Here is a 72089-nt window from a genome sequence, read left to right as displayed (position 1 = left end):
TGTCCACATCCCATCCAAGAGTGCTTGAACTGGAGTTCTGGCTCCCCTTCCAGTTTCAGCATCCTGCTGGTGTGTACCCTGGAGGCCACAGATGATGGCTCCAATGTTTGGATTCCTGGAAACCATACTGGAGAGTAGGAGTGAGTTCTGGGCTCCTGGCTTCGGTCTGCCCCAGCCCTTGATGTTACAGGTATTAAGGAATTGAACCAGTATCTCTGTTGTTCTTCAAATCAAAATTTTACATTATTCTGCAAATAGAATGTACATTAAGTTTGGTTTGAAATAAGTCTATTCCAAAATACTGTGAAACGGATCAAGAAGACAGACTATATGTAAGATATTTTGCACAGAAATATGTACAAATTTGCTCATTAATGATGTGTTTAAAAATGATATGCTATATTTACTACATGCAAATATTAATATTGAGACATTAACTCTTGATTTAGGATGACATCATTTGATGTATAATTCAAATCAAGTCTTCTCCTTTCTATTGCCATAAGACATCTTAGTACTCATGAATCATTTCTAAGCAAATTAACATAGAACAGCTAAATTGTATCAATGTGTTTCCTGAGGCTGCATCAATGGAGTACCACACCCTGGGTGGCTTAAAGTGCATTAATTTACTTTCTTCAAGTGATGTGGGCTGGACGTATATGATCAAAGTGTGGGAAGGATGGGCTGTGATGTGGAAGCCTGTGTCCCAGCTCTGGATGTCTGCAGGCAGTTGGTGGTGGTTTCTTGGCTTACAGAGCCTCACTACATTTGTGACTTCATCCTAACATGTTGCTCTCCCTATGCAGATGTCCCCTGTGTCCAAATTTTCCCTTTTTTATAATGACTTCCTTTTAACTACTTACACCACAATAAACTCGTTCCAAGCTTCTAAGGGTTCAGTCTCCAATGCATGAATTTTGGAAGGACAAGGGTTAATTCATTATGCACACAACCAGCAAGTTGTGCCCCAACCAGAAACTCAAACTTCAGCATGGCTCAGCCCTGGATGTTGTGGACATTTGGCCAGTAAACAGTAAATCCAAAGTCAGGAACCAGGAGCTTCTTCTCAGTCTCCCGTGTGGCTGCAGGTACCCAAGGCTTTGGACCATCCTCTACTGATTTCCCAGGTCACAAGCATTGAGCTTGATGGGAAGTGGAGCAGCCAGGACATGCCCATATGGGATTCCAGTGTATGCAAGGGGAGGATTTAGCCACTAGGCTATTGCACCCTGCCCTATACATATTCATTTTTATGTATACATTGGCCACAGATAGGAGGCACAGACATTGTTGCCCAGTTATATGTATAAATATCTGTGTACAAAGGAGCTCAATCCTGGTGACACAAAGCAACAGTATTGGCGGCCAGAAGTCTACAAGCAAGAGCTCGGCAGGGGAGTGCTCTCAGGAAGGCTCTAGGAGTGATTCCATTCTCACCTCTGCCAGCTTTCATGTTTCTAAGCATCCCTTCATTTGTGGCTGCAGCTCTCGCATCTCTGCCTGTGTCTCCACATGCTGCTATGGTCTAAATGTTCCCTCCAAAATTCCCACTGTAATTCCATTGCCATTGTAACAGTGTCAACGTGTGGCTAGGCCACGAGGGCTGCACCCTCAGGCACTGGATGGATGCCTTTCCAAGAGCAAGTCTGTCCCATTGTTGCTCCTCTTTGCCCTTCTACCACATGATGCCTTTCTCCATATTAATAAGGTGTCAGGAAGACCCCGTCAGATGAAACCACCTTGATTTTGCACATCCCAGCCTTTAGAATTGTATGAAATATGTTTCTGTTCACTTTAGGCTACTGTTTCCAGCATTCTAGAGTAGCCACATAAGGCAGATGGCCACATGCCTTCTTCTCTATGTAGTAACAATTCTGGCTCTCACTATTCAATTCAGGAGTCATATGGCTAGTCCAGAAGGTTCTCATCAGCTATCCTTAACTTCATTATCCCCAAAAAGAATCTTTTCCCAAATAACCTTTTGTCTTTTTTTTTTTTCCCATGGATTCTACAGAGTAGGACAGACATAGGTCAGTCCTTTGGGGATTACAACTGCCTAGGAATGCTTCTTGTATGTTAAAAATGACTTCAGTATTTTTCAAATTAGACAGCGATATACTAATATGAGACTAGCAGTAATGCAAGTGTTCTCTGCAGAACTCAACAGAAAAATAAAATTCATTGGTGTTTTATAGATGTGAACCACTTCTGTGAGGTCTACTTTGCTTCCTGCAGGATCCTGGGGTCTTCCTCCCATCTCTGCACTTCAGTTGGAGAGCAAGTTATATGCCAGGGCCTTTGTCTTAACCTACTCTGTAAGACTCTGAATGTTCTAGTTAATTTTGCTCATTTGTCAATCTTTTGGGTTTCAGGCCAAGAAGCATTTTTCTAGGAAGTGTTTCTAGCTCAACAAATCTGAGTCAGATGTCTTTCCTGTGGGATTCATACACCATGTACTAATCTAGCCAGACAGACAAATATAAAATGAGAGTCTACTGAGTAAAATTGGGATATTAATAACAAGTTGACATCCAGTCTAGAAACCAGAACATATTGCCTAGGGTAGCTATGTTGGCTTCTAATTTAATTGTATTACAGGCAGAAAATATTTTCTGCATTAAATCAGCTTCAGAAGTTCTGAAAACTTCTTGTGTCAATATTTTTACATGTGCCATTTTTACTTACAAAGTTTATGTTTTTTAAAATTTATACTTTCTTAGGTGCAGAGTTCTTGATCAATTGGCTCAATCTTGTCAAAGAGTTTCTCAGATCATTTCTTTTTTAAAAGATTTTTTAAAAATTTCAATTTGAAAGACGAATTCATACAGAGAGAAGGAGACAGAGACAGAGGGAGAGAGGGAGAGAGAGAGAAAGAGAGAGAGAGAACTTCTGTCTGCTGGTTCACTCTCTAAATAGTCTAGATGGCCAGAGCTGTGCCAATAGAATGCCAGGAGCTTCTTCCAGGTTTTTCACATGGGTACAAGGACTCAAGGACTTGAACTATCCTCTACTGCTTTCCCTGGAGATTAGCAGGGAGACTGGATCACAAGTGGTACAACCAGAGCACAAACTGGTGCTCACTTGAGATCCTGGCACCACAGACAGAAGTTTAACTTTTTCCATCACTGTGCTAGTCACTCAGATAAGCACTATCTTTTTGTTAACATTGAGGTTTGTTGCATCCACAACCTGATGGTGAGGTAATGATCTCTCTTACTCTGATTCAGGTTTTACCATTTCCCAAACCACACTTCCCCATCTGTATGCATAGAACACAACATGGACGTTCAAGATAATAATTCTCTTTTATTTGTGTATATGTTTTCACTTGGCAGTTTTAAAAATGTCTCAAGCAATGATGGCCTTGCTGGCATCAATACAAATTCCCAATGTGATGAACTCAAAGATTAAATCTCTTTGACTATATAAAGTTCTGTTACATCTATTTGATAATACATTACTATACATACAGCTTCTCCATTAATTGCCTCAGAAAGATAAATGGTACTTCAGAGTACTTTGCAACAGGCATTTTCATGAGGCATATCACTGATGGCTCATAAAAGCAGAAGCATATTGTGATTCAACAATTATTCAGGAGAAGAGTGGACATTGTTTAAAAACCCATGGACAATTATGTAGATTCAATTGACTTCAACAGCCCTTGGCTGAGGCTTTTGATGCTACACAGAATAATTTCATTTCTTGACAACTGGGCAAAGAGAAGATTATAATTAAAGACATAAAGTCATTCATAGCAGTTGTGGAGGCTTCAAACAATCTAAATTATGCTTTTGGAACAAAATAAGATATGTAAAATACTGATTGCTAAGGACAAATATGCAGTTGAATAAGAAAATGGACAGAACAGAACAATGAGATTTGGCTAAGCTATTAGAAAAGAGTAGCATACAATAGACAATTCTATTTCCTTACATGCAACAATGATGTCTGTGGATTGGGCATTCTTAATACCTTTCAAGGAAAGGTACAATGAATCTGCCTGCTAAATTATAATTCATCTTATGGCTTATTTGCTCTTTTTAAAAAAGTATACTTACTTTTGTATCTTAAAGCAAATATACGTTTGAAGGGATTGCTGCTTAATAGTATTTGAGAAATTACCTTGGACTTGGCAGGGTTTTCTCAGTCTAGATTTTCTTTTTGCATTTGTGACAATCCAGGATATCTTGAGGACATATTCTGTTATTCAGACACTATAACCTGGGACTTATTTTTGGTTTTGGTTTTTGTCACTGGTTATTGTCAGAACTCTCACAGAAACCCATCATGGAGCATGGCAGTGTCTTCCCATGTAACCCACAGTAAAAGATGTCCCAATGACCTTCAAAGCTTTACATGAGATCCCAAACTTTCATCTTTGAATTCTCCCTTTCAAGTCTGTTCCTGTCTTGTGGCCTTTTTGGATGCTCCCTAAAGATGGCATTCCACATTCAAGGGCTTTCTAGTGGCCATTCCTCTTTCTGGAATGCTCATTACATTATTAAATCACTACCAAGGGCCACTGCAGTGGCATAGTAGGCGAAGATTCTGCCATGCCAGCATTCTGTATGGGTCCTGGCTGCTCAACATATTTTCTTTTCTTTCTTTTTTTTTTTTTTAGATTTATTTATTTTTATTGGAAAGGCAATTTACAGAGAGAAGGGGAAACAGAAAGATTTTCCATTCCTAAGTGGCCACAATGGCCAGAACTGAGCTGATCTGGAGCCAGGAACCGGGAGGTTCTTGTACATCTCCCTCGTGGGTGCAAGGTCTCAAGGTTTGGGGCCATCCTCTACTGCTTTCCCAGGTGATAAACAGGAAGACGGATGGAAAGTGGAGTATCTGAGATATGAAATGGCAATGATAATGGTTTTCCTGTACTTGCAAGAGGAGAATTAGCTAATTGAGCCATCACACAGGGCACGCTCCTCTACTTCTGATCCATTATAATGCCTATAACCTGGGTAAATAATAGAAACTAGTCAGATCCTTGGGCCCCATGCATCCATGTGGGAAACCTGGAAGAAACTCCGGGCTCCTATTTCCAGACCAGCCCAGCTCTGCCTCTGTGGAGTGAAAGCCGAGAGAGAGAGAGAGAGAGAGAGAGAGAGAGAGAGAGAGAGAGAGAGAGAAGCACTCATATCAAGTGATTGAGTCCTCAAATGCCCACTACAGACAGGAAGTGGAAACTCAATCCAGGTCGGCCATGTGGTGACAGGACCCAAGGACTTGAGTCATAACGTCTTCCTCTCAAGACTGAAGCAGCAGGAAACTGGAGTCTGGAGCCGGAGTCAAAAATTGAAGCCAGGTACTCTGACGTGGACTGTAGGAGTCAGAAATCCTAACTGAAGGTAAATTACCATGACCATGGCTAGTAAAAGAATTTGAAAACACATTTGATTAACATTTGGAGTGGAAAGGAGAAGAGAGGAGAGGAGAGCAGAGGAGAGGAGAGGAGAAGAGAAGAGAGGGAGAGGAGATCTCTTCAATCTGTTGGTTCATTCCCCAGATGCCCAAAATAGGCCCAAGCAAGGCCAAAGTCAGGAGCCATGATCCATATCTGGATCTCTCATGTAGGTGTCAGGAACTCAACTAACTGAATTATTACCTGCTGCTTCCCACAATGAACATCAGCAGAAAGCTGGAACTGGAGCAAATGTCCAACTCTAACCCAGGCACTGATGGGAGATGTTATCATTCTAACCAGTGGTTTTCCATTATGCCAAAGGCCCATGCTCAGGAGTTTTTTAAGTAGCATTTTCCATTTCCTTTGTTTTTATCAAATTAAAAATCATTTTTAACCACCCTTTGTGCTAGCAGCACCTATAAACAAGTCATTATTCCTAGTACTCTCATTTCTCCACCTTTTTAAAACCATAGTGATCATTGAATGTATAAACTGCCCACTAAGCTCTTTGAGATATGAAAAGCCTTCATTCATAGAAAATTCATATTATGCAAAAATTATGTGATTTCAAAAAAAATGTTTCACCAAAGTTAACACGTATTTCAAGTATGTCTTCCATGAACTTCCTGTGTTTGCCTCATACTATGACTTAGATAACCTTTGCTACAGTGGTAAAAACCTCAGCTCTTGAGGTGTCTTCTCTATCTTTACTGAAATAGCCCATCATACTAAAGGTATTATTTTTAACTTGTTCTGACATCTTTTGATTATTTTCCCAGCAATGCAACCTTCTGAAATCAATATGCAGGCTTTGTGGCAGATATTGCCATGGTCCCCACGATTGCTGCCTTTGGGTGTTTGTGTCATTGTGTAACCCTGTCCAATAAGTGCAGGTGGGGCCTGTCCATGCCTGGCTTCTAATCTGTAGAACACAGCAAAGGTTATTGAATGTCATTCCCATCAACTATGTTCTCTTATTTGCCAAAATAAATGGAATGTTTCTGCTGGGATTATGTTATGTCCTGTTATATTATCTAAGAAATCCTGTCATGACAATAGATCTGCTTGAGAATATTGCTAGCCTTGAAGAAGCAATTGGCCATGAGTCCTACAGCTGCAAACAACTTGAATTCTGCCAACAACTGAATAAGATGGGGACCAGTCCCTTTCCCCAGCCAAGCCACCAGATGTGAACCCTCCCCTGACCGTCACCCAGCTTATAGTCTTGCAAAGGACCTAACTAAATTGCACTTGTACACTCCACCCATGAAAACTGTGAGATAATTAATATGTGTTGTTCTAAGCTGTTAAATTTGTGGCAATTTGTTACGCAGCATAGAAAATGAATATGCTTCTATTTGGCAAAATCTCATTACTGAGAACATATTGAGAAAAAAAAAAGGATAAGATTCACTCCCAGGCCAAGAAATCTAAATTTCATTAGGTTTTCTATGCTCTTTTTTTTTCCTTTTGGCTGAAAACAATAAAAAATAGTCACTTCAACAGAAAAGAATGAACTGCAACAATGATGGGTAGCTTATGAAATTGAGGTCAGGACAAGAACAAACGAGCAAGACATACAAGAATCCCTTAGTGGAACTACCTGCTTAAGACATTGCCATTTATGACACCACCTAAAGACACTGGTCCAAAGTACTATGGTGGTGCAGTCCATAGGCCCGGAACCCACCTTGTCTACCACTAAATGCTCTGCTCTGTGTTGGCTACCACAGCTAGTTTCTAACAGACAATGAAAGCCCCCCATGGTTGGTGACTTGTATAAAAAGCATCTGACGGGAACACCTAGGCCACATGTCCAACCCAAGTGCTGACTACCATGGAATGTCAGAGGGCGCTGTCAGCTCCACTTTTACTTAGAACCATGTTACCCCAAATAAGGAAGGCACTAAAATACAAGACAGGCAAAAAGACACTATAATCCTATTTTAATGGATTTCTTGGAAGCCACTCGTGTGTGTGTGTGTGTGTGTGTGTGTGTATGAAAGAGAGAGAGAAGGACAGAGAGACAGAGAGACAGAGAGAGAGAGATATTTGGGTACCTATCATAAGTAACCCAATAAAATAAGAAAAAAATATTCTGTAATAAAAACATAATACACAAATGATGCGAAAATTCATTGTTCATGATAAAACACACCCATAAAAGACCTGTTAGCCACAATGAAATAACACATAGGCAATGCTTAATAACACAAAAATGATTAATTAAGAATGGATTCTGTTTTAAACTTGTGAATTGAGTAATCTAATCACATTTTTCTTCAAAATCAACTATTTAGGGGCTGCCTGCTGACCACCCAGAAGCTTAAACAATCTACTGACTTCTCTTTGAGACATACTAACAAACAGCTTTCAGAAACAGAGACCAACGTGCAAGTATGTGGGATGCCTATGTACAAAAGATGATCCTTCAAACGAATCAGAAACCTAATGCAAAGTGTATGGAAATTCACCGCCAAAAAACAAAACAAAACAAGATGAAACCTCACTTCTTAATACAAATGACAAAACACACATAACAATTCATGGACAAGCATTAACAAGAACTATAGCATACCCATAAACACACGAATATCCTAAGTGCTCCAATCAAATAGACTACTCACATATCTTTGAGTATTTAAAATATCCATATCTATTAATATAGATATTCAACGAATAGTGAGTCATAAGTTACTGTAGTTATAACAGAATGATATGCATATCATTATAATAACTTAATATTATACATATAATCCAACTTGGGATAAAAAGATACTATATGAGAAAAGGTAATATTTGCCATCTTCAAATAACAAGATAGAGAAAATAAATTTCATAATTTTGAATATATAAGGACTCAATTATCATCAGGATAACTGTGAATCTAAGAAAGATTCCATTTCCTGCAGGAATAAATAGATGTTCTGTGCACAGAGTTATTTCAGTTGCCCAGACAATCTAAATTAGTCTTTCTTCTTAAAAAAAAAATCAGTTAGTGAACTCAGCACAGTTGCCTAATGGCTTAAGTCCTCACCATGCAACTGTTGGGATATCAAAATATGGGCGCCTGTTCATGTGCTGGCTGCTCCATTTCTCATCCAGCTCCCTGTTTGTTGTGGCCTGGGAAAGCAGTAGAGGATGGTCCAAAGCCTTGGGTACCTGCACCCACATGGGAGACTCAGAAGAAGCTCCTGGTTCCTGACTTTGGATCAGTGCAGCTTTTACTGTTGTGGCCACTTGGGGAGTAAATTATTAGACAGAGGACCTTCCTTTCTGTATCTCCTTCTCTCTGTAAATCTGCCTTTCCAATAAAAATAAATAAACCTTAAAAAATCAATTGGTGGTGTTCAGTACGACAGGGTAGTGGCTAAATCCTCCCTTTGCATGCACCAGGGTCCCTTATGGGGACTGGTTCATGTCCCAGCTGCTCCACTTCCCATCTAGCTCCTTGCTTGTGGCCTGGGAAAGCAGTCGAGAATGGCCCAAAGTCTTGGGACCCTGAACCCACATGGGAGGCTCAGAAGAGACTTTTGACTTCTGACTTCAGATTGGCTCAGTTCTAGCTGTTGCGGCCACTTGGGGACTGAACCACCAGACAGAAGATCTTTCCATCTCTTCTTACTGTAACTCTATCTCTTCTTTCTGTGAATGTTTCCAATAAAAATTAATGAATCTTTTTTAAAAAAAAAATCAGTTGGTGATGATTTTTACATTTGTAATGACCTGATTAGTGGTTAGGACATCTCATGAAACAATGCCAGGTTTTTTCCATTTGTTATAGTATCTGTTCATTTGCTAGCCATATCCATTGGGCAAACATTTGTGGCATGCAAATTACCAAGGCTTGCCTGAAGCAATTTCCATGCCCAGCTGTACAGTCATCAGCTTAACATGTTAGGACATGGATACTGTTGCCCTTCATCTTCTTGGGCATATTTCCAAAGCTCATTCTTCAATGCAACATACAAAAGATAAATGATCTAACTGGCTGAGTTTCACTATCATCACAGTTCTTTGTTGCAACACTTATTATACAATGGACACAAACCAATGAGTAACATAAGTCATACCTGACACTGAAACCACACTACAAACATCTGACCAGTTAGTTCTTTTTCAATGGATTCTGCATAAATATCAATTTTAAATATATATAATACACATTTCAAAATAAAAAATATATGCAAACATATCTAATTCCCTATACCAACATTGAAAAATGCTCATTTTCAACACAACTGCTGTCCTTATTGAATGAGCAGGGCTCAATATTCCTATCCCAGCATAATCAGTGATAAAATGTGTTGGGTTAACTATAGCTTTTCTGGAGAATGGTACATTCTTAGGCTGTAACTTTCTAGAAGATACTTCAGGAAAGACACAGAACATACTTTAGGACCTTTCCAGAAAATGGTTGCAATTCAACAGCTACATATTTATAGGAATGTCAGGAAGGAAAGATAAACTCTTATTTTTAAATTTATCACACAGATGAGGACAACATGAGACTTGGAATTTAAAGTTTTCTGGCTAGGCCATTTGGCATATGCCGTTTTTGTATCTTGGGGTGCAGTTTCCCTTTTTTAATCTTATAAAAGATCTATTGCAATACCATAAAAATAAAGTCTACAGGCAAATCTGAATGGTAAATGAAGTATAATAATCTTAGTAATTTCATGATATTGCCGCCTTTGGTGAACCATTTGCCTCTAAAATAGAACTGTTTCTACTGTAATCTTAAACCTAGATTTTATCTTTAAAATTTCAAGTTAAAAAGAGTAACTTGATATTCACATGCAAACAAAGAATGCAAATCTCACATGCCTCACAAAAACTAATTCACGGGCCTGGCGCGGTGGCGCAAGTGGTTAAAGTCCTCGCCTTGCACGCCCGGGATCCCATATGGGCACCGGTTCTAATCCCGGCTGCCCCGCTTCCCTTCCAGCTCCCTGCCTGTGGCCCGGGAAAGCAGTCGAGGACGGCCCAAAGCTTTGGGATCCTGCACCCGCGTGGGAGACCCGGAAGAGGCTCCTGGCTTCGGATCTGCATAGCATCGGCCGTTGCGCTCACTTGGGGAGTGAATCATTGGATGGAAGATCTTCCTCTCTGTCTCTCCTCTCTGTATATCCGCCTTTCCAATAAAAAAAAATAATAAAATCTTAAAAAAAAAAAAAAAACTAATTCAAAATTATATAACTCATAGAAGACAACATTGAAGAAAATCTTCAGTGCTCAGTATAGCCATGATTTCTTAAATATGGCACCAAAGCCAGGATAAATGGAAGAAATAACTAATTAGTTGAATTTCATTCAAATTAGAACATCCCACTTTGCACAAAGTCAAATGATAAATCCAGCCACAGACTGAGAGAAAATATATATGAAAAATACATACTAAAGATACAAAGAACACTTCAAGTCCAACAATAAGAAAATGAGCAACCCTATTTAGAAATGGGCAAAAACTAAACAGACACCTCACCAAAGAAGACACAAAGATATCAAATGAGAATATATATAAAACCATTACTTGTCAGAGGAAAATTTAAGTTTAAACGACAAAAGGATACCACTGCACATCTGTCAGAATGGCCAAAATCCAGGATACTGACAACACCAGATGTTGTAAGAAAGTGGTGCCATGAAACTTTTATTTACTGCTAGTGGAAATACAAAATGGTACATTTGGAAGACTGGCAGTTTTTTTCCTACAATTTAGCACACTCTTACTATACGATCCAGCAATTATATCCCTTTGTATGTAACCAATGAGTTGAAAAATTATATCCACAAAATGCCTGCAGGGCAATGTTTATGGCAGCTTTTAATTGCCAAAACCTTGGAGCAACCAAGATTTTCTTCGGTGGATGAATGAATAAATTGGCACATTCAAAAAACTTATTATTCAACACTAAAAAGAAGAATCTAAAGCAAACTACAGAGCCACAGAGGTCAATCTGGAGAGGATACATACTCTAAATTCCAACTTCATGACACTCTGCAAAAGGTAAAACTATCGAGACAATAAAGAGCTCTGTAATTGTTGGGAGTTGGGGAGTTAAACGGTAGGGAAGGAATGAACAGGCAGAGGCCAGAGCATTTCCAGGGCAGTGAAACTAATCCATGTGACACCGTAGTGACAGATTGTCATTGTACATTTGTCAACATTTATAAAATGTACAATGCCAAGAATGAACTCGAATAGAAACTGAACTTTGGTCGACAATGATATAACAGTGTGGCTTTAACAGTTATTTAAAAAACACTATACCTAGGCAATTACTCTAGTATTCAGCCTAGCAGCTAAGATGCTTGCAATTCACGTTTGAGTGCTTACATTCAATTCCAAGCTCCAGCTTCTGACTCCAGCCTCTTGCTGATGGAGACACTGGGAAGCAGCAGTGATGGCTTAAGCCATGGAGTTCCTGTCACCTATGAGGGGACCTGGATTACATTACTGGCTCCTTGGCCAGGCCCAGTCAGTGTTGACATTTAGGAAATGAACCGCAAATGGGCATTGTTTCTCTCTATGAATGCATGCCTATGTGTGTATGTGTGACTCTTTAAATCATATTTTTAAAGACTTATTTATTTTGGCTTGAAAGCTATTGAGAGAGAAAGAGAGACAGAGTTCTTCCACCTACTGGCTTACTTTGCAAATGGCTGCAATCCACAGCTGAGCTGCTCCTAATCCAGGAGCCAGGAGCTTCTTCTGGATGTTCTGCCTGGGTTCAGGGGCTCAACACCTAAGCCATACTATACCAATTTCCCAAGACATAAACGAGGAGCTCAATCAAAAGTGGAGTAGGTGAGACTTTAACTGGCACCCATATGTACATTTCTGGTGATAAATGTCAGCAGTCAGCAAGATTGTGTGTGAAAAGGGAAAGAGGCATAAGGCAACCCTATAGCTTGTTTTATTTGTCTATACTTGAGCATTCTAGCTCAACCATCTAAACATTGGAGGAGTTATATAAACATATATTTAAAATATACTAATACTTAAATGAAATATAAATACTCTGGATGAAGTATTAAAATATTTATTCTCAAAATAGAAATCATCTCAAAAATAATACAATGCAGATCTTAAAGATGAATTTTAGAGAGAAGCTTCAGTTTCACCAACAGTCAGCTAACATATTGCTTTTTCTTCCCTTTTAGGATGAAGGACTGGGCATGGGAAAGGAGGCCAGGTCTAGAATTGCAACTACATCAGTTCCTTAACTCCATCCATACTTACGATCACATATTAGTTTCAGCTTTCTAGTATGGATGGCGTTGCCCCACGGCAGAGATGAATTTATAATCCCAGCAATGGTACACATTTTATTGAACAAGAGACTGCAGGATGAAGGTAGGGTCTCAGGGCTCACATCACTTGTTCTTTCCTACTTTGTCTTTTAAGGGTAGTGTTCTGTGTGAGGAACTCAACGTTTCCAAGATGGTCTTATTTTTCAGAAAGAACATGAGTTCCAAACCCAGGCTTTGAACTTGCCTTTGTCAATGACACTCTGATTGTAGGATCTGGAAATAAAGATGCCAATTACATCAAGAACTTGCGTGAACCTTTCCCTATTAGAGAGTTTTCATTTGCTTTGTATATACTCAATGCAGACATTTTTGAGACTTGTGCATAATATATTCTTGATATGTTTTTCCATGAACTTTGTGAAGACTCCTATAAGTGAAATGCAGTCTCATAAAGCTTTACTCATTTCCTAAATAATGTGTCAGAAATGCGGCTTTGCAAAAGTAAACTCATTTAACTCTGTAACAACACTATGGAGGATTAACATACGTTGTTTACTAAATCAATTGTAGTTATGATCAAATATCTAATTTGCTTGTGAGCCATAATTAGAGACAGAGGTTTTAAGCCAGAAGTAAATTCAGTGCAAACAGAATATATGATATTTATATACCCAGAGATCCTATCTTAAATATGTCACTAAATAAAACATTTGATATATTAATGCATATATTTAAAGTGTTATTTGTTTTAATTGGAAAGGTAGATTAGATTTAGACAGAAAAAAAGATCTTTTATCTTCTTTTATCTTCTGATTCATCTCTCAGATAGCCATAATGACCAGAGTTTAGCCAATCTGAAACTAGGAGCCAAGAGTCAGGAGCTTCCAGGTCTCCCATGTAAGTACAGGTCCCAAGGCTTTGGGCCATCCTCCACTGCTTTCTAGGCCACACGCAGGGAGCTGGATGGGAAGTGGAGCAGCTGGGACATGAACCAGCACCAATATGGGTTGATGGCACTTATAAGGTAAGGATTTGAGCCATCATGCTGGGCTATAACATATACCTCTTAAATTTCATTCAAAAACAGACAATTACTGCACCTCCCTGTTATCTTAGGTATACTTTTCCCCAAAGAATGCTTGCATCCATACAAAATAAGAATGTTTAAAATGATAGCAGTGCTCATAAAATAATACTTTTATTTTCAAATAAAGAATATTTGTAAACATTTGCCTTAACATTATGCAAAAGAAGAAAGACTAAATCCCCTTACTGAAGTTATTTGATTCATGTGTCCAATACTTTCATCTTCCTCTTGCCACTAAGATCATCTGAGCAGAAAATGTTAAACCCACGAAGATAAAACATAGAAGTCATGACACTGCTGATTGCTGCCCAGGGCCAACTAGAATCACGCTGTCTGCTCATTCACAAAGCCGATGATGCCCCTTGTTGCAGATGGCACACTTTACTGGTCGTTCCCAGCAAGGAATAACATAAGATGGAGAACACTCCAGCCAAATCTGAGCAGCAGCCCCAATCATGCTTTCATTTCAATTTCATCATCTCTGGGCTTAGCATTTTCATCACAGAAAGAGCACACTGCTTTGGGCTCCCAGTTTATCTTCCTCTCCTTGGGATTTTTCCTTTCCTTCACAGCACAATCAGTGGACAGTGCCATGGACCCACTCACAGGCAGTGACAGAATTCCAAGCTAATAGCCACCTGCATAGTGGGAACCTATTTGTGTCCCTCAAGCAGCCAGTGGTATGCTCAGTCTATTCACACCTACAGTTTTCACTCATCGCATCAGCCTCCACCAAATACTCAGATATTTTGTTGAAGACCCTTGTGGTGCCAGCATTTCTCCATTACAGAGAGGTACTTGTGAGTTTGGAATAAAGCCCAAATTACCTAACTTAATAGTTGACTCCTTGCCAGATGTATGGCTTGATAATAATAAATGCTGAAATGTCACTTAACTTAAAAAATATCACTGAAAGGAAAATGTTGGCTGGGTATCAGAAAAACGTTCTGTTCCTTGTGAGATGGTAATTTCTGTCCTCTTAGCAGAGCTACACGGACATCATCCGCATGTTTTAATGCTGTTCCAGAAAGAAGTCTGGGGAGAAAACCTATAGGCAAAGTGATTTCCCATGGTACAACTGTGTTCTCACTTACAGGCTCTTATTTTTTTTTTCATAAATATCTTTAAGTAGAGAATTACATATTTCTCCTTTTCATAATATAAGCATCATCGTCTACACTTACTGGACATGTTCCTCAAACTAAGCAGCCATATTTATGCAATCAAGAAAGGTCTCTAGAGAGGGGTGGCTATTACCATCCTCCACACCCTTGAAGACATTCCTTATGTGGCAGAAGACACTTGGCCGATGTGATTTGATTGATGATGATTTTGAGACTACTCTCCTGAAGGATGTGGGTAGGCCCTGTGCAATCAAGGGGTGCTTACGAGAGAGACAGCGGGATTAGGGTCCGAGTGACAGGATGTAGTCAAGGAAGTCTGAAATGACAAGACACCTGCTGCTGGCTTGGAGGAAGAGGCCATGAGCCAAGGAAAGTGAACAACCTCTCACAAATTGGTGAAAGTAAGGAAACAGATTCTTCTTCAAAGCCTCTAGAAGAAACGCAGCTCTGCCGACTTAAGACAGAAATTCAGCTAATACATGTTAGATCTCACACCTGCAGAATTGCAACAGGATAGATCGTTGTAGACACAAACCACTGAATATATGCTCATCTGTTAAATAATAAAATAATAAAAAGCTAATGACAATTTTGAATGAATCAGAAACCACAGCTGGTTCCCAACACAGAAAACATCAACTTGGATCCTAGTAATTCCCAGTCAGTGTTCAGCCCTGGCCTATTTCATTTTACTTGTTCACTTGTTTTAGAGACAGAGAAGACGCCCATCTGCTGGTTCACTTCTCTGCTACTGCTGGAAGTGGCTGGGGCTTGGCTGGAGCCAGAGTTTGTAGTTCAGATCCCAATCCAGGTCTACCTCCAGAGTGGCAGGAACTCAACTGCTTGAGCAATCACTGCTACCTCCCACAGTCTGCGCTGGCAGGAAGCTGTAGTAATGAACCAGAGCTGGGAGGCAAACTCTGGCAAGCCAACATGGGAAGCCAGCAACTCAGCCATCGGGCTGTACGCCTGCTCCCACTGGACTGAGAACTTACCTCTTACCACTCACTTTGAAATCTCACCACTCTGGTCATTTTCACCTCAACACTATTCCTTAAGAGAGGGAAGCCTGCTCCGTGACTATTCTATTTCATCCCCCCCCCCCGCCTGTTGCTATACCAGAATACTTGAGACAGGGACATTTAAAATGGAGAGAAGTTTTTCTGGCTGAGGGCGTGGGAGCTGGGAAGTTCAAGACTGAGCAGCTGCAGCACGTGACGGCCTCATGCAGAAGGGCAAGCTGATGTGTGCACAGGAGAAAATGGAAGGGCTGGGTTCACTTCCTAACAGATCATTTTTTGTAATAATAAATGCCCTACCCTAAGAAAGGTATTCATCCTTCCTAAAGACCTAATTGCCCATTCGAGGACCCATCTTCCAACATCACCACAAGGGCAGTCAACTTTCTGCATAAGCTTTGAAGGGGCCAAACCACACTCAGTCCTAGATCCTTTACACATTGTATTTCCTGCTGCCAAGCATTCACACAGCTTGCATTTCCTGTTTTTCTGTGCGTGCACTTCCACTGAGAAGCTTTCCTTGGCTGCCCCATTCTATAACTGCAGCCATGTCAGGCCCTTTGCACTTGTTTTATTTTGCTTCAAAATGTTTGCAACCACCTGATAAAGTTGATAATTATCCTGCTTTCCTGACAGAATATACGTTTTGTGTTTTATTCACTGCTATGCTCCCAGAGCCCAGACATTCCCCTTGTACACTGAGGGTACCTGAAGCAAAATTTTTGAATGCATGAAAGGATCATGGTGGATACTGGCCGCCACAGCAAACAATACTGTAGTCAACTCTCCTTCTCTAGACAAAGAACATTTGCTCCAGGCCTTTTGTGGTCCTGAGTATCAAATCTCTGCATGTCCATAAAGGTATGGGGAAAAATGAATAGAGATTTCTAATATCTCTCACTTTCTACAGGTTCATCTTTTGGTGATGCAACAGAATAAATAATACTGTATTAAAATTATCATTGAATTGAATTGTTGAAGTCTAAGTTCAATACCCTTCCAAATCTCAGAATATATATGGTTCTCGTTCTTTCTCCGTAAATGTATAACCTCTCCATATGTATAATTTCACAGTCAAAATCTATCACAACATCTCAAAATACTGTGAAGAAATGATCATGAATCTGGTAGAAAACGAGGAATTTCTTATGAGACCACAGCTAACCGTTAGTGGAGAGGATTAAGAAGGTTCTCATGAGTTCATACATTTTTAAGATTTATTTACTTGAAAGGCAGACTCACAGAGAGGCAGAGATACAGAGAGAGATGTTCCATCTGTGGATTCATTCGCCATTTGTTCACAACAGCCAGGGCTGGGCCTGACTAAACCCAGAAGCCACAACTCCAACTGGACCTCCCACATGCACAATGCAGTTCAACGATATGGATGGACCATCCCCTGCTGCCCTCCCGGAGCACTAGCAGGGAGCTAGAGCCAAGTGCTGCAGCAGGCACTGGAATGAGTGCCCACAGGAGATGCTGGTGCTGCACACAGTGGCTTAAGCTGCTGCACCACAATATCAGGCCCAATGTCCATATTCTAACCAAAATAACTACTATTCACATAGTTTACAGAGTCGAGTTACCACTGTCTGCCTAACAGCAGTCTTTGTGTGAGGTAATTACTTACTGTAGGTAGGTTGTCAATTCTCCTAACATTTTATATTTTGTTTGGGATTTCCATCAAAGATGGGGGGAAAGGATATATAAAATATGTGCGATAAGCTCTTGAAAAGAGGTCATAGGGGAATAGCAATCAAAACCAGAATGAGATACCATTTCACAGCCAACAGATGGCTGTTACGAAACAAACAAAACACTAAAACCCATAAAATAACAAATACGGTAAAAAATGTGGTGTTTTTTCATAAAACTTACAAATCACATCAAACTTGCTAAATACTAATTACAGAATAAGACATAAAAGAATTAAAAAATTTACACATAGCAGCATATGGGCCAGAAATTCTGCTCGTATAAATGTACACCAAAGAATTGAAGACAGGTATGCAAACGGGTCCGTGCACACGGAAGTTCACAGCAGCTGACTTCACTTTCTAGCATCAGAAATGCCACAGATGGCAGAATCACCATAAATGTCATACATGTCCAGCAACAGATGGAGAAACAAAATGTGATATATTCATAAAATGAAAGAATACTCTTTCTTCCAATGGAAGGAATGAAGTGCTGCTACATGCTGTATCATATATGAATCTGCCTCCCCTCCAAATATACTAGAAAGAGAACACAGTCAGAAAAGGCCACGATTTGAACCAGGTGCTATGGTTCAATTGGTTAATCCTCTACCTCCAAGCACCAGCATCCCTTATGGGTGTCGGTTCATGTTCTGGCCATTCTTTTCCCATCCAGCTTCCTGCATGTGGACTGGGAGAGCAGTAGAGGATGGGCCAAAGCCTTGCAACCCTGCACCCTCAAGGGAGACTCAGAAGAAGCTCCTGGCTCCTGCAGCAACTGGGGAGTGAACCAGAGGACAGAAGATCATTCTCTCTGTCTCTCCTTTTTGTGAATCTGTTTTTCCAATATAAATAAATAAATCTTTAAAAAGGTCATGTGTTGTATTGTTGTATGTATATGAACCATCCAGACTAGGGAAATCCACAGGTAAAGAAAGCAGGTTATGTATACAGGGTCTGTGGGGGAAGGGAGAAGCAGGAAGTGATCGCATAGTGGGTACAGGGTTTTCCCTGGGGATGGTGAAAATGCTTTGGGATCAGACAAAGGAGGGACCTGACCAACATCGTGAATGTACTAAATGTACTGAATTGTCCACTTTAAAATGATAAATTTTATGTCAGATACACTTTACTTCCTTTAGAAAAATGACAACAAAAGCCACCTACCAAGCTTACATGCTTGATAAATATCTATGAAATCAAATGGTGGAAAGTATTCATGTCCTCCAAGTAATTTTCTTTCTGGGAATTGGTCAAGCTCTTTGCAGGCCAAGTCAGCTGAATGGACTAGGTTAATAAACTGGGTAGTGCCATCTTGAGTTTTAAAAATAATCATGTGTAACTACAAACTTCCAAAATTGTTTCGAATAATATCAACATTCTGAAATTAGTGGCTGCCCACTTCACACTATTTTTGACAGGAAATTCTTTTGCTGTTTAATTCTAGTGTCTTTACTAAAAAATGAACCTCCGAATAGAATCCTTTGTGGTGACCGGCCTGCATGATGCAGCCAGGCAAATGCTCAGAAGACCAAAGTTTTCCAGAAATAAACATGTGTTCACTTGTTCACTAGAGGAGTAAACAATCATTCTTTGTCATTAAGGGAGAAATGTTTTAATATTTGTGTAATCAAGCTGCCACCTCAAATTTGCCAGGCGTTTCTTATCTCATGGGAACATCCCCTGATAACAATGGTGTTTTGTGCTACATTTCCAACAAATCTGGGCCACGGTAGCTTTGGCAGGAGTAGGGAGAGAGTGTAATTATGTGCCTTCATTCTGTTGTCACACAAAACAAGGTGACATTCTTAGCATTTTTCTTTGACCTTGAACCACTTTGTGAAACTTGAAGCAGTCTGAAAGCTAAAAGGTTCAAGCAAACTGAAACAAGAAATAGTGTACACCTGAAACTTCACCGAGCTGATAAAAGAAGATTCCACAAAGCTCTGCTGTGCTACCAGTCTCCTGGGCTTTACAAGGCAGTTCCATTTAGATGACCAATCACTGGGAACAAGCTCCATTACAGTAGTCTCCTCTTATCCTTGGAGGATATGTACCAATACCCACAGTGCATTTCCTGAAACCATAGTGATGAACCTATACATGCGATATTTTTCTCTACATGCACACTTAGGATTCAATTTATAAATGAGGCATAGTAAAAGACTAACCACCATTACAATAAAGTAGAATAATTACAATAATATGCTGCAATAAAGGATATGGAATATAACTTCTTCCTCTCTCATCATATTGTACTTATACATTTTCACCTAAAGAAAACACACTGTGGCTTTCTTCAGCATATCTGAGTTGCTAACATCACTATTCTTGCACTTTGGGGTCATTATTAAGTAGAATAAAGGTTCCCTAAACATCAACATTGTAATGCTGGATAACTGGCCTGGTAACTGAAGTGACACTAAGTGACTAGTAGGCGGGCATCACACACACCATGCTTACAATGGACGAAGGGCTGACCCACCCACCAAGCAGGATGGTAACAGTACCACTCCGAACACTACAAAGTGAAAAACTTACTAGTTCTATTTGCAAAGTAGAATTTTTCGATTTAATATTTTCAGATTTTAGCTCACCCTACATGTTCTTGAGACCATAGAAAGCAAAAACCATAGATTAGGAGGAACTACTGTACAAAAGGAGCAGGTCTGTTATCCATCAGTCCTACCTGACTACTCTGCTCTACTTGTCTTTATGAGTCTTCACACCTTTTGGCATTCTATTATATCTTGATTTGCTTTGTCTATTTATTGTCCAGTTGCATTAACAGAATGCAAGCTTCATGAGAGCAGGAACTTCATGTCTCTTCATGGTTGCATTTTCTGGACCTGGCAGAGAACATGACCCCGTGGGGATGCAATTCATATTTACCCAAAATGCCTTTTGTCTCGATCATATGCTAAACTGATGACAAAGAAAGGAAATAGAAGAGGTATGTTTGAAGCAATTCAACCCAACACACTTCACCCAGTCATTTTTTTTTTTAAAGATTTATTTTTTATTATTTTTCATTGGAAAGGCGGATATACAGAGAGGAGAGACAGAGAGGAAGATCTTCCATCCGATGATTCACTCCCCAAGTGAGCGCAACGGGCCGATGCTATGCCGATCCGAAGCCAGGAGCCTCTTCCGGGTCTCCCACACGGGTGCAGGGTCCCAAAGCTTTGGGCCGTCCTCGACTGCCTTCCCAGGCCACAAGCAGGGAGCTGGAAGGGAAGCGGGGCTGCTGGGATTAGAACCGGCGCCCATATGGGATCCCGGGCGTGCAAGGCGAGGACCTTTAACCACTTGCGCCACCGCGCCGGGCCCTCACCCAGTCATTTTTAACAAGCATTAAATTCAAACACTCACCAGCGGAACTCAGTCTCTTAGACACACACTGTAGAAGATGAAATTGAAATCACCATGCAACAAATACTTTTTGGATAAGTTATCAAAGTTGATTTGGATGAACTGTGCAGGTAGCATAGTTGACATTCTGAATCACCCGAAAATCTTTGATATATTTCATAACAAGCAATGCCAGCAAAGAAATCATCCAAATCAATTATATATATGTGTGTGTGTCTAAATTTTTTTAACAAGAGACACATGATATACTCAGCAAATTAGTCACAATAAGAAATCAGGACAATCCTGGATTTGTTCCTGCCATGTTCCTTGACTGCTGGTTCATTTTTTTTCTTTTTCTGTTTTTACTGTAGTCTCCATCTCTCATTTCTGCCACTGACTGCATCTAACTCATAGACATAGACATGATGACAAACTCAGTGTCACCTCCCTGGCCAAAAATTCTCACTCACCCTTCTGGCTTCCTGTCTCAGTCACAGCATTGCACTCTGACCCTGAAGTTCCTCAAAGGCGCTTTGAACAAACAGCCCCAGCCAGCCAGACACAGGGTGGAGTCAAGCCTTCTGAACCCAGCTATAGACAATAGAAATCTCCTGCTTCTCACAATGTTCTATTGGAAACACATACGTATTTCCAATTGCATATCTTACTTATAACCTTCAAGTTTTCCTTGACCTAGGAAGGTAGAAGAAGACAGTAAAAATGTTCATGTGGTGGTAACATCATCTGTGAATGCTAATTAACGGCTTTGAGTCTTGGTTAAAAGAATTAGATTTCACAGCCAATTTTGATTGATAAAGGAACAAATTCACTAACAGCTTGATTGGGCAGGATGAGTGGGTGGAGAGGTAGCTCTTCAAATCACTCCTCCCAAGTGATTTGGGGTGAGGACTGCGCATCAGCATCAGCATCTTGATAGAAGAGGATGTGTCACGGCTAAGGCACTTAATTAAAAGATAAATGACTGGCCTGTGAACAGCTCCAACGCAGTGCATGCTTACTATAAACAAACAAAACAAAACAACCAACAACAGAAAAGTACAAAGGAAAACAGAGACACTTCCATTTTATTGCCTAGGGATTGATGACCACTAATGGTTTGGGATATACTCATTCTAGATGGTTCTTTTGGGATGCACATAGTGTTTTATAACAGAACAAATTTTCTGCACTCACTTGAGCTGATCTTTAACAGTATTTCAGAATTAGTTCACTCTCATTCGGGTGTTATGACAAAGATTTTCCTTACTTCACATTACTAGGACAAGACAGTTTATTGCATATATTTCAAAAAGAATTTCTTTCAATAGGGAAGGTGATTTCAAATGTTCAAAGCAAATAGGTAAATTGTGCCATAAGATAGCCATTTTCAAACTAAAGGCAGTTTCTATCTGGTGTTCAACTTCTGACCCAAATTTTATAGACTTCATTTCTTTGATGCCATGAAAGAAAAAATTTAAAGCTGTATGATACTTCCTCCTTCGTGAGATAGCAAATTTGATACAATTTTTATTGTATTTATTACATGTTTTACAGGGTCCTGCAAGGAGCCAGCATTTAGTCTGGTGATCATGACATTCACTCTGTTGGAATCCCTAGATTGGATTCCTACTTTCATTCTGAAAGCAAACACTGGGGTACAGTGGATATTCTTTTTTTTTTTTTAAAGATTTATTTTTATTATTTTTTTATTGGAAAGGCGGATATACAGAGAGGAGAGACAGAGAGGAAGATCTTCCGTCCGATGATTCACTCCCCAAGTGTGCGCAACGGCCGATACTTGGCCGATACTTTGCCGGTCTGAAGCCAGGAGCCTCTTCTGGGTCTCCCACACGGGTGCAGGGTCCCAAAGCTTTGGGCCGTCCTCGACTGCTTTCCCGGGCCACAGGCAGGGAGCTGGAAGGGAAGCGGGGCTGCCGGGATAGAACCGGCACCCATATGGAATCCCGGGTGTGCAGGGCGAGGACCTTAACCACTTGCGCCACCGCGCCGGGCCCTACAGTGGGTTTTCAAATAAATAAATATATTTTAAAAAATTAATTATCAAACAATAAAAGCAGACCTCGGAGGCTGCAGTGATGGCTCAAGCAATTGAGTCCCAGTCACCCAGGAAGCTTGATTCTCACCACAGGCTCTGCCCCCGTCATTGCGGGCAGGGAGGAGGTGAACCCATACTCTCTTCATAAGAAAACAATACATTTGTTGAAAATTATAAATTTGATTTAATGTCAAATAGGAAAAACATTAAGAAGCACAAGTAGTATTTCTGGGCTGAGAAGGAGTTTATCAGCATCACGAGGCGGCATTTTGCATCTTGGCACTCCACTGAATTTTCTCAAATAATCCTTTCTCCTTAAATATTTTTAAAGACTATATAATGAGATGGCAACAATACATCACTTTGCTTCTCACTACATTATGCAGCTTGGTAACAATGGCAACCAGCTGTGAGTCAGGCAACAGTCATCATAGAGCAGGCACATACAGCAAACCCTGAAGCAGTGGCCTGGCTGGAAAGGGAGGCTGGCTGGAGGGGAGAAGTGTTAGTAGCAGACAAAACAGCAGGAGCACAGAGTGTCTGGGGGGAGGTGAAGAGTCGTGCAGCAGAAGCTGAGGACTACGCCACCAGAGATGCTCATCACGTCAGAGACACAAATGCAATGAAATAGACAAGAGCAGTAGTTGAGATCCGGAGCAGGATTTTGGATGTTTTTAATAGGCTGATGAGGCAACTTTAAAAAATGTTACCGGGCCCGGCGCGGTGGCGCAAGTGGTTAAGTCCTCGCCTTGCACGCCCGGGATCCCATATGGGCACCGGTTCTAATCCCGGCAGCCCCGCTTCCCATCCAGCTCCCTGCCTGTGGCCCGGGAAAGCAGTCCAGGATGGCCCAAAGCTTTGGGACCCTGCACCCGTGTGGGAGACCTGGAAGAGGCTCCTGGCTTCGGACGGAAGATCTTCCTCTCTGTCTCTCCTCTCTGTATATCCGCCTTTCCAATAAAAAATAATAATAAAAATAAATCTTTTTAAAAAAAAAGATGTTACCTATGGGACAGGCACTGGGTCTAAGGTTAAGATGTTGGTGTGTGTGCTCCCCATGCACAAGTGCATTGGTTTGAATCCCACCTAACGCCAGCTTCTGGCTAACGCAGACTGATGGTTGAAGTGATTGGGTTTCTCCACCCATGTGTCTCTGGGCCTTTGGGGAAATGAAGAACATATGGAAGTTCTCTCTCCGCCCCACCCCCACAATCCCATAACCCCTAACCCTTCCTCTGTATCTGGCTTTCTGCGTCTCTAAAAACAAAACAAAACAGAAAGCTAAGAAATAACTGAACTAAGATTTAGTACAAATAAATGTAAGAAACTCACCAAGTCCATCCCATACATGGGAATCGTGTGGTAACTAGTCAGGCCCTCACTGGGGCCTGTGAGCCATTATTGTGGGTAAAAGCATATCATTCTCGATTATCTGCTTTTACAGATTGCAACAGCAAAGAACATAGCAATTGAAAACAAGGGAGGCGGCTGGTGCCAGAAGCTAAGGGGACAATAAACTGTGAGAGCTGGGGCTGTGGACCCAGGAAGGAGGCAACTGAGATCACAGGGGGCTTGTGGTTCACTATGGGGCCTCGTGACCACCGTGGGGGCCACTGAGGTGACAATGTTGTGGAGACAGAAAATGCACAGAGGCACTAAAGGAACCAGCCTACCAGACACTGCAGAAGAGGCAACTGAGCCCCAAGGGGACGCCCTAGGCCCCAGGCGGGCTAGTGGAATTGGCTTAGCCAGAAACTGCCTATATTTCTTTGCACTATTCCACACTTTTCCATTGGAGAAAGAAATCAATGAGACTCTTGCTGCAATACAAGAATGATTGTTATGCAAAACAGAAATTAAGATGAAGTGTTGGTGGGTGGTGGTGAGCTTCCTCATAGCTGCTGGCCTCCCTAGACAGGCTGGAAATATAGCCTACAGCATGTGGGGATTCATCTATACCCTGCTAAATTTTATTTGCAGCCACTGCACACCAAATTGAATAACATGTGGGGTCCTCCAGACATATGTATTTTTTAGGGTTTTTTTTTTAATTGGAAAGGCAGATTTCCAGAGAGAAGGAGCTACTGAAAGGTCTTCATCTGCTGGCTCATTCTCCAAGTAGCTGCAACAGCCATAGCTGAGTTGATCTTAAGTTAGGAGGCTCCTGCAGGTGCAAGATCCCAAGGCTTTGGGCCATCCTCCACTACTTTCCCAGGCCACAAGCAGAGAGAGATGGATGGGAAGAGGAACAGTTGGGACAGGAACCAGTGCCCATGTAGGATCTGGGCACAGAAAGTCAAGCCATCATGCCAGGCCCCTCCTGACATTTTCCATTAGCCTGTTTCATGAATAACGTATCTGTCTTGGCTTCTCTCAATTTGTTCAAATTCCCTACCCAAGACTCCAGTCTCTACTGTGGAACTGGATCTCCAGGCTCCATATCTGTGTGAAAGTGCCAGGGCTTCCCTAATTGTCCCATTCTTGTCCTTTTCTGGGAGATCTGTACTGTCACCCATCTGCCATAGTTGTATCTGCCCTTTTTACATGTGTTATCCCAATTAATGGGCCTCTGTTGGAATTTCTGGTTAATTCCCTGTCCCTGCTCATTCACATGTATCTTTGTACAGACAGTTCCAATGGATTGGGATGGTTTTGCTTTGTGGATGCAGTGACCAAGCCATTTGTCCTCCCCTGGGATGGACTTTGTGGCTAGGACAAATACAATCACATTTCCCTGAAAGACAATATTACATTCAACCCAAAGGGTAAATTGTATTTGGCTTTCCTTCTGCATAAAAGTCAATGGGAATCAGATTTGGCATGGCCCATGGCTTGTGGGTTGGCAAATGCCCAAGCATATACTCAACCAGACATGTATTTTCTATGTCAATACAACATTTTCCATGTGACATTAAGCTGTGCATGAGGTTGTTTTCGGTTAAAAAAAAAAGAAAAAAGAAAAAAAAAGAAATTCTTTGCTTTAGTTTCGTATCTATAAAAACAGAACTGATGATTTAAAAGTATTTACATAATTCACTGGATAACTGTGAGAAATAGGCTATATTTATAAGCATTTTTGAAATGAAACGGCTATTGTTGAAGTATGCACAGCATTTTTAAAAAACTTCATTTTTTCTAGTCCTGCATTTATAACATAGTCTTGTGCAGCTTGAGTTTGAGTTAAAATAACCCAACATACAAAAGTACATTGGAAGTTTCTATAGTTCTGAGGCTCCATGAACCCTTCTCTGAGACTGCTGGAGACAAAGTTCACATCTGTTCACCCAAAAGACATCTTTGTTTACACTGTGTTAGGCTATGACCAAAAGCTGCCATCAGCCAGGAAATGCAGAAGTTAAAAGCGGTGCTTCATTCTAAATGCATGCTACAGAGCTCCTGGTTTTCCACCAGAAAACAAAATTGCTTTTAATTTTCAGCTCTCTGGTTTTTTACAACTATCATCAGTCACACAGTTATTTAAACAAATGTCTCTGAACTTCCTTAATTTAAGAAAGTGACCCCTGGGTTAATGAGTGTTGTCAGATGCTTGTCGTTCGAGCAAAGTCACTGGCTCCTGCACCTATGACTGTGTGTGTGAGCACCTCAAGCTGGACAGTGCTGTGCTGCACAAACCAAAGTCTCACTCAGAAAGCTCAGAATCCTTCCATGCTTTAACCCTGCCGCCCCTTCCCAGAGGCCAGGAATGGCATGCTCTCCTTTCAGCCTCCCTATTTAATAAAGCGCCCATGGTAAGCTGCTTCCAAACCCGAGTGGTGGATAAATTTCCATTACTAAGAAAAACAGCCAGGACTATGAAGAGTAAACAGAAGCACAGGGCAGGTAATAAATTATGGGCAAGTGGGGTGCACAACATCTAATATGACCCCTAATTAGTGACACAGACACCCCCTCAAATGGCTGTCTTGCCATGGTAAGCAGAAGAGAATACCAAATTCTCAGGGTGGGAGATGTTTCTTTAATTGCAAGTCGATGTGCACCACTGGTAGGATGTAGTAGAGCAGTTCTGCCCATAAGACCCTGATGGCATTAATATCATGCACTGTGGCAATCAAGAATGCCACTAACTCGCAAAGCAGTGGAAAGCGCGGGGTCTGAAGGCCTTCCATATGCATTCCTTAGACCAACAGTGGATCTAACCAGTGTGTGCAACAGAATCATGTGCAAAGGAAGTTTTTAAACTCCAGCTACTCTTTTTCTTTCCCCCAAGGAGGTTTGAGTTACCAAGCAAGGAGCTGGACTGGGATAATTCCCTCAACAGGTAGACAGGCAGATAGTCATGCATAAGTCGGTAGGTAGATCAATGAATGAAGGTAGGTAGATGATTGTCAGATAAGTAGGAAGATAGACAACAGGTAACTAGACAGATATAGATAACAGGTCATAATTACGTACATGAATGACAGATGGATAGATGATAGGTAGGTTAAGTACCAAGATGAATGATATAGAGTTTAATTCTGCAATTCTGACGGGTTCCTCTACGTAAGAGTTGCTGTTGGCATAAATGGCATGTGACCATCATTCACTTGTCAATAACAACTGACTGCTAGATCGCAGGTAAGTAATAACACACTATCAGGTGCAATTTGGGCTGCATTTTAGTGAGTATCCTCTCCAAGCCTGGGTGTGGGGTTCATGAAGATGTTGTGGCTAGTCGGGAAGGGGCAGAGTGGGGGGCTAAGGGCAGTGCTCACAGCAACACATGGCCAGGTTTCCAGCAATATTGGGGCAAATTCTGCGGGAAACAGAGGGATACTACAGTTGCCTTTCCAGTGGGGCATCTGAGCTCAGTCTGACACGAGCAAGTGGTTTTCCCATATGGCACTGGGAATGTGTGAGTCAGAGGAGTGCATTGGGCTGGCATGAGAGGGTGCACAGGTGAGGCTGTGGGCATAGCCAGGATCAGGAGCCCTAGAACGCTTTGGCAAGTCCTCCAGGCTCCTCCCAATACTAGATGCCTCATTGGTATACACACTTAGAACTAAGAATCCTCTGCAGTTCTCTTCAGTGATCCTTAAGACCAAGAGAGACCATTAAGTAGAAGAGAAGAAGGAAGAGGAGGAGGAAGAGGAGCAGGAGGAGAAAGAGCTATGCCTTTTTGTCTCCATTATGTCGAGGACTTGAACCCACATATTCAGTTACGCACTGCGGGAATCCCAACTAGCATCTTATCCTAGAGACGGGTTGGCATGGTGGTATAGCAAACTAATCCTTTACCTGTGGCATCAATATACCATATCAGTGCCGATTCAAGTTCCAAATCCTCCACTCCTCCACTGCTAACCCAGCTCCGTGCTAATGGCCTGGAAAAGCAGCAAAGCATAGCATAAGGCCTTGGGATCCTGCACCCATGTGGGAGATCCAGAATTCCTGGCTCCCAGCTTCAGATCAGCTGAGCTCTGGACATTGCAGCCAGTTAGTGAGTGAACCAGTGGGTGGAAAATCTTTCTTTTGTCTTTCCCTTTCTCCCTCTGTAACTCTGACTTTCAAGTAAAATAAATAAACCTTAAAAAAAATCCTAGGAAGTTTTACACCAAATATCAAACTTCTGACATCACTGCATAGTGCCTGATTGAATTTGTCTAGGGTAGGAATCAGAGACTGGAATTTTTAGAAGGATTTCCACGCAAATTTGCTGGATTAAGCTGAGAACTGCGAATCTTCAGAAGACACAAATAAGGTCTTTGGTGTGTCACCTATCTTTAAGAATTTAAAATCTTCTTTTGGGGAGAAAAAAAGACTCAAGTGAGGGGAGGGATAACCTCAGACAGACACCAGTTAAATACAAAATGGGGTGAGAAATTCTACGAATGCTCTGAGGAAAATCAAGATGTGGCGAGCAGGTGAACCCATGCCGTGGGATGGGACGTGCAGCTGGAGATGCAGCGAGTTCCTTCCACACCTCATAGTCTTCATCAAGGACCTTCAGCAGGAGTTTCACCCTCAGGAGCTTCCATGCCTGCTTCTTTCCACTCACTAATCATGGTCAGTGAAAACTTCCACAGGCTCCTGAGAGCTGTAGAATAGCAGCCAAACTTGAGGGCCTTTCACAGGCGGTCTGTGATGTCCTGCACCTGCCTCCATCAGTCTTCAGCTGTGCCAGCCTGGTTTCCTGTTGCTCAGCCAGCCAGCCAATTTCTCCCATGTGTTTGTAAAGTCAGCTCATGAAACCCTTCCCCTTGCTGGTTCCTTTGCACTCTGAGGTCAGGTCCCGCACACCCCCTTTTCAGGAAGCCTTCCCTGATTGTCCAGTTTAGAGTGGCCCTCCTGCTCCCCTTCTTTCTCCTCCAAAACAAACAGCTTATGATCTTTGCGGTACTAACTGCAATCCAAGAATTCTGTCTAGTCATGATTCATGATACATTGACTTTGCCTCATCTTTCATTTCCATGCTAACGAGCACATTGGTGCTGGTTTGGGTGGTCTGCATCTAGCACAGAGAAGGGCACTTGGAAACATTTCTGAGAGGTGGACACAAAGGAATGGCTGCAGGGTGAGGAGGAGAGGCATTCTACATGGAAAAACAGCAGGAACACGGATGAGAAACATGCATGCTTTGTGAGTGTAGAATGGCTCAGGTATAGTAGATATGAGAGGGCAAGCAAACTGGAGATGACGGAGAGCAGGTCAAGCACGGTTGGTTGCTAATAGCAACGAATGTCAGAATCTGACTTTGCACTGGTGTCAACACTGCATCATTCAGGTCTCAGAAAATCTTGCTTCCAATGTTCAGCCACAAGGTGTAAGCTAAATATGTGGAGCAAGTGTGAGGAAGTCCAAGTTGTTTTGGAGGGATGGATAGCTGGCTGGTGGACGCAGCTTTTAGAAAGATGATCAAAGTGCTGTTTTCTCAAAACAATTCTTAAGGCCTTTGCTGTCAACCGCAGGAAAGCCAGCAGGCCTGCTGAGAAAACCGGGCTTAATTTAGATGAAATGAATGCTTACTGGATGTTTTTCAGGCCTTCGGAGTAAGACAGAATTTGAAGAGTTATGTGGAAATCTAACGTGCTAATGTATTGGTGAAAGAAATAGAAGCCATCATGCACAGTTGTGATGAAATGAGACAAGAGACCACCTCTCTAACCCTGATCTCACTGCAACATGAAAGAAGGTACATGTTCTTCTGGATTCCAGAAAGGTATTTTCTATCAGCTCCAGCTGTTGTGGCCATTTGGGGAGTGAACCAGTGGATGTAAATCTCCATGTCAATATAAGTAAATGGTAAATCTCTGTGTGTCAATATAAATAAATACATCTTAAAAAAAAAGATCTGGAGGGTCTTTTTTCATCATTTCTATTAATGATCGCAATATTATCACACCCTTCAGTGAAAATTTTGAATGATGTTTCTACAGTGGTAAAGTAGTGGGTGGACTACTCAAAAGCATTCTAGTCTGTAAGTTATCATAAATGTGTGAACGCTTATGAAAGAAGCACTTCACACCTACATTTTTTTCTTACTCATGAACTGACTTCTTGCTAATAAAGTATTTGGATATGTGATTAGATCAACTTTGACACTGATATTTCAAAATGAATTTCCTACTGGAATAATTGCTGCAAATTAATTCGAAGCCTTATCTGAGTTCAGTTGAAAACATTTGTTACGTTTTTACTATAGCTCTGGCACTGTGCTTGATGCTTTGAAACATACAAGAATGCCCACTCTCAAAGCGACAGAATAACATGAAAAACGGAGGTAGAAAGGCTTGATTAACGAGCACCAGGCAATAACCAGAAAGGAGTAAGAAGTTTTGGTGTTCTTCTGCATAGTCGGGTTACTGCAGATAATGTTCATGTACAGTGTGTTTCCTTATAAAAGCAACCTAGAGCACAGGATTTTGGACATTTCACTATAAAGAAATGCTAAATATTTGAAAGGATAAATATATTTACTTTGACTGAACAAGGCACAATATTTTTATTTAAAAAAAATCACATAGCACTCCAGAAATACATGCATGTTTGTATATTAAAGCTTTTTAAAACTAAAAATAAAAAGAAAATGGCAAGAAAAAAGAACTAAAATTTTTGTTAATCACCCACTTATTTATCAGGTAAGCTCCTGTTTAGTTTACTTCCCTCCTGTGTAATTTGAGGAAAATAATACAGATTAATCACAAATATGAAAGATGCGATCTGTAAAATACTACTTGGTACCTAGCTTGTGGAGCCATTAAAAGAAAAATTACTTCCCTTCCAAAGCACTTACTCTCTAGTTAAACATGACTAGCCTTTGCTAAATATGCTCTTGGTATAAGATTTATAAAAATAGAACTTTGAAATTTATGCTTCATAATTTATTTGAAATGTTACTTAGAAAAGTAAAATCTGTACATTATTCCTCTGAACTTCTTGCTACAGTTGAATTTCACTCCTTCACAAAACAGGTTAAAGTCTTTCCTCACTTCATCAGATGATAAGGCTGATGAGCAATGAAACACCCCACAGGCTGTGGAGGAAGACAAAACTTGGAAATGAATGAATGATGCAGATATTTAATTTGTAAATAAACATTAATATGCATGAAAGTGAATAGTTTGCTAGTTACCAAAATTGGCTTCCTGTGTTAGATACCAGGAAGTTGAGAGAAATTTGATTGAAGAAAACAAAAGTGAGCATGGAAAGCAAAAGTAAGAATGAAGAAATTCTAACAGTGATTCCCACGTTTGAATTAACTGCCTTATAAGCAAGTATTCCTTGGAGAACCTATTAATATAACAGAAACTTGTTAATATAATTAAGAAATATGGGGAGCAGTGTTCTAGTACAGTGGTTAAACCACGCTTGCAGGGCATAAGAGGGACATATGACACCAATTCAAATCCCTATTATTCACTACCATTCCTACCCCGTCAGTGTGTTTGAAAAAGCAGATGATGGGTCAGAGCACTTGGGGTCCTGCCAACAAACCAGGGAGATACAAATGGAGTTCTAGGCTCCTGACATTGGCTTGGACCACACCCCAGCTGCAGGGGCCATTTTGGGAAGTGAAACTGTGGATGGAAAATGTCTCTCTCTCACTCACTTCTTCTATTTGTCTTTCTCTCTGTGTGTTACTCTGCTTTCCAGTAAATAAATCATTAAAGCCAAATCAGGAAATAACTGCATTCACGCTGTAGTGTAGCTTAGGAATTCAAATATGAGTACTGACAAGGAATTTTATAAGCTACTTGTATGGGTTTGTGTTTCTCAGCATGCAAAGAAATCTAACAGTTATGTTCAACAGTTCTAATAAGGTCTATTTACTAAATTCTTAGAATTAATATTCAGTGACACATAACTTAGAAAACTCTGGATTATTGATTTTCCTTTTCTGTCACCAAAATGCATCCTTGCTGGTTCTCTCTCATCCTATGGCTCTTTCTGATCAAACCCATTTGACAAGCATTCTTGCTTTATCTTAAAAATACACCAAAATCAGAATTTCTTTTGTCTTTGGAAAGATGAGTGATTGTGCAGAAAAAAAAAAAGAAAGAAACACTCAGGACAAATTCCGATGATCTGAAATCTTGTTTTAAAAACAATGTCTTTGTTCTGCTTCTGCAAGCTTGTGAACCAGATCTGTCAGTTAAGTCCTAGGAGGCCAGGTCATTCTACAAGCAGCACAGGGTTAGGAGGAGGGGACTGCCGTGGACAGTAATAGATAAAGCTGTAGCCTGAGATGCTGGCACTTTGAATCCTGGTTGGCCCCCATTTCCATCCAGCTCTCTGCTAAAACAAAAGCAGCAGAAGATGGCCTAAATATCTGGGCCCCTGCCAGCCACACTGGAGACCTGGAAGAAGCTCCTGGCTTCTGGTCTGGACTGCTGCAGCCATCTGGAGAGCGAACCAACAGATAGAAATCTCTGTGGGTGTGTTTCTCCTTCTCTTCGTATCTCTCTCAGAACAAATAAATTAATCTTTAGAAAGAAAAGAAAAAGAAAACAGACACCTATTAAGAAATTTAACGCCACTTTTAGAGTAGTTTAGTGTTCTGCCCTGAGCATACTTCTCCTTTTTAGTTTAGCAAATACAGATTTCTGCAATAATATTCGCATTTTAAAAGCAGATATTTATTTTTATTTAGTTTTTTTTCATGATATGGTTCCATGGGCACAGGACTTTCCCTTTCCACTCCCCTCACTTTTCCCACCCTCACTATTTTTCCCTTACTATTACAATATTATAGTCTTTCAGCAACAGTCACAAGTCCATTGATATTTCAAAAGACACATTTATTAAATTTTAATATTTTGCACAGAAAAATGTCTTTGACATGAATCCCGGGTGCTCTAAAAATAGTTATTTGATGAATCATGAAATGATAAGATAGCAAAATAGACTTTACAGTAAATTCAAAGGAAAACATTGCTAGTGTTTTTCTTATAGCTAATAACATGCGCGGGGCAAGCATTGTGGCAAAGCATGTTAGGCCAGGATGCCACGTCATAAAGCCGAGTGCAGGCGACTCCACTTCCGATCCAGCTCCTTGCTAACGAAACTGGGACATAGAAGATGATAGTCCAAGTGCTCTCAGCTCTGCCACCCAAGTGGGAGACTCAGGTGGAATTTCAGGCCCCTGGCTTTGGCCTGGCCCAGCCCTGGCTGTTGCAGCCATTTAGAAAGTGATCCAGCAGAGGAAAAATCTGTCTCTCCCTCTGTCATTCTGCCTTTCCAATAAATAAATCTTTTTTAAAAATGATATTTATTAATAAATACCATGGTAGGCATTTGATTCAGCTGTGAAGATACCATTTGGGAGGCCTACCTCCCATCTGGGGGTTCCTGGGTTCACGCCTTAGCTCCACTTCTGACTCCAGATTCCTGCTACTGCAGACCCCAAGAGGGAGCTGTGATGACTCAGGTACTGGGACCCCTGACATTCATATTGAGATCCAGATTGAGTTGCTAGCTCCAAGCTTTGGCCTGGCCTGCATGTTGTGGCTGTGGACATTTGGGGAGTAAACCAGCAGATTAGAGTACTCTCTCTCCCTCTGCTTTTCTAATACATTAATTTTTAAAAATATTTACACTGTAGGGAAAATTACAAAGAATAAAATTTTTAATTAGAAAATAAAAATCCATTATACTTTTTATTATATTTATTAAAAGAGTTAGCCATGTCACATTCCCTGTATCAAAGCTGAGCACCCTTCAACCAAATACACACACAAGCACATATATAAAATACACGCCTACAAATGTATACACGCATATTATGTATGTGTCTATATAACATGTGTCTCAAAAATATCATGGCTTATAGAATCACATACAGTGATATGATTAGAGAATCATAGGTACTAAAACCAAGGTGTCATGACAATAGAGAATTAGAGGAAAAACATAAATGAACTAAACATGGTTTGCAAACATAACCACATGTTCTAGATGTTATCCTCCTTCAAAACAAGTTAATTCACATGGGAAGCCCGCTCCATTAGGCGGTTCTCCTGAATTACTCTCCTTAGCTGCTTGGGAACTTTGGGATGGCAGCCTACTCTGCCAAGCTGGATTGTCCTATTAAAGTGTGAACCAGCTGGAATGAAGTCATTGTGTGTATATTTTCTTATATAACAGTCTGGCCACTACCCAAATTCTTTCAGTGCTTAGGGCCATGTTTCTCTGGGCCTGGTTTAATTTCCACCTGTGTAGAAAGATGAGCCATCTGAAAACCTCCTTTCTCAACATTAGCCTATCTTATCTGCCACAGGCTGGGGGCAAGTGTCAGCTGTTACTGGGCTTTCTGGGCTGAACAAAGTATATATTATATAAGAGAGAAGATGTTAAACTGGGGATAAGAAACCAAACAAATAACAAGCCTGTATAATCCATAAATAGTTAGGGATTATGTGTGGGTGGGTGTATACATTTTTCAGTAAATGAAGGTTACTGGAACAGACATTTTATCTGGCAGCTAAAATCCCAGTTAGGATGGAGTGCCTGGGTTTGATCACAGACTGACTGTCGACTCCAGCATCCTGGCAGCACAGCCTCCAGGGGTCAGCAGTGGGGCTCAAGCATGGTTTCTGGCTGCTCATATGGGAATTTGGTGTGTCCAGCAACCAGCTTCAGCCCTGGCCACAGCCCAACACCAGCCATTGCATGCATGTGGATGGAACTAGTGGATGGAAGCTCTGTCTTTCTACCCATCTCTAATAATCTTTTTAAAAAGTTATCACTGGCCCGGCGCGGTGGCGCAAGTGGTTAAGTCCTCACCTTGCACGCCCGGGGTTCCCATATGGGCGCCGGTTCTAATCCCGGCAGCCCCGCTTCCCTTCCAGCTCCCTGCCTGTGATCTGGGAAAGCAGTTGAGGATGGCCCAAGGCTTTGGGACCCTGCACCCGTGTGGGAGACCCAGAAGAGGCTCCTGGCTTTGGACCGGCATAGTATCGGCCGTTGTGCTCACTTGGGGAGTGAATCATTGGACGGAAGATCTTCCTCTCTGTCTCTCCTCTCTGTATATCCGCCTTTCCAATAAAAAAACAATAAAAATAAATCTTTAAAAAAATAAAAATAAAAAGTTACCACTGGGTAGCTGTGTGACTAGTAGGCCAAAACAGAATTTAGGTTCTTTCTCTGAACACTTATACTGTCTTCCATAATGCAAGACTACTGTCTCAAAGTAGAAACCTCAAAGATTTGCTCTGGCTGGCCCGGCTCTCCCAGACTCCACACCCACTCATCAGGATCCACAGATGTGTTTCTCAGTTCCGTCCTTGTGCACCGTCCATACCCATGTCCAGCCACACTCATGGGACCGGACCACTGGCTCAAGACTGCTTACTTGTGCGCATTCTCATCAGCGTTGCTTTCAGAGTTGACCTGCCAGTGCATAAAGTGGTTCCTAAAGCAGCCTGCTTTGATTTTCTCATTGATTTTCCATGCATGCATTGACCATTGTCATTTGCCACCCATTCTACCAAAATCTTTACACATCTTGCCTTATTTTCACTTCACAAGAATTTTAGGGCATAATTACTGTCACCATTTATACAAGAAAATCAATGCATGCAGAGTTGATACGACTTGTTCATGGTCATCAGAATGGCAGACTCATCTAGCATAATCTCATGCTCTTGACAGTTCCATTATAAATTTTTGTCTAATGTGCCTCCAAGTCACCAGCAGCCTCTTGTGTAGCAGTACTAGGCAGTGAACTTCCAAGAGCCAGTAACTGCACATCAAGAGGCAAAAGCCCTTGAAGCACTAGAACAGAATATGAAGTGAAAGAATGGGAGCTCTCAGCAGCTGTCACTTCTGCTGCAAATGAGTGTGCCTTGTATGACCCGCACATGATAACTGAAATATCACGGTCTCAAGCAAGGAAAAATAAACCTGAGAAATGCTGCACAACGATTTACAACATTCTGGTCTTGTAAAATGTAGAGTAACATTTCAAAACACCGTCATCACATACTGCCAATCAACTCTGCCTGGCCAGCTCTTTTATAACTCATTCATGGGAACCACTTGATGAAATGTGGGTGGAGAAAGTACATACAGACACGAATACTCTGGCAGAATAATTTGGACTGTCACTGTGTCCATGGGTATGCAATGACCAAGGACCATCTCTCTGCTCTGTTATATAACTTTAAAGAACAACAGCCACAGTGGAGTGGGAAGGTTGGGAGAGCAGTAGAGGGTGGTGGGGATTGTGGGGGGAGGTTGAAATTGCTAAAATTGCCCTGACATATTCCACATACACAATTTGATAAATATTTTATTGTTATTCCAGGAAAAGCTTTTACAGGAATACCTAAGCCAGCAATTATGGGGAAGGGATGTCTCCTTCTCAGAGAGAGCAGGAATGCCAGTTCTTTGCTACTACAGGAGACTGGACAGATTCAGAGCGGCACGATTGTGCCATGTGCACACCCCACTGACACAGTCCCCAGTGGCTCCTCTTTCCTTACTTGTTAACAACAGAAACCACACACAAATATCTCTGATGCATTGTTCTGTGTGATTTGAATACATCAGAAGCATTTGGTTCGTGTGTACCCATTTCTGTGTTTCTAACAATGATTTAAACCTACAGCAAAAAGCTTTGTTGGAAGTCTGCCTGCCTCCTTGGGACAGGTGACCGGATTGTAGGGACTGTCCCTCAGTTCTGACTCACAGGCTCTTAAGCCCACTGCCCAAACCCATTTCTATTAGAAGAAAATGTAGGCAAATATTCAACATTTTTACATTGTTTAAGTTGGAGAAACAACAGTGTTCCAAGATCATTGTGTCTCTTGGTTTAATGTTAAAAATAATATATCAGATTTCTCCTTTTTTGGCAACTTACCACTATATCTGAAATGCATCAACACACTTTATTGAAATGTATGTGTACATGAGAGAGAAAGAAGTAAAGAGAGAGATAAATGGGTGTTTATGTCTCCCTCATAATAAAGAAGTTGCTTACATCATGGGAAGAAAACATGAAAAATGATTATTCACAGCCAATGATAAGTCATTAGAAGATATTATTTCAGAAATACACAGGCAATATAATTTAAAAGCCTGTTTTTCTGTTCAAACACAAAAGTGCTTACACACGCAAACACACACACACACACACACACATATATACACACATATGTATGTATATATATATATATATAGTGTCTAAAGCTGGGGTTACAAGTTAAAGTTCAAAATTATATAGAAATTTCTGCCAGTGTATATTTGTCAGCTTTTCAGAAGCAGAAGTATCCAGTTAATGGCATTTAACAAGGTTAAGCAATATAACCACAAGTTGTACCAACACTTAGCCAAGAAAAGGGGTGATGACCCCCAATGCTTTTTAAACTTCCAGAGGCTGCTACCAAGTTCCTTTCCTTTTCTTAAATGGTCTTTAAATAAATACATGAGTCAGTCAAGAAAGGCGCTTACTTGAATTAATGTGATAATTCTTTCAGAACATCAGTGTAATTAATTGTGGGTGGCAGAAGTTTTAAATGAGGCTAAATTGGGGTTCTGATTTACTTATTTATTTCTTACTTGCGTAACTGCTGTAATTAGAAAAGCTTTCAGAAAACCTTCAGATTGTGCCTTGTCGTAGAATACCATCCCTGCATACTTGGATGCCAAGCCTGATGGTATTATTGTTTAATGACCCAAATGGGGACACCACGGATCTACCTGAATGCAGCTACTACCTACTACTGTTACTACAGCACACGCCCTCTCCTTACATCTCCAGCCCTGACTTTACACTGCTCCAATTTACTGCAAAGCCTTCCAGCTCAAAAGACAAGATTATTTTAGACACAGAATTTCATTCCTCGTAAGCTTATCCTTGAAAAAAAAACTGAAAACATGCTGCCTTCAAAATTTTTGCTTGCCCATGCCACCTGCACAGAGACCGGAATAGCCCAATTCCATCCACAAATATGGTTTAGCACTGATGGGTGGTCTTGGGGCATAGAAGCAGCTCATCTCCATGATGGAGCTTTTTAGAAGAGCTGACGGGATCTCAAGGTGCTAGAGGCCTCACTGCACAGCTGCCAGCAGCTGAAAAACCTCAACTAATGAGTTTCAGGAGATAGAGAATCAAGAACATAGCCGGGTAGCAAGGGGCATTGAGCAAAATGCTGATCACACCAAAAGAGGAAGCAATCTCACTGAGTTATCCTCGAAAACTTCAATCACGTAAAGGGAGAAGGAAAAAGTCCCACTAGAGAAATGCCTTTGTGCTAACCATTGAATCAATTAATTCATAGAAGGTACCTGATCTGTTTTCCCTACGTGAAAATATGAAAAATGAAAATACGAAAAGCTAATAGACTGTCCAAAGGTACATGACTGACCACCAAGGTCCACACTCTGAAATTGAAATCTCAGAGGATACTAAAACATTTTTCCTCCACATCGTATTCTAGTATAGAGATGAAAGATTCAGATCAAAGGATTTTGAAACTAGACTATGGTGCATAGTATAGTAGATTTTTGGGGGAGAAATACTGCTCAGTTCTTTACCATTAACTCCATCTAGCTTTTGCCATCCCACAGAAATAGTTTTATCATTAACCAAATGCATTTTCACCCTCTGAGCTGAACACAAAAGGATCAAACAGCACACTTCCCACAGTCTAAATAAAAACAGTGCAGCCTTCCAAAAGGTGAATTTGGCATGATAATCTGCATTCCCTGTTCCTAAACTTCCAAGCAGACACCAATCGGCTCACAGACAATACATCAGGGAGAATGCACTGCGTGTCCCCCAGTCTTGACCATTCTGGGGCAAGAGGAAGCAAAACACAAGCAAAGCTGCAGCAGCAAGGGCTGCAGACTGCAAAGGGAAATTTGTTCTACCTACCGGCGTGGTCCATGTCTCAGCAGTGTCGAGGAGAGTTCTGTGTGTAGCCTGGCAGCCGGCAAGCCCTGGCTCTTCCGGCTAATGAAGCACCCTGCCCTTCTGCTGATTATCAGCGCTTGCTGGCACACAGAGCATCCTCCATGCACTGTCTGCAGGAGACACCGCCAGGAAATTTATATCTCCAAGGATGACAAACAGCCATTAGCTCCATTACAGGCTGATTAAGAGAGACTGAGCCTATCAAGTGGGTACTTGAATCCCCTGGGATTTCCACCTCTGTTCTAAGCAAAGGAGAAGGGGGAAAAAAAAAAGAAAGAGAAAAAAAAAATCTCTGCAATGTTGAGACTGCTGCACATTTCAGGAAAAAAACAGAAAAGTGCACAAGCTATGCAAAACAGTGCGTTCCAGAAGATGCCAGAGCAAACAAGAGCAGGAAGAGGCACAGATAATGAAAAGGTAAAAGAGAAGCTTTCAACATACAATAAGTCGTCCTTTCTTTGGGGCCAGTCTAAATATGGTCCTGCCTTTATCACTGACATCACTGAATGACTGGGCAACTTTTCAAATTAAAATTTTAAAGTGTTTTGATTGTTGGTAGTGGGGAAGGCAGGGAGCAGCAGATAAAACATTTAAAAATAAAGACTTGATTAACATCTCTTCCTCTAAACAAATGCTCAGGAGCTGAATATTGCCACTTCATTTTGGTTTTCATCATGACTCATTTTCCCATTTCTGGTCAGATTTTCTGCTGTCTTATCCCAACAGAGAAATACAAAGGACTTGCACTAAATGCCACTATAATATAAGAAGCAATCATCAAAAGAGGTTAGGGAGATGTATAGCAAATTGCAATTGACAGCTTTCTAACTCTTATAAATTTTAAGATGAAGAAAAACGTATTAACTCAGAAAACTCCATTTCACATTTTCTTTAAATTTGGTCATGTAAAGATGACCCCGAAAGTCAGCAAAATTCCTTTATGGTATCAGAGCATGGGGCTAAGCCGGGAGCTGCAGCCCTGTGCCGGCTCTTCTGGCTGTGACGACATCAGGCCAGTACAACTCCGTTTTCTGAATTCCCAGACTATCTGATTTACAATATGATGAATTCACAGTACATGAGGGCAAGAGGGTTCTATGGGTTTTTAATTTTGACAAGTTAAAAAAATCAGTTCAAAGTGTTATAAAAGCAACTCATTGAGCATTTGTGCAAGCACTGAATTCCTTATAACCTTGTCTCTATTGCAGCAACTTCTAACAGCAAATATTTTCTGTTTTTGATGCCATTTCAGGTTTTCCCATAGATTTGAGGTTCTTTTACAGTTTAAGTAAAACCCTTAACGTATGATATCCATGTTAGTTTAGAAATGTTTCCTTCAAAAAAAAAAATGCCGAGTTTCTCAGTGATTTTGCCCTGAGATTTTTATCCCTGTGACTTTAAGTATGCCACAGAATTAAAGAAACATCACTCATGATTTTTTAAAAAATCTCTCATATTAACAACAATCTCTGGGCTCTTATAAAACCAACATCACTGTGACTTCCACTCTGCAACTACTTGCCCTGATTCAGACTTGCCAACTACCTAGATGAGTGCCATCAGCATGAAATCTAGGGCAAATTAACTATTTTTGAGAAAAAAAAAAATACTTGGCAGGGAAATAAGTATGAAAAACAGAGGGAAGATATATCACCAGATCTGAGAATTTTGTTCAGGAACACTAAGGTATCATCTCTTGGAAGAACAAATAGGAACATATTTATATTAGTTTTGTCCACAATTCAATTCAGGTTTTATGAATAGTCCCTAATGACAAATGAATTATGCTCAAAAGTCTGTTCTGTTAGTCATTTGCAACTCAGTTTTACTGATGCTCCTAAGGTTCCAGGGAGAGGCCACGAAACGCTACTTGTTGGATGTAATACCATCCACCCTCTCTCAGAAACAATTGTAAAATCCTGAAGGTTCTGAAAATCTTGTTCATTTGCTTTGGTGCCACAACTCACTTGAAGTGACATAATGCTACTTTAGGTATTCCACTTAGATTAAATAATAACTTTGTTACAAGATCTTTAGTTTACATATTGCATAAATCTGCCTAGGTCCTACTGGAAATGGTACATAATTTATAGTATATACATTACACTACCTTTCAAAATACAAAAGAAACTTTGAAACAAGAGACATCACAAGTTTCACTTAAGAAATAGTGGTTATTTAGTTGGTTTTGTTTTCCAACATAAACATGGTAGATAGCAGCGGGGGGTGGACACTTGGTGCAGCCGTTCAGATTCTGCACGGGAACTCTGGAGCAGCATTGCCAGGGTTTGAGTCCCGGCTCAACTGCCAATTCCAGCTTCCTTTAATGAATATCATGGGAGGATGATTCAAGCAGCTGGCTTCCTGCCACCTACGTGAGAGACCCAGATTGAGTTCTGGGTTTCTGGAGTCATCCTGGCCTAGCTCCTCCATGGTGGTTATTTAGGTAGTAGACCAGTGGATGGGAGCTCTTTGGCATTCAGATAAATGAATAATTTTTAAAAGGTATGTGATAAGAATTTTTAGTAGTGGCTTTAATAGCTGGCACTGTGCCAGATGAAAGCCAAGAAGTGGAAACTCCACCTGGGTTTCCTACATACATGGCAGTGGCCAAACACATTGGCCAGCAGCCAATGCCTTCCCAGCTGCATTAGCAGGAAGCTGGATGGGAAGTGGAGCAGAACTCAAAGTAGCACTTAAATGAGATACAGATGCTGCAGGCTACAGCTTAACCCACCACACCATAACACTGCCTCATTTTTTTTTAAACTTCCTTCTGAGACACTAGCACTTGTTGGGGGACTCAGGAAAGAGCTGGCAACAATAACACTCTGCCTTTCCTAACTGAAATCCAAGCCCAGGGAAACAAAAGGCAGCGCAAAGGGATGCTACGGACCATGAGATCCAGAAATCCTTTCCAAGGGTCAGAAGCAGTACAAAATCACAGTCTAAAAATAACGCGCTTTGGCTTTCAGAGGATGGGTTGGGATCCTTCTCTACCAAGTCAGACTCCTTCCTTAGAACAGACAGACTTGGCACACAATTTGCCCAAATAATTTTATTGCGTGGCCTAGCAAATCCCTTGGGCATCCAGAAAAGCCTGTCTGATCTTTCACTTTCTGATTCAATTTAAGAAATAAAGACGTGCAGGAATATTGGCCACCCAGGAGAAAGCTTGCTCCCAGTTTTGGAACAAATTATACTGAAATCTGTTCTGAAAACACCCAGCCACGACTTTTTATACAAACAGCTACTGGACACACTTTGATGAGCAAAGTACTTGGATTTGTAATTCTCTTAAATATGACACAAAATCCTTGAAATATTAACAACAAAAAATATTTTGCAACAGTCTTTCCAGGAAGGTCTGGGCAAAGAACCATTGGCCATTATTCTGGTGCTCTACTTTGTGAATTTTAGGACAAGACTTACTTGGCAGGTCGTGTTTTCCACTACTCCCAACCATTTTCCTCTTGAGGGTTCTCTTCCATTGTAACATAGTGATACTTGTAAACATTTCTTTCTATTCCTTTGTCGGTGGTCCTTGGATTAAGCCTTCTTATCTCATTTAATGCCTTAAACAACATCTTAGTGCAGAGGCCATGACACTCTTCAGTGTACTTCAATGGCCCAGCGTGTCTAAACCTCAATAGAATACTGTCTGCTGAACACACTCCCCTATTGAGTTTGGGCCTTTGGTCACAGTGGTATGGCAGGTAGGTGCTGGAATGACACCTGCTATGACTTCAACAAGATTGCTCCTAAACTCGTGTAGATGTTTCAACACTAAAATCTGGTGCTGTGGTGAAAGAGGCTTAGCCTCTGCTGGCGGCAACCACATCCCATATGAGCACAACTTCGAGTCCCAGCAGCTCCACTTCCAATCCAGTTTCCTGCTAATGACCTGGAAATACAGCAGATGATGGCTCACATCCTTGGACCCCTGCACAACATGGATATCTGGAAGATTCTGGTTGCTGACATCACACTGGCTCAGGTCCAGTGCACTGACAGTCATTTGGAGAGTGAATCAGCAAATGAAGGGTCTCTGTATCTCTCCTCTCTGTAACTTTGTCTTTCAAATAAGAATAATAGATTTTTAAAATTTTTGAAGTCATGACTTAAGAGCAGTAAGAGGGTAGAAATTTAATCTAGTCATGGTATTTCAGAGGTGGACCAAGTAAAGCTCCTTAGGCCATGGAAGGCAAACTCCTACAACATAGTTCTCACAAGGGGATTGGTTCACAAGACTGAGTCAGAAAGAACCTCTTCACCTGCTGCCTCACACTGTGACCTTCTGCAAATGCCAAACTAACAGGACCATCTGATTCTGGACTTCAACTTCCAAAACTAAAAGGACCATCTGATCCTTCCAAAACTGTGAACTAAGTCAACCTTTTCTCTCTGTAGAGTTACTCTACACTGTATTTCACCATAGTAACAGAAGCAGATGAATTACAGCATCCCATTGCTGTGAGCCCAAAGCAGTAAGAGAGAAAATGTTCAACAGGTAGGTCACAGTTGGACTCAGAAATCTCATACCCATTTCTATGAGTTATGAAGAGGGAAAAAAATTCAAAGCATCAAGTAAGCTGTTGGCTGGGTTTACCATGTCAACACAGACACAAAAGCTGGAGACCAAATGTGCAGCACCCGGGCAGGAATGGATTTCAAAGAGCACCACAAAGAAAGGAGAAAGACCAGTTCAGCTTGAGAAAGGAATCCTGACCTTGCTGTTCCCAGTTAAAAAAAAAAAAGAAAGAATAAATATTCATCATCAAGTTATGCTCTGGCGTTTATACTGGATCATCAAGATCCCTTCAAAATGCAACAGCAGCCTCCAAGTGTCATCAGGAAATCTAACTAGGGGTCATAATCTTAGCACACAAGTTAAGTCATGGCTTGCCAGCATATCACATCTCTGAGTGCCAGCTAGTTTTCCAGAGGTTCCACTTCTTATCCAGCTCTATGATAATACATCTGGGAAAGCAGTGACAGATGGCCCCTATGCCCATGTGGAAGACTCCAGTGTAGTTCTTGCCTTCTGGCTTCAGCTTGACAGTTGTAGTCTTTCTGGGAGTGTACCAATGGATAGAAGATTTCTCTTTGACTCCTCTCTCTCTCTCTCTCTCTCTCTCTCTTTCTCTATCTCTCCATCCCTCCACCCAACCACTCTCAAACATGTAAATACTCCTACACTAAAATTCTTCATTTCAAAAAAAAAATTAATATTAAAGAGAAAGAGAGACTTTATTGTAGGATCAGAGACACAAACGGAAGTTGATTTCAAAACTGTAAAACTATCAGAGAAGGAGAAGAAGAAAAATCATAAGCAAAGGCAAACAAGCCTAATGCACTAGCTGAATCCCCAAATATCATGAAATTGCTAATATTAAAAAAAATAAATATCATAATCAACTAAATAAGATTTTAATCTTCATGATGACAATGTTATAGAAGAGTTTAGTAAATATTTTTAAATTAATATTTTTATCCAAGAGATGAGTGAAGGCATGACATTTATCAAAACCAAATAAGAAAAAAATTAGGTGGATATGAGATAAGAGATGGATATGGAAAATAACTAACAGAAAAAAAGGGAAATGAAATAGAAAGTCATTACAATGAGACCAACATAGATGTCTCATGAATAATTACAGACGCCAAGGACAAGCTGTTGAAAGCAACTGTCAATTTTTAAATTTAGATTCTGTTGGGACCGCCATTCACCAGCAAACACGAACACTTTCATACTTTTTTAAACGCAAACAGTAAACATTTTTTCAGTATGTGCTTTACTAAGATGAAAAGAAAACCCAGAATAAGGTAGATGATGAAGAAAGACAAATGCATTAATATACACTAATAATTATTGATTGTGAAACAGTTTCAAAACTAGCAAAAGCAGCCAGCAAAAAAAAAAAAATGGTAAAACTAGGTGACCATAAAGAATTGGACCAGGGCGTCCAAAGTGTGGAAGGACAATAGAAGCACTGCGCAGCCTTGGGCATAGATATAAGCCTGATGAATAATTTTGTACTGAAATGGATAGACAAATTGAAAATCACGCATCTGTTAAAATTAAGAAGAACCACTAACACAATGAAAGTAATTTGGTTACTTAAACCATTGTCTCTAAAATTTTTTGAATATTTGCTGGTACCACTAAAGATGGTACAGGCAATCAACTGTTGTAAGGAAAGAAAATATGAAAGCTTCTATTAATCTTTATGGAAAAGATAAGAAGCCATCAAGTCATAAAAACATTTAATGGACAAAGCCCCATGACCCAACACTATTTCTGTGTATCAGACTTGAAATCCACTGACAACAGCTCTCATAGCAGGAAAGCAGATACAAACCAGGAAACTGAATTCATAATCTGACTTGAAAAGCTCTGAAGCAAACTGAAGAATTCCAGTGGATTCTTAACTGAAGAAGCAACCATACCGATAAGTTGTTTTTTTTTTTTTAAACGAGGTCAACACTGAGAAAGCCTGTACTAGCAGAATTCCAACTACGAGGCCCAAAGTCAGTGGGATGAATTACCATTTAGCAAACTCAGGCAATCCTGCATTGTTCAAGAAGACATCATCTTCAATCGTGTCATGAAAAAATTAGCCACCAACATAACTTCACTGACAACCAAATCATGGACTTGTTATTTCATGAATCGCTAAAACTGGTGATATATCCTCAGTCTTTGCCCCTTAAAATTACTCATTTTTCCATATGGATTTTGTTACTAAAATAATAAATGTCCATTGTTTTGAATTATTGTTTCATCTTGATCTTGGTTGGCTGTCAAACTGTTTCGTTTTTATGCTTTATAACATATATACTATATTATAAAACAGGTAGTACACGTAACCTCTAGATTAATACATATTAAATATATTTATATACCAAACTAAATCTAATCAGAAAATGTTGCTCCAATCAATTAATTTGAACAAAGTGAATGAATTAATTAAATATGTTTATAAAATTTAATTGAATATATATATATATATATACAGAGAGAGAGAAAACGTGGTGATTTTTTTTTGACAAATTACTGCAACGCCCTGAGCACCAGTCATGCAGTGTAGACTCCTTCATCAAACTTCTCTTTGTTCTTCCTCCTGACACTTCTCTGAGTAAATGCCTATTTTTTGTAGGGTTCACTACTATTACCGTGGAGAAATCTATAAATCCTCCTCTTCATTGGGCACTGAACCCACAGGAACACTCAACTCCTACTCAGTCCCTGGATCACTTTCCTACCTTCAATGGAGAAATGACACCATTCTCACCCACCCTAACAAGCCACAAACACACAAAACTGTCATTACTCTACTCATTATCACCCTGCAAAGCCAAGCGACTCCTCAGTTTGTTCAGGCTAACATTACATGTAATTTCTTTAAAATGTAATTGTGCGTAAAGTTCTTTGGGTTTTCAGATTTTTTTTTCTGGATTATACAGTCCTCATTTTACTCACAGTCTGGTTATCCTGGTGCAAGTTAATTATTTGATAAATGCAGCTACAATGGGACATAGTTGTCTTCTGCTGGGACCCACAATGACTGGAGCTAGACCAGACCAAAACCAGGAGCGAGGGACTACATTCAGGTCTCTCCCTCGTGTGTCAAGAATCCAATTACTTGAATCACCATCTGCTGTCTCTCAGGGCCCACGTTACAGTCAGGAGTTGAGGCCAGGAATGAACCCAGGTGCTCAGTGTGAGACAGTGCTTCAAGTACGAGACCAAACATCTACCTCCCTTGTGCAAAGGCTTAATGTCAAAAGGATTAGCTTCATGACAAATTTCAGCTAACCATATCAGCTTTGCCTTTTAAGCACTTCCCAGAACTCAGCTTGTCCTTTCTCACTTTCCTCTTAAGTAACTGTCAACTCTTCTTCCACGTCTTCCCATTACTTATTCCCTTACTGACAACTTCCTGTAACTCACAGACCCATACCCCTATAGGATGCTGAAGATGAATCCCTTATCTCCCAGTGTGACCCACTGAGGGTTTCTCACATCAATTTCACTTAACTTCCTTGTCTGCCTTTTTTTTTTAAGATTTATTTATTTTTATTGGAAAGTCAGATATACAGAGAGGAGGAGAGACAGTGTGGAAGATCTTCTGTCTGATGATTCACTCCCCAAGGTACTGCAACGGCTGGTGCTGCACAGTTCCAAAGCCAGGAGCCTGGAACCTCCTCCGGTTCTGCCATGCCGGTGCAGGGTCCCAAGGATTTGGGCTGTTCTCAACTGCTTTCCCAGGCCACAAGCAGGGAGCTGGATGGGAAGTGGGGCTGCCGGCATTAGAACTGGCATCCATAGGGGATCCCGGTGCATTCAAAGTAAGGACTTTGGCCGCTAAGTCACCACACTGGGCCCTCCCTCCCTACCTTTCCTGGTATAACTCTTATATTCCCATTAAACATTTTGGACAAATAATATCTGCTGTTCTTGCTATTGTAGTATGAAGAACTATGGTTTCCAATTATGCAAACTAGGAAGGTAATCCTAAATGGGGAGATTCCTCTATAGCCATAAAATGAAACCCTAGGGATATAATGTGTTTCAAAAAGTTCAAAGAAAACTGAATTAAAATAATAGAATTATTTTGAAGCAGAGAAAAATTAAATTTGTTTGAAAAGTAAAGTAAATGAGAGGGAGGGAGAGATAGGTAAAGGTATCTTCCACCTGCTTGTTAATTCCCCAAACAGCCACAAAAGTTGAGAGTGGGCCATGATGAAATCAGGAGCCCAGAACTGCATCCAGATACCCACATGGGTGTTTGGATCATCCTCCATTGCTTTCCCAATCGCATTAATAGAAACTGGATTGGAAACAGAAAACCAGGGACATAAACCAGTCTTTAGATATCAATTCCGGCATCACACGCAATGGCTTAACACATTCTGCCACTATGCCAACTCCTGGGGCAAATGCTTTTGAAAATCTATGCGTAAGTTTTTCATGATGTGCAAATTCCAGAATTTTTATTACCCTTGTACTAGGAGTAAAACATAATCAAAGAACATAGTGGTCACGTGGGATGCAGCGGTTTACAAGGATAGCAGTTCTTACCAAGGAATACACAAGTGAGAAGGTATTGGTGGCCAGAAAAGTTTAAAAACCATCAACCCATCTCAGTGAAGCCATGAAATGAAGCTTGATATAAATGGTTCCCCACACACAAATTGTACTTTCATTTTGCAATAAACCTGGGGCAGATGCAGGGGATGCTCTAAGAAGCAATTCTAACATCTGCATGGGATTTCCTAGGTGTCTGTCCAGGGAGTTTCAGTCCTGGAATTGTCTTCCTGCACAGACCTGAAAGCACTTGTGTGTGAGAAGGAACTCAGCTTTGACCTGGCTCTACACAAACATGCCAGGGAACTCCGTGCCTATTGCCCTCACAAATTAATTCAACAAAGAGCTTGATGAACAAACTTCTCTGGTCCAAGATCCCAAGACCTTTTACAGAGAATTCTCATGAAGCAAAGCCTTTCATGAGCTTTGTTCTTTCCCTTCCAGAACTGCACCCTGCAGCTGACATCATCCAAGTGTCAGGCAGGAGACTACACAGCTCACACACTGGGCACTGAACTGAATTCTTCTGTTACACATTACCTTGTTTCAGCCTACCAGCAAGAGTGAACTGGGGATTGTTACTATGTCCTGTTTTATAGATGAAGAAAGTAAGGCTTGGAGAGGTTAAGAAATGTGGCATGCTGAAGTTCAGATCTGGGTTCAAGCCTGTATCTTCATCCACAATCTCTTGGCATTCATCAGTTAAGGCAAGGTGGACCCAGTTCCTCTTTATAAAATCTAGTGTCACTGAAGAATAATATCTTTGGGAGCTGAAAGAGTCTGTGCTCAACCCAACAAGTAAATGTCAAAAGCTAATCTTCTACAATAAAAAATTTAAAAACCTATTCATCTTCCATAGTCCTCAGTGGTGTTGGCATGAAAATGAACATGGCAGAATTTCTGCCGACGGTAAGAATGGAGATGCAGACTTTTTTTTTTTTAAGTTTCAGGAGACAGCTACTTTAAAAACTATTTCTGAAGGAACACTAAATTATAAATTACATATCATAACAGAACAATACATACTTACTGTGATCCAGATCAATGTATTTGTCACTTTAAGGATAAAACTAAAAATAGTTTTCAGGAACTGTGCATGTACTTTACGATGGCCAATGCTCTAAAAGTATTGAGTCAGCAGCAATACAATCAGGTCCCTGAAATGTAGAGGAAGGCATCATCTATCTTAGTGCTTGATAACTGGCAAAATAGGAGTTGTTCAGGCTTCTTGCTCAGGGTGCAGTGCTGTGAAAACCAACAGACGGTGGGAAGACACTGGCTCAGCAAATACACTGCAGGAACATTCGGCTTGCACAAATTGCCTGTCCAAGCCACCAATCAGAAAAACGCCTAGTGAGTACTCGCCCTACCCAACAGCTGCGACAAACGAAGGGCAGGCCTGACTGTGGCAGTATGTCATCCACACACACTGAAAAGATTCTGTCCACGGGGCTTTAATGAGGGACCACACCACTCTTCTCAGATGAACAATCTACGGCTGGCAATATGCAGTCTAGCCAAATCGTGGTTCTCGGATCATTTGGTCAAGCCAGATCTTGAAAGCTTCATAGAAGGCACGTGTACTGGGTTTGCCAAAGTCTCTACCATTAATCTCTTACATTAATCTGCATATGCCTGCACGGTTAGCTAGCTACAAAAACATTTGTGCCAAACCAGCATAATGGACTGATGGCCTTCTGAGTTTCTTCCAGATTGAGGAGATTATAAAGAATAGCAGCATCACAGCTACCTGTGCACCATGGAGAAAAGGATGGATTGAGGCTGCACTGTCATGTGCTAATCCCATAGCCCAGCAAGGGAAGTACTATTTTTTTAATTAAAAGAAAAAAAACTTTTTAACACAGGTCACCTTTCTGGAATTCACCAAACTGTGTAGCAGAAGTTGTGGGAGACAAGTTAAATTGATGAATATTTACTCAGTAGTAAGAGGTTGTAACAAGGGCAGTTTCTTGTCAAACATATATTGATTGACTTTGCAACAACACATGGTCACGAAAAGAATAAATTTTAGTTTTAGCTCCTGTGACATCACTGAGTGTGGAACAATTTGAATATTTATTTGTTTGAGAGTCAGAGTTACAGAAAAGAGAAAGACCTTCTATCTGCCGATTCACCTATTAGCTGACCATAAAAGCCAGGTCTAAAGGCAGGAGCCAGTAGCTTCATCTAAGTCTTCCAGATGTGTGGAGGGGCCTCGACCACTTGGACTATCTTTTGCTGCTTTGTCCTGGTCATTAGCAAGGAGCTAGATCAGAACTGGAGCAGGTAGGTCATGCACCAGTGCCCATAGGGGATGCCAACACTGTAGGTCATGCCTTAACCCACTCTGCCACCACACTGTCCCCTGGAGTGTATGTGTGTGTTGGGGGGGGAAAGGTTGTCTTTAAAATGAATTCTTGACCAGCCAAGTGACAGATGAATTGACAAAGACTGTGGTGCAGATGAAGCCCATTCTTACCTTGACCGTTTCACTAACCCTAAAAATGCCTTCAAAAGCACTGGTTGTCTCTTTTCCTTCCACTCCACCTCCTCAACTTATTCATCAATTTCTGCTTGATCTCTTTAAATAGTCCAATAAAAGTTCAGCTTTTTTCCTGTAAAAGTGTATTTTCTATCTATTAGCAAAAAGAAGTAGATATTAATATTCAGCTTTCAGATTAATTGGGAAAATGATTCATTTTCACCATTCAGTTTTTCATCTCTTTATTCAGACACTCATTGAAGAAAGAAGTGGAAGTGACCTGGATCTTTCTTGTCAGTCAAACACATGTAGAGCAGAGAGCGAGTGCACGGGGAGCAATTAATCAATGTCTAGCTGACTGGAATGGGGCCTGAGGTCTCAGACTTCTCCCATTGCTATCCCCAGTGCTGTCAGAAACAAGATCCTTTCTGAGTGTCATTATGAAGGACCAATCTACTGCACTCCACACAGATGGCAATCAGGATCAACACCAGCCCCCTAAACAGTTCTAGAAGGACTGATAAGGGCTGCAGTAAACGTCTAATAACTCTCACTGAGGAATATAAGGTTAAATGATCCCTCCAGGTAGTTGCAGCAAAGTTACTGGGGGGGGGGGTGGCATAGGTAAGGAGAGGAACGGGGTGACATCAAAGATTTGGTCACATTTTGACATAACATCAGGAACAAGACCCAGAGCCCATGCTGCTGGCCTGAGAGAAGTGATTGGCCATGTTAAGACTGCTTTCTCTGCCCAGATGACAGTGCTGTGTTCTGTTTTCTTCTTCTGTTGTCTTTTCATTGGTGTTCATTTCTAGTAGCAATGATGGCACCAAACAACCCAGGTTTATTCTTACATGTCTTCAGCAATCTGAAACAGGTCTTCAGGGCTGACGCTGAGGCCTTGCTGGAGCTGTGCTCCTTCTAGAGGGACAGGTGTGCACTTTTCGAGCAGCTAGGTTTCATTTCACTCTGGCCTCCTCAGTTGAACATGGGCCTCTGTTGCCACCTTCCTGTTCTACTGACATTCTTGTCTCCCTCTTGGAAGGACTCTTATGATTAAATTAAGCCTTGCTAAATGAGTTATCATTCTCTCCCCCACTCAGCATTCTTAACTTACTGACACCTGCAAACTCCCTCTCATCATGTAATGTAACATGTTTACAGATTCAAGGGGCCTTTATTCAGCCTGCCATAGCGTCATTGTCTTGACAAATGACATGGGCATCAAGTCTCCTTCATAAAAAAATCCAGCTGCCTGGCAGTATGCTCGACACTTGGAGCATACTGTGCTTCCACAGGTGCACCTGAGGTATGGCAAGTTGAAGAGCAACCAAAAAACACGACTGATGGCAGGAGACTTAGGAAGGGCAAGTCAGAGAAGTGACCAGCTCATGAAACAGTAGTTAGTCAGAGAAAATGTCAACATAGCAGACAGGGGAAGCCTGCAAGACTAACTGTGCATGGCTCTTAAGGCTAACGCCAAAGCTGCGTAGGCCAAGGCTGAATGAGGACTTTAAAAACTTGGCAACAACAACACAACTGTAGCAGTGTTACATGAAGAAGATGGGGAAATCAAGTCCTCTAACTCCTTCATGTCTGACTCTGCAGCAGACAAAACAAAATCACAGACGAGAAATCCAAGGGTCTGGATAACTTAAAATTGAAGTGTGTAAGATGACACCTGCAGCAGTTCTAGTCTCTCCGACTATCCTCACATTTGGTTTGTGGGTATAGTTTACGGCCATACCACCCTGAAGACGCCCTATCTCATCTAGTTTGTGGGGATAGGGAACAGAGATTTCATGGGATTGTTAGGGAAGTCTGTGAGCAGAGAAGTCAATTCACCTTGATTCAATCATGCTCCGTTACTTAATGAAAATGCCCGAGGTCTTTGCCACATACCTGGCATCCGTCGATTAGGAACCAGGACAACTGCCCAAGGTGAAAAAGAAAAGCCACGGAATCACCCCCAGCTCTGCAGCCTTCCTCAAAGGAAGGTGGACATGAAGTGTTACTCACTCCTTGGCAGCTGGGGTGGGTAGCTGCCTTCCAGGTACTCATTCCTGCCCCTCTTCACCTCCCCCTGCCTGCACGCCCTAGTGGTTTTTTCCAAGAGGAAAATGAATGTGCTCTTCCATGATGTTGAGAGTTAGAAGGCAGAGGGGGAACATTCATGCCAAGAGAAAGATTCAGAGTATCGAGCGTGATGATATGGCCTGGATACGGATACTGGGAGCAAAGGTGCAGCTGGAGAGCGCCCGGGAGTGCTGTGCTGACTGCTGAGGTGAGACACAGCACCACGGCGGGAGCCGCGGCTGCCGAGTGAGCCCAGAGGGCTTGCAGAAAGCACCACACAGGTCTAGCCACAGCCTGTGATTTCTGTGGAGGGATTTGGCGCTTTTAAAAATTCCCTTACTGAGCCCTATTATATCTATTTAAAAAAAATCGGTTGTTAATATTCCTTTACAGAGATAAGCAACAACAAACCCTGAAGTGAGTCCCTTTCCTGAGGACACTCAGGTAAGTGGAAGCCAGACAACAAGAATCCACAAGAAACAAGCTCTGTGAGGAAGAACAGCTCCATGAGCTGCCCCATCAGAGGACACCAAACCCGTGCTACAGGGACACGAGGCATGGTGGAAAGGAGGAAGCAGCAGCCAGATTCCCAAGCCGAGTTTGCTGTAGACGAGGAAAGGACTTAGCATGGCTAAGTTTGCAGTATTGAGGCTCAAGATTCAACAACCAGATGGGCAGTGCTCTAACATAGCTAGGATGCATTTGAGATAGTTAAAAGTTACTGATAAGCTTGATGACTGGTAAACTGTCTAACTCTGTAAAATCCCCACAAACTAAGTCTCAGCAGTATCTTTGTCTCTAGAATGCTATTTTTAAGAGTCCCCAGTAGATGCAGCTTATCGCAGAAATAGAAAATTAAATAGTAACTAAAAGCCAAACAGAAAACTAGAACTGAGGTTACCTATAACCCACCCACTCCGCAGATAGAAAGGGAATAGGAAAAGGTTACAGAATTAATGTTAAAATAGAACCATCAGCATGGAATGATTCACCAGTGTGTTTATCTTTGGAGGGCTAAATTAAGTAGAACATTCTGGTAACACTAACTTGCTTTATTCTAGCTAACAGCATTCTTTTTCTTTAAAAATAACAACAACCACCACCTTGAGTCCTCTTCATGAAAGCTCCCTCTGGGGCTAGAACTAACACAGGCTCTCGTTCTCCTTGAAAAGTGGGAACATCTCTTGAGTTGTCTTTTAAAATGTGAAAATCAAGATCAAATACAAGGCATGGAACTTGGTGTCGACCCTGGCTTATCACGGCAGATCTTGCAGCTTTCTGTGTGGAAGTCTAAATTAAAAATATGTTAGCTCATCAGTCATTTGAGTCTGGAAACATCTAAATAATTAAGCTCAAACGCAGTCAGCACTACAGAATGGTCATGACCCTGAAGATGCCCCAGGTCTGTCTGCTGCGTTTCAACAGAGCTGAGCCCCCACTCTGCACAGAGCCAAGCAGATGTGGATCAGATCCCGACATGTTAGTTTTATGCCAGAAATGAAAATGTATCTTTATTTTACAGCAGAGGCCTAGTACCCATCATTTTTCCTTTACCCAGTTAGACTTCAGAATGTCATTTGACATACTTACCCTAGCTCATATAAATGTTAGTGTTCATCTCTAATTAGAATTAACAACCCACATCATTCCCCATCCATTTGTTTTACATCCAATGTATCTTGCCCTTAAAAAAAAAAACTCTAAATTGCTTCTTACTATAAGACTCTAAAGAGGTCTTGCTTCTAACATCTGATTTGAAAGTGTAAAAGGAAAAAAAAAAGTTTTAGGGAGCTGTGTGCTAGTCCTGAAATCATTATATAATAGTGTTCACTTTAGAGCTGCTCCTTGCCTCAGCTGATGTGTTTAGTCTAAGGAATTCTGCTAAATCAAGCTGATTGGAATAAAAGAAACCCTAGGATGTCAAACACTCCCACAGACCTGACTCAGCCCACCTGCTAGCAACAGCAGCCAGCAGTTCCAACCGCGTTAATTAGAGCAAGCAAGACCCAAGGTCTCTGAGCAATGGGCAGCAGCTGGGACTGCTGGCTACCCGCCAGCAGAGGGCTGACTCTAGAGGCAGCCTCCATGCCAGCCAAGCCGGTCTCCCAGACCAGCACTGAGGAAGTCCAGACCTGCTTTCTGGACCCTAAACAAAACAGGAGCTTTTCATACTTCATGTTCCCATGGGCAGCAGCGACACCCAGTTTCCATTAAGAAGAAGAGTGAGTGATGTTCAACCCAGCCCCAGCCCCACGCCCTACTCCATGCTCCACCACAATGCTTGAATTGGGTCTAAAGGCGAGAAGTTAATCTTTAGTGGCTTCTTAGGCAAACAGCTGTCAAAACTACCACTGTATTTCTCAGATTCATCCCTTCAGCACTCACTGAGGGCCAAGAGGGGCTAAGCACCAAGTGCATTGACAGGCATTCAGCAGTGAGTGAGAGGCAGCTGGGCTGGGGCAAAGCCCTCCTGCAGAGGGCTGCTACAGACCAACATCAATGATTCAGACAAGTGGAACACTCTAGCGCAGAAGAGCAAAGAGCTTCAGTACAAATAATGTGAAATGTAACAGCCCGGAAAAGTGGACACTGTTAGGGTAGAACCTGCTTGTCACTTTCACCTTTTTAAAGTAAGCTAACACGGCAGAGGTATTACGTCACAGGTTTGTACCACATGTAAATTCTTTACAGGTAACTGGTAGTGAACAAATCAGTGATTTAGCTCAACTGCAATCAAAAAGCATAAGAATCATTTTATAAACATTACAGTGCTGCACTTTTACACAGTTTTACTTATTTGGATGAAAATTAAGTATGAAGAACTTTTACAGGAGGTTCCTTGGATAAAATTAGCTTTTCATAAATTGCTAAAGTTTTTCTTATTTTGTTTTTACAAATGCATACTCACTGACATTACGAAAGGGATGGGTGTCTTTCAGCAAAAAATAAACTCGCTGTGCGGTGTCTCCTCTGTAATTATCCGAGGCAGTAATGAAGAGATGCCCATCACCTCCAAGGAAATTTCTCCTCGATCACCTCATCATCCTTACCAGTTTCAGCTTAGCACTGATTTTTTTCTAGAAAGTCTTTCTAGGCCTAGGAAGATCAGAACCTTCTGACGCCTCCTTGGAATCCTGTTCTTTCATCAACTTAACACCCTGTCGTTTAGCAAATGAAAACAGGATCATAGCTGGCTTTGAATCCCCAGCATCTCACACACACTTGACATCAAACAGGTGTTCAAGGAAAACTCAGTGAGTTGATAGATTCTTATGTACAAGATACAAATTTTTTTCCTTCCAAATAGTTAACAACTACATGAACTGGGGATTCTTAATAATTGCTAGTTTGTATTATATAGACAACAGATTAGAAAGGATTGATACATTCTAAAGATAGTAAGACAAGCAGACAAATGGAGGGACATGACAAGATTAATGGAAGCAGGATACGTTAATGATCAGAAATCGCGAGTGGCCAAGTCCAGGAATGGGCCTGGACAGAGTTCTGGTTTATGCAAATAGTGCCCCCTGGAGCACAAGCCCAGTGTGAATGGTAGATCTCAGAACTTTAAGAGGGCTGCGGTGAAAATCATCTCCCTTCATTTGGGATTTTCTACCTTTTATGCCTGTCTTTCCCTGGAGGTGAGTAACGTTTTAGAGAATTTACAAAGTAAAAGGAATATACTGAAGGGGCCCAGACTAGGGAGTTTGGTTCATCTTATTTTTAAAAAAAACTTTTAAGATTTATTTATTTTTATTACAAAGTCAGATAAACAGAGAGGAGGAGAGACAGAGAGGAAGATGTTCCTTCCAATGGTTCACTCCCCAAGTGAGCGCAACGGCCAGTGAGTGCTGTGCCGATTCAAAGCCAGGAGCCAGAAACTTCCTCCAGGTCTCCCACACAGGTGCAGGGTCCCAAGGCTTTGGGCCACCTTCAACTGCTTTCCCAGGCCACAAGCAGGGAGCTGGATGGGAAGTGGGGCTGCCGAGATTAGAACTGGCATCAATTTGGGATCCTGGTGCATTCAAGGCAAGGACTTAAGCTGCTAGGCCACTGCACCGGGCCCTCATCTTATTATTGTTCTTCAAACCTAACCATGACTTGTGGTTACTGGGGAAAATTGTACAAATACTAACCATATTTTTAATGTATATATATTTAAAGGTTATAAATCAAATTAACAGAGAGTCAGTGCTCTACCTAGTAAAGGCAGATATGGGGAAGCAGATAGTCCTAGAGGTGGGCTGAGGACTGTTCACACGGAACCAAGGCATAGTTATAAAAGGGATCTGTTTTCCATGGGGGCACATTGCCTTAGCCCACATTCCCCACCTTGGGAGAGATGAGTAGCAGAAGGAGGCTAAAGTAGGGCCTGGAGCAGGGCTCCTTGTCTAGAGGTGGCCCTGGGGATCTCACCCTTCTCTACTAACCTCCTCTGAGAAATGTCAATCCCATTTGGTCCTCATTAGCCTCAGGCAGGAGGTCTGGAAAGCAACTACTCAACCTGCCAGTCTCCCCAGAGTTGTGGTCGCTCTGGGCCATGCTCACAGTACTGTCATGCAACCCCAGGCTGCAGCAAGGCTGCCTCACGGCCCCCTTCCCACCCCGATCTCACAAGCTCACCATCTGTCCCATGCCACACTGTGAGACAGGAAACGCGATGACATTCTCAGGCCACCGCCTCAAATGCCATGTGGAGGTTCTCCTTTCTCAACAGGCTCAACACAAGGTCATTCCAGTGCCCTAAAGGTGTCTGGAATCATTTCCCTTCATCCTTACCCCCAAGGACTCTTCCCCATCTGTTATCTTACAGAGGCCTAGGCTTCTGAAACTCAAACATTGCCCCCTCCATACTGCTCGGTCACACATTCCTAAGGAAGTGAATTTGGAATGTCCCAGGTAACTCTGCCAGAGGCACAAAGAATTGCAGGGGAAAAAAATCTATTAACATTTCAAAATGCAGCCTTAACCTTTGGACAAGATTGTCTGAAAAACAGGCACCATTCACATGCAAACATAATTATCATTGACCTACTGTCAGTACATTACTGATATTGAGTTCTGACACTGCACATGTTCTATAGGCTGAACATCTCTAATTAGAAAACCCAAAGACCAAAATGCTTTAAAATCTGAAATATTTAGAGCACTGACAGGAAATCAAAAGGAAAATTTCATGTGACCTCGTGTGGAAAGTTGCAGTCAAAATATAGATAAAGTGAAAATACTGTATTAAAGTTCCTTCTGGACTATGTTTATAAAGGAATTTCATGTTTAGATTGCGGTCCTAGCCCTAGAATAGCTCAAGATGTATATACAAACATTCCTAAATCTAATATGCTTTGGATAGATACTCAAGGAATGCTTCCTTTAGGATCTGAGCCAGACACGCAGCATCCACAGGCAAGATGGCCGTGTGGGAATGAGAGATTGCAGGCGGAGGCGTAGGACAGCGCAAAACCAATCCATCTGCAGGAAGCCATCACGCTGCACATGCCTTCTCACGACCTGAATTTCTTTACCACAGTAACGTCCGCTCATTTGACATTACCAATTCCTTCTTGCAGGTGTAGGTATAACAAGTAGGAATAAATAAATAGAAAGTGGCTGCACTCCTGGAGTGAGGTTTAAATCTTAAATATTCACTGAATGACCATTGCTTGGTAAAACAGATTGGTACAGAAACAAAGTAAAAGATCAATGGAACGGAACAGAAACAGAGGTAGGAAGTAAAACCCCCACCTGTCACTTTACACAAAAATCAGCTCTATTGGATCAAGGACTTAAATGTGCACCCAGAAACCATCTAACTATTAGAGAAAAAACATATGAAGTATTCTGCAAGAAATAGGAATGGGGAAAGACTTCTTGAAAAGATACACTAGGGCCCGGCGCGGTGGCGCAGTGGTTAAGGTCCTCACCTTGCACGCCCGGGATCCCATATGAGCGCCGGTTCTAGCCCAGCAGCCCCGCTTCCCTTCCAGCTCCCTGCCTGTGGCCCGGGAAAGCAGTCGACGACAGCCCAAAGCTTTGGGACCCTGCACCCGTGTGGGAGACCCAGAAGAGGCTCCTGGCTTTGGATTGGCATAGCATTGGCTGTTGCGCTCACTTGGGGAGTGAATCATTGGACGGAAGATCTTCCTCTCTGTCTCTCCTCTCTGTATATCCACCTTTCCAATAAACAAAATAATAAAAATAAATCTTTAAAAAAAAAAGATACACTAAAAGCACAGGTAGTCAAAACCAAAATAAACAAATGGGACTACATGAAACTAAAAAGCTTCTGTACGGCAAAGAAAATGATCAATAAAGTGAAGAAGCAACCAATGGAATAGAGAAAATCGTTGCACACTACACAACTGGCAGAAAACTAATATCGAGGATTTACAAAGAGCTTCAGAAATTCAGTGACAGCAACACAAACAACCCTGTGAAGAAATGGGCAAAGGAAATGAACCGACATTTTTCAAAAGAACAGATTCAAATGGCTAACAGACATATGAAAGGTGTGCAGGCTCCCTAGCCATCAGGAAGATACAAATGAAAACCACATCAAGGTTCCACCTAACTCCTGTGAAGTTGGCCTACATTCAGAACTACTAACAGCAACTGCTGGTGTGCGTGTGGGGAGAAAGGTACCCTCCTTCACTGCTGGTGGGAGTGTAGGCTAGTACAACCGCTATGGATGTCAGTATGGAGATGACATAAAGAATTGAAAATAAGGCTGTCATATGACCCAGCTATCCTGCTCCCAGGAATAAATCCAAAGGAAATGAAATCTGCATATGAGAAAAGGATCTATAATCCTACATTTACAGCAGCACAATCTACAATAGCAAAGACATAGAAACAACTCAGATGCCTGGTCAAATAAGAGTGGATAAAGAAACTGTGGTACATTACCTACTCCAGGGAATACTACTCAGCCAATAAAAAGAACAAAATTCTACTATTTGCAAACAAAAGGTTCAAATTAAAGACCATTATGCTCATGGAAATAAACAACCTTCATGCAAGTTATAAGATTAACACAGCCTTTTCAATATGCTTTTTGTTGCAACTCTTGGGTTTTGATATTTTTGTTTTTATTTCCAATTCTTAAAAAAGTTTCTTTTCTCTTATTAAATTCTTCACTGACTCAAAGATCACACAGTAGCATCACTTTCTCCAAGAAGTTTTTGTTGTTGTTGTTCACTTCTTCATCAACACATTGGCTATCCAGTAGCATTTTATTTAACTCCATGGTATTGTAAGTTTTTGTAACTTTATTCCTGTTGTTGATTGTGTTTTATGGCTTCTCAGTTAAAAGAATGTATAGTAATTGTGTAATAGAGACTATCATATTGAGATGTGAAGATGCAATGCAGTATGCATCTCTATTTTCAAATCAAAGATCGACTCCCAATGAAACTGTTTACTATATCTTGACAATCAGATGCTGGACTCTGCCATTGTCTGTACCCACAACGTCAGGATACACTTACGTAGCAGACTGATGGACTGAGGACTGCTTATGCAGGACTATACTATTGTAATAACAAAGGGGGACTCAGTGGTGGGAAGGGAATTTGTGGAGGGAGTAAGGGAAATCCCAGAGCCTATGGAATTGTATCATAAAATTAAAATAGAAGGAAAAAATGTTCACCGAATGGTGCTTGCTTAGCAGGGTTTTCTTCCTTTCTTTTTCAGTAGCACCACTTGTGATTAAAAATGCTTACGTACCCCACAATCCTCAATCTGGGATGCTATAATTAGCTTTGCAGCACAATTTTACATTTAGCTATGTCAATAACATGGGGACAGTGAAATACTATGTCCCTCTGGCTTAGCGTCTGAAAAAAAACAGATTTAAAGAAGAGCAGTCTGACAGATATTTGCTCCAAAAGCATACTCAGAGTCACAGACCAGCCTTCACCTCTGAACAATTCAGCTAGCAGCTCATTTGGATGTGCAAGAAACACGATGAGGTTATTATCCATGTGACTTCAGGATGGTGAGTTCCTCAAAGGCAAGTGCAGCACGTGGAAAGTTTTAATGAATGCAAAACCAAAGAAAAAGTGCCAAAGTAAAGGTCGTATTGTAAGGGGACCTGGAGATTTTCATGAACAGTAAGGCCACCCAAGAGTTTGCTTCTTATGTAAATTGAATTTCTTCCCAAAGAGGAGCATCCCTCATCCTTAAGTCCCAGGAAGCTAATCAATGGTAAACCCCACTATGAGGAATTTGTTAATTGCTAGTCATAGAGTCCTCAGGATCGCTCAATTCTGCAGTAACTTGCCCTAGGCATAGCTATCACAGTTTTAACACATTTTTGAGTTGGGTTACACATTGTCTAGGGATTTTTCCCATCTATTGCTATGATTGAGATTGGTTTGCCATATTCTCATACCATAAATATCTTAGAAGGCAATCATAGGGCATTTAAAGTGATGAGGAGTCTAAAACACGGCCGTTCGGTGGACCCCATTCAGTCTGGTTGGTATTTTTATAAGATGGGGAAATTTGGCCAGATAAAGCAATGTCAGAAGCAAAAGAACTGAAAACAACCATATTGTACAAGGAACAGCAAGAAAGCAGCCACCTGTAAGCCAAGGAGAGAGCCCTGAGAAGAAAATGCACCTGCTGACAACTTGATCTTGAATGTCCAGCATCCAGAACTGTTGAGAAAATAAATTACTCTTCCTTAGGACAGCCTGTCTATGCTGGTTTGCTGAGACAGCCCAAGTAAACTCAGGCGATCAGCTTGACACTCTGTGAACCCTCACTGGAGCTCACTGGGAAGATCTCCTGAGCTGGCAGAGACACTTGCAGCCGTGATCCAAAGCTGCTAAGAGTTACAAAACTCCTTAAATTTTTACTTTTTTTTTTTTTAAAGATTTACTTATTTTTATTGCACAGGCAGAATTACAGAGTGAAGGAGAGACAGAGAGAAAGGTCTTCATTTCACTGGCTCACTCCCCAAGTAGCTACAACTGTTGGTGCTGAGCCCATCCAAAGCCAGGAGCCAGGAGCCAGGAGTTTCTTCTGGGTCTCCCACATGGATGCAGGGTTCCAAAACTTTGGGCTGTCCTCTACTGCTTTCCCAGGTCACAATCAGGGAGCTGGAAGGGAAGTGGAGCAGCCAGGATATGAACTGGCACCCATATGAGATCCCGGGCGTGCAAGATAAGGACTTTAGCCATTAAGCTACCCTGTCAGGCCCAGTTTTTATTTCTGATTAAGCCAGGGGTCAACGTACATTTTTTTTTTTAGAACATGTACATACATTTAATTTGCTTTCAGGCTTACAAACAACAAATTGTCTATCACATCCACTTTTTAAAACTTGGTTGAAGTAATGTAGATTAGAGTAATGGAGCAAGAGGGGAAGAAAGAGAGGTCTTCCATCTACTGGTTCACTCCCCAAATGCCAGGGCTAGGTCAGACTGTAGCTAAGAGCCAGGGACGCCATTCTGCCCATACGCGGGTGGCAAGGGCCCAAGCACTTTGGCCATGATTACATGCCTTCCCACACACTGGCTAGCAGAGATCTGGATCAGAAGCACAGCAGCAGGGACTTGAAATGGTACTCCAATGTGGGACACAGGTGTTTCAAGCAAAAACTTAATCTGCGCAATGCCAGTTCCATCCACTTGTTGTTTTTAATCTCTGCACATTCTTCGGTCTGATGCTTTTTCAGTTCTGATGCTATTTTTCAAGCTTTTCTTCTCTCTCACAGATAGCTCTAGGGTTGTCTTTTTTTTCCTTAGGATTTTTTTTCATGTTTTTTATTTGAAAAAAAGATTTACAAAAAGAGGGAGAGGAAGAGAAGGAGAAATTTTACATTTGCTGTTCCACTCCCCAAATGGCTGCAATGGCAGGAGCTGAGCTGATCCAAAGCCAGGAGTTTGTTCTGGGTCTCCCACATAGGCACAGGGACCAAGGACTTGAGCTGTCCTCCACCACTTTCGCAGTCCATTAAGTAGGGAACTGGATGGAAAGTGAAGCAACCAGCACACGGATAAGCGTCCAAATGGGATGCTGGCGCTGCAGGTGGATAAGCCTTCTGTGTCACAGCGCTGGACTATAGTTGTGTCATTTTCATTCATTTTCCATGAAACTGTTGACTTTGTGGCTTATCAAACATTTGTCTTCTGCTTCATATATTCCTACATTTCCTTTTATTGTCAAAAAACATTTATTTGAAAGACAGACTGTCAGGCTGAGGGAAAGACTATGAGAAGATCTTGCATCCCTTTGTTCTCTAAATGCCTTGCAATAGTCAGGGCTGAAGCCAGGAGCCAGGGACTCCATCCAGCCCTTCCTTAGGGGCTCACGCACTTGGGTCACCTTCTGCTGGATCTACATACACAGTGGCAAAGAGATGACTGGAAACAGGGGCAGCTGGGACCGGCTATGGGATGCTGGTGTCACAAGTGGTGGCTTAACCACCCTTTAGTATCTCCCTCTAGATGTCTGTCTTGTAAATTCTGGGAAAACCTCACTTGTGACATGTGCGACATCAGGACTAATTGCTGAAACTCTTCTGCACGGGCCTCGTGTAACCTTTGGGGGTTCTTCAATGTTACTAAGAAGAGCCATTTACACCCACAGAAAAGCCTGGATGTTTTCATCTAAGCAACTCTTTGGATCCTATTATATGTTAGGATTACTATAAAACCAAGGGGAGGAAAATGGCTCTATCTTCTAAAAGAAAAACGTTTTCTAAAATTTGAAAACTATTGAACCAGGCAGTGTGATCTATTCTCCCATAAATTTTAGCACTCACAGATACATATATTTCTATTGACAATATAGTGAGTTAGTAAAAATTGATAGCCAGGGAAATCTTCCCACGTTTGTCAATGCCAGAATCCTTGCAAAGTAAAATCCTATAATTCTAACTATGTACACAGAAGATCAATTATCTTATTACAGAAAAGTCTTGAGAAGGTCTTTCACTGCCAGTAATATTTAGAATTTGTGCTGAGTACTGGCCTCATTTTTTCTACTCTTAATACTGTCAGAGTTCCTATGGGAGATGGATTTCAAAAAATAATAATACATCTCAATTCCAAAACAGAAAACTCTTGTTTTTATGTCTTGCTAATTTGTTGAATACCTCCACGAAGAGTATCCTAGCCTTTTCAAAACAAACTTCAGATGTGGTCTTTTCATCTAAGCTTATAGCAGGAGCTTACCAGCTTTCAATACAACTATCCCATTATTGATTACTGCCATAAAAAATTTCATGTTATTGAGAGATAAGTTAAAATATATCAGATTGTATTTCGGAATATAAAACTTTGGACATCAATCTAATATCAGCTTCGATTCTGTGTGATTTGATATAGTCTACAAATGTCTCTTAAATATCAATAGTAATTTCACTACCAAAAGTTTGTGATATAAAAAATACAATCGAAACTCTAGCACTGTGGAGCAGGGCCAAGTCTCAACCTTAGTTCTCTCTCTCTTTTTAACATTGCAGCCAAGTAATTTGATTTAAATGTACAATAATTATCATGGCTTTCCACCATGGCAAATAAATGATTGTCTGTCTTCACCCTCATGATCTGGACCAGAAGCACTAATTAGCTGAACTTGCTAGCTAATTACCATCAGAAAGAAAGAAAAATGACTCAACAATAACAAGAATCTCAATTGCTGAGATAAAAACTTGTCTTCCACTTAATAGGATGCAGAAGGCCAGGGTCTCATCCAAGCACAAGATAATGTTTCCAAGGTTTATGTTTTGGTTTATATTAAAGAAATGCAAAGGAATTTGTCCCTGCCCCAAAGTGCTGTGGGCCCCAGCTCACAAGCCCATATTGCTGGCTTGTCTTTCCATTGAAACATCCAGCATTGCATGAATTCCCTGATCACATCTATTCTGAACCAAACATTACCTAAGAAGTATCATTTTTCTGTATTCCTTTGAGAGATTTAGGGGTGAAAAATCCATCACAAATATGTATATTTTTAAGTTCCCATCACACCCGTGAAGAACTGGAGAAGACCTTGGCCTTCTCTGAGCTTGTTCTAGAGTCCTGGTTAGTTTTTTGGGAAAAACAGCGTTATCAAGATAATGCCATCAGATGTCAGTGTGTCACTGGGGCTGGAGGGTACTCTGTTCAGCCGATGTGGTAGGAGGCTCTAGCAATGACTGCTGGATCCCTCTCTCCATTCCTCAAGCGAGAGGGTGACAGGGGCCTTTGTGCCCTATTGTGGTGCATTGTCCCACTTGGTCTCAGTTCCTGCCTTGGACTGAGATGCTATCTTGGCCAACTAAACCTATCCAAATAAACCTTCCAGCTTCTTCCTAAGATGCTGACAATCTGCTGGGAATGACCACGCCTACTTCCTGGCAATGACTTCCTACTTGGGTTTCAAATGTCTTCCCGCGCTTAAATTCCTCATTTCCATTTCACCTGCATTATAATGCAGTTGTGGTTCCCTTAATCTGAGCCCTCAGTCTAGTCCCTATGATCATTAAATACGTGTACCAGTTCCCTTCGATGGGTGGGCCAAGTATCAGGCTCTGGTCCTACCCATCCCTGGGTTTATAGTTGTGATTTATCAGTTATATGTTTCCCAGATAGTGTTATGGCAGGCTAGCCTATGGAAGTAAGCTTTCTGTGTAGGTAACTGGAAAAACTGAGTTATCAGTTTTGAGAAAACTGGAGCACAAGACAGGTAATACCTCGCCTGTCAACTTTAGCCTTCACTCCTGACATTAGACATGCTGCCTCTCAATCAAGACTTGAGGATCCCATCCTTTTGTTCATACATGGTTCGATGGCATTGCTTTTTCACAAACATCTTTTCCTAGATTCTTGCTAGATGTCTTACCCTTTTGATTAAGTACAAACATCTCGTGGTGTCCCTAGACAACTTTAGGAAAATCTGGAGGGTGTGAACCAATTTTCCAGCAGCCACAAAAGTAAAATGGATGGTGTTTCTGTTGTAGCAGGATGCACGCAGATGACAGTGATGGGCTTGCTGCCTGTATGTGTCTCACAATCCTCCCCGTGGTATGAACAGTGCTTTCATTATCTAAATCACTGTTTAGTAAAAAGACTCCAATCTTCTCGATTCAGAGTTGGAAGGACGATGGAGGAATGTTCTCTACTGCTAATGAGCATCGTGGTGAAACCACTGGTACCTACATGACCCATCTCCTGGCTATTATGGCAAGAATAATTGTCACATAGCCACATTCAAAAGCAGGAACAGCTATTTAACTAACTTCTCAATTCTCTGAGAAGTCTTTATATCCAAAATAGAATGACTCACAGTATGGTATTTCTAATTAAAGTATGTGAATGTTGACTGCATGTTTTAAGTGCATTAGAATTTGAAATGAAATCCTACTTGTAGAAGCTATTGTTTATATGGCTTTATATCTACAGTCTCTGAAGCCTCTTTTTTTTTTTTTTCATTCAATACGGTGAAATTCCTAAAATCTTAGTAAGGCCCTCGGTTTTCTACCCTCATGCCATTGGCAAACACACCAACCACTATCTAAAGAAAGTGCTAGAAGAATGAAATGTTTTCATTCAGCTAGATAATCTGAAGCGCTGAATGTTGCTGTATTTAACAAGCAGTTTCTTATTTTGCTTTTATTCCTTAATGTTACATTGTAAGCACATTCCCACACCATTAAGACTGCTCATGCGCATGAATAATCCTCTACAATTTCTATCATTTACTTAGTCACGGTTATATTCTTGGAGATAGAATAATAAAAGCACTTGGAAATAACCTCTAAGTATACAATGATGAATATCACTCTATATCCATATCTGATGAGTCTTTAGGAAAAAGTGGCAGGAAAAAAATAGCTCAGTGAAAGGGAGTGAACGCTTTTAAGATTTTTGACTTAGCAAGCAAATTGTTCCAGGCACCTGCCACCAGGTCAGACACCGTGCTTCTTCTCTGGTTGGGAACCTGCGATGCCATTTTCTGTTGCATTACTTCTCTTTCCCTCTTCTTGGGGCTGGTTTCTCAGGATATTATTTTCTATCTGCACATGTGAGCTCCTGTCCAGTTGAGCTATGTGATAGGAACAGCCTGAAACCCCAGGCGAAGGTTCCATTTCCACCAAGGATCTGCTCAGGGTTGTACTGAAGCATCCTGGCTTCCCAGTCTGGACTCCCCGGCATCCTTAGATTGGATAACATTTATGGACCTAAATAAGAGGCAGGGATTCTAGTCGTGAGCCTGAGGAGGGACTATGATTATGAACTTTTGTAGGAGGTTTTTCTTCCAGGTTTTTCTTATACTCTAGCCCAGAATAAGAGAGTGTGTGTGTGCATGCTTCAATCTGTTTGTTCACTCCCTAAATGGGTGCAACAACCAGAACTGGCAGGCCAGATTGGACCCAGGAACCTGAAACTACATCTGGGACTGAGACTCCTACATGGGTATCAGGGACCCAAGTATTTGGGCCACCATATACTGATTTCCCAGACATTAGCAGGGAGCTGGGGGTGTGTGTGTGTGTGTGTGTGTGTGTGTGTGTGTGTGTGTGTCTGTGTATGAGAGAGAGGCAGGCACTGGTGCCTGGGTGGCCAGTGGAATGAGGCTTTGTTCCCATTGTCTTCACATCCCCAGGTAAGTTAGAGACAACTGCAGGGCCTGCGAGAGGAGAAACCAGAGGGCCTCACCATACCCCTCTAGATCCCAAGGACTTCACCCAATCCCTCAGACACCCACACAGCCCTGAGGTTGGCGGGTCTTCAACACTTGCTTACCACTCTGCAATCCAACTCTTTTTGCTTTGGTTCCTGAGGAATTTTCCCTACTGTTCCAACATTTCTGCTGCACACTGGAAAGGATGTATCTGTGCTCGGCCCCCTTATCTGTGGGTGTTGTGTCCTGGAAGCCTTCCCCAGGGTCACTCGTGTGCTGTGTGGCCAGAAGCAGCCTTTCCTGTAATCTCAAGAGTGTGTACTGCTGCCCCTCACTTCCCAGGAGAGCAAGCACCCAGATGACAGTTCACTTCCGCGCCTGCTCGCCTCGGCGTCTCTGCGGGTCACAGCCCATGGCTCAGCCTCTTGGGTCATTGAACTAACCCGGTGACCTCCGTCTGCACGGTCCTTCAGCCACCATCTCTGAGGCACCACCGTGAAGACATTTTGATTGCAGGAGGTCACTCTTGGATCCATCATATGCAGGTCATTCCTGCACCCCACTTCTCTAAACCTGGCCCTTCAATGACATCAGCCTGAGCCCAAACCCCAAATACTGTAGACCAATTCAACCATGTGCGTTTCCTTCTGGGAGCACCTCCACAGCCTTGTAGGTGGCACCTCTTGCATTCAAGTGCTGCCCTGGTGGCTCTAAGCAGCTTATCCATTCTTTTAAGTCTCTCTTCTGTGAGTCACATACCCCATCCCATATACACATTATGAGAGGCCAGAAACTGCAGGTGGCTGCGATTGGCCAACTCCCACTGAGGAGCTGGGGTCTGCAGGCCAAGAGCTCGCAGAACCAGACTCGGCTAACAAGGGCATGATGCGCTTAGAAGGCGATAGGCTGGGCCTGGCATGGTGGCCTAGTGGCTAAAGTCCTTGCCTTGAACATGTCAGGATCCCATTTGGACGCCAGTTCTAATCCCGGCAGCTCTATTTCTCATCCAGTTCCCTGCTTGTGACCTGGGAAAGCAGTCAAGGACAGCCCAAAGTTTGGGAGCCTGCACCCTGTGGGAGACCTGGAAGAGCTCCTGGCTCCTGGCTTCGGATCGGCACAGCACTGGCTGTTGCACTCACTTGGGGAGTGAATCATTGGACAGAAGAACCTCCTCTCTGTATATCCAACTTAGTAATAAAAATTAATACATCTTGAAAAAAAAAAAGAAGGCGATAGACTGCCAGCTCAGGTGGGCAATGATGGCTGCAATCTGGGAGGGGTCTGTAACCAGAGCACTGAGTGAGGACCGGCCTGGATTTTTTGGCCCACAGAAATAATCCGTGGGTGTTTTCAGAGCAGCTTCACATTGGGGTGATTCGTCACAGAGCACTAAGCAATCGACACACACATGCCCTCACTCATGCTGGCTGCTCTCCCCTCCATGGCCTGGGCACCAGCCCCTACCACATCACCTCAGGGCTTGCTGTGCTCCCCAAGCAAGTCTTGCTGGAGACGTGGCTTTGCCAGGACACCTGGCCACCTGCCTCTTCCTGCGCCTCCCCAACCCCCAGAGCCTACAGTAAAAGCTACTACACAAGAGCGGGACGCAGGCAGCTTTGCTCTTGCCTTATCCCTGATTCCAACAGTGTTTTTAGAACAAAGGTGGCCGGCCCTGGGTACCTGCAGGATGCCCCCCCAGTGCCACCAATGGACTCTGACATATTATTCAGACACAGGCTAAGTCTTCTCGCAGCACCTGTTTCAAACACATTATGTTCACATGTGAAAATCTGGGGAGAAACTGCACTCATAACAGGGTCATTTGCTAAACTCTGTTTTTGCTAACTTTTGGGGGTTGGAATGTTGTTACTGGGCTGATCCCTCCTGTTACTCTAAGATTCACCCCCCTCTCAAATGAACATATTTTCCTTCCTTCAACCAAGACCTTCCCAGCCCACAAGGCCCCTTTATGCAGACTTTTCAAAAAGGTGCCTTTTCCTCTTGGCAGAAGTCCTGTGCTAAGCTTGGCAAGCAAGGCACAGGCTGGATTTCAAGCCCCACTCTCCCTCCTCGACTAATGATCTTGGGCAGTGCTCAGCCTATACTTCTTCACTTTGCCACCCTGTTCTACTCTTCCCACAAAGAGTCCCAGGGCCCTTTAGGTGCCTCTTCTCAAGGAGAGGCAAGAGCTGCACGTATGAAAGTCTGATCATTCTGCCACGTGGCAAGATGGGCAGCACAAGGAAAAGCCGGGACTATCCTAGATGTGGCTACAACTTCCTGACCCAGACCTGCAGCTCTCGGGGCCCAGGGTGCGTCTCCGGCAGTGATCTCAGTGGGCTGTGAATGCTCACCCTTTCTCCTCATGCTTGGACTAGCACGGACTGAGCCCCCGAGATGGGAAGGGGCCCTGCAAGTGGAAATCTTGCCGATGTTGGCTAACAACCGAGAGCCGGGGCGCCGGGGACCAGACTTGATGAATGTAGAGAATAAATCACAGCCATGAGCTGCCAGCACATTCCGTCACACCTCACATCTGCATCCATCCTTCCCTTCCCATACCTCACACATGTCCCCAGCTCTGGGTCCTCCCCTGGACCAGGTCCAGGACCCCGGGGACTCTGGGGGGGAAACTGCTGGCCCAGGCGCTTCATGCCTCTTCCTGTACCTCTGCTCTCGCTGTTCTTGTCTCCCATCCACACTAGCGTTTCCAGATGAATCTTTCTCAGGAGATCACTCTGGTGCACAAACGTTTTCCACCATTCCCCTGTGATGCGCAGCTGCAGTTCCAACGGCCAAAGCCTTGCATAACAGGATCCCAGCTTATCCATTTGGCTTCCCCTCCTATTCCCCCAACCTGTGTGTACAGCCAAACTAAAATTCACCTGGGGCCCTTGCTCATCCTGTTTCTTCTGCTTAGGTTTTCCCACACCTTTTTATTGTTAAGTCAGGGGCTTACACAATCTTTCACATCTGTTATATTCTTCCTTTCTCACCGTGTCTCTGCTGACTCCAAGAAACCCCCAGAGCCCGCCTCTCTGCTCTTATAATAATCTTTGGGATCCCAATTTTATTTCTTTGTTTTATTTTAAATAAAATATGCCCTTGATGGTGAGTTCCAAGGACAGGGACCAAGGTGTCCTGCTTGTCTTCCACTTGCACTTGGATGAGGATCACATTCATACAGGCCATCATCCAGGGAGCCCACACTTTACCCTAGCCAAACTGTGTTCTTAAAATGTGCATTTTTAAATCAAGTTTTTAACATGCCATTTAACTTCTCAAATAAAGGTCACCTAATTGTATTTTAAAAAGAATTATTGATTGATTTGAAAGTCATAGATACAAGAGTAAAAGGGAAAGGAAAAGCAGGACTGAGAGATAGGTTCCATCTGCCGTTTGCTCCTTGAAACGCCCAGGACAGGCCAAATCCAGGAGCCTAGAACTATATGTTCTCCCACATTGTTGGCAGGGACCAAAGCACTGGGGCCGTCTTCTACTGCCTTCCCAGGAGCACTAGCAGGGAGCTAGAGCAGAAGTGGGGCAGCCAGGGCTAGAGCCGATGCCAGTGCTGCCAGGGGCAGTGGCTTCAATACACTGTGCTTTAATGTCGGCCACTGGCACACTCAAATTTAAACTGCAAACTCTGAAATGTGTATCTGATTAAAAACGACAAAGGATGGAGGGGGACAGGTGTTTAGCTCAAAAGTTAAGATGCTCACATCCCACTTGAGGTTGCCTGGGTTTGAGTCCTGGCTCCAGCTCTGCCCTTCAGCTTCCCACCAAGGCAGACCATGGGAGGCATTCACAGACTGTTACTGCCATCCACGTGGGAGACCTGCACTGGCGTCATGGTTCCCAGCCTGTGCCCTGTCCCAGCCCCAGCCACTGAGCCCGTCTGGAGAGCGATCCAATAGATGGGGTCTCTCTCTGTCTCTCTGCCTTCAATAAAATACAAAATTAAGAGTTTGGCATGCTGGCCCAACTAACTAACCCTCCCTTTGCAAGTGCCAGCATCCCATATGGGTAACAGTTTGTGTTCTGGCTGCTCCACTTTCCATCCAGCTCCCTGTGTGTGGCTTGGGAAAGCAGTCGAGGATGGCCCAAAGACTTGGGACCCTGTATCAGCGTGGGAGACCCAGAAGAAGTTCCTGGTTCCTGGCTTGGATCGGCTCAGCTCTGGCCATTGTGGCCATTTTGGGAGTGAACCAGTGAATGGAAGATCTTTCACTCTGTCTTTCCTTCTCTCTGCAAATCTGCCTTCCAATACAAATAAATAAATTTTTTAAAAATACAAAAATAAGTAAAATTCATATGAAGGGGGGAAATATGATCTGATACAGATCATCTTTTCATTTCTGAGTTGTGTCACAGAATTTTAAGCTGAGAGCACCAACAACATAAAACGTGGTCTTTTACAAAGATTGCTCAGTTTACCTTTACAAGCAGCAACTGAACTTGAG

Source organism: Ochotona curzoniae, unplaced genomic scaffold (genome assembly GCF_017591425.1).
Source record: "Ochotona curzoniae isolate NIBS_2020 unplaced genomic scaffold, NIBS_Ocur_1.0 scaffold_3890, whole genome shotgun sequence".
Taxonomy (NCBI): Eukaryota; Metazoa; Chordata; class Mammalia; order Lagomorpha; family Ochotonidae; genus Ochotona; species Ochotona curzoniae.
The sequence above is the reverse complement of the archived record's forward strand: the minus strand, read 5'-3'. Positions refer to the sequence as shown.